Source organism: Citrus sinensis, chromosome 1, assembly GCF_022201045.2.
Source record: "Citrus sinensis cultivar Valencia sweet orange chromosome 1, DVS_A1.0, whole genome shotgun sequence".
Classification (NCBI taxonomy): Eukaryota; Viridiplantae; Streptophyta; class Magnoliopsida; order Sapindales; family Rutaceae; genus Citrus; species Citrus sinensis.
In genome coordinates this window covers 15,229,651-15,289,805 of record NC_068556.1, presented here as the reverse complement: position 1 = coordinate 15,289,805, position 60,155 = coordinate 15,229,651, and the positions used below count along the sequence as shown (strand labels likewise).

Genomic DNA, 60,155 nt, shown 5'->3' with positions numbered 1-60,155 from the left:
CGGAATTTGTACACATTTTCAGTGAGTAACAATAATGAAAACTTTCTTTTATTCAATTTTTTTTTTGTTTTTTCTCATCATTCAAACATATCAATACAAACTTTTTCATGGTATCAAAGCCATACAACATGGCAAATTCAAATACTTCACCTTCATCCTCATTATCCTTTAGCTTTATACAACTTGTCAAACTTGATCGAATGAATTATCTTGTGTGGAAGACACAAGTTCTTGCATCAATCATTGAGAATGGTTTTGAAGGCTTCATTAATGGTGATATGCCTTGTCTTGCACAATTTCTATTAGAATCAATTGGAGAATCAAGCAGATATGAGGTTATAGCCACGAGACCAACTAAAAATCCAAAATATATTGTGTGGAAGAAAATTGATAAGTTACTTTAAAGCCAGATGTCCTCATTAATGGTAGATAATGTGATGATAATAGTGATCACTTAAAGCCAGATGTCCTCATTAATGGTAGATAATGTGATGATAATAGTGATCACCTTCAAAACTAGCAAAAAATGGATCACTCTCTATTAATGATTACTTCAATAGCATGAAAATATTTTCTAGTAGTTTAGCCATTAAAGGTAATTTACTCTCATCAAATGAGTTTATTTTGCATATTCTTACTGGATTGGATGATTCCTATAAGTCACTTATTACAAATGTATTAAAAAAATTTGAAAAAAAAAAGATTACTATTGTGGAATTGTTTTCAATGCTACTTAGTCATTAAACAAAACTTAAAATGAACAAAGGAAAAAACACCATATGATATAATGTATGATGTGAGTGCAAATTTTTCACAGAAAGGACAAAACTATAATAAGGTTAATAATGCTAATAATATTCCTGATAATGGAGGATCTGATAGTCTTTTTTGGTGTAGATAAGAATGCTCTTTATCAAATTTGCTTCGTACTTGGTCATAGTACCTATAAGTGTAGAAATATCTTTAATCGTAGATTTGTTCCTAGATAAGGAAGGGGTAATCCGGGGGGATTCAGGCTTAGAGATGGTTAATCCTTTGGTGGAAAATATGGAAGAGGTTTTAAAAGAGGTGTCAATGGCAGTTCTTTTAGGAATGGACCTTTAAAGGTTATGTTGCTTATCAATCACTACATAACTATTAGCCACCAATGTCTCCAAGCTTTGTATATCCTCGAGATGCTTCTAGTTTCTATAATGGGAATGCACTAGCTAATTTATATGTAGAAAATATTGGTTTGAATCATGGACATGCTTTCACTATTTCCAATCAAGATGCTACTGCTCCTTTTGCTAACTAGAGTAATTTCATTACTTTCAATCAAGGTGCTATTGGTCTCTCCAGCCAACTACTATGTTGTTGTTTTTTTTTTTTTTTTTGAAAAGATGTTGTTGTTGATCAAGCTTTGTATATTGACTCAGGTGCTATAAATCATGTCACTTAGAATACAAGTATATTCTTATACTATTCTGTTTATACTATTGTTGAAAAGTTGCATCTAAGAAATGACTTAGGTGTGCCTATTCAATATTTTAGCTCGGCTGTTATAAATAATCCTACCATTACAAATATTTACCTTACCAATATCTTACATGTACCTAATATAACTAATAATTTACTTTGTGTTTATAAATTGTTAACAAATCTATTTGTTTTGTTAAAAACAAGAGTGCATGGATCATATTGCTCAAAGGGATTGCTTGAGATGGACTTTATCAACTACAGTCTCTACTTCAAATAAACCTCATGTTTTGTTATCTTTTAAGTTAGTGTCTACTATCAACTCCAGATCTAGTCTTATGTTTGTGTTTTCTTAATGTAAAGCATCTCATACTATGCATCCTTTTAATGTAAAGCATCTCATACTATGCATCCTTTTGATGTAAAGGCTTTTCAATTCAATAAAGATGCCAAAGTAAGATTTTTCTAATTCCAAATCTGACACCTGTCTCTTCTTTAAAAGACAAGATGGGCATTCCTTATCCTTCTATATATTAATGATATTATAGTTACAGAATCCAATCCTTTATTAATTGCTCAAGTTATCTCTAATTTACAATCTATATTTACCTTAAAAAATTTAAGAGAACTTAACTACTTTTAGGCATTCAGGTTACTAAAAGTATAGTTTGTTTGCTTTATTCTCATACTAAATATATTGTTGATTTATTTGCTAAAGTAAGTATGCAAGACAACACACTTCGTTATGCTCCTATGCTTTCAAGGATATCTTTAATTAGAAATGATGATTTATCCTTCTCAGATGTCAGTTTGTACATGATTATAGTTGGTGCTCTTTAGTATGTTACATTGATCAAGCTAGAACTTACATTCTCTATCAATAATTAAGTCAATTTCTTTGTGCTCCTACGAATGTTCATTGGCAAGCCTACAAAGGGTACTTAGAAATCTCAAACGCACTATTAATCTTAGTTTTCAGTTCTACTCCTCTGGTTCTCTTCATCTTAAGTATGTTACCATTTTTCTAGTGTAGATTAGGCCACTGACAAAGATGATAGAAAGTCAACTACTAGGTATTGTGTCTACTTAGGTTTGAATTTGGTCTCATAGTGCTCCAAAAAGTAGGTCGTGATTTCCAGATCCAATATTAAGTCTGAAAATTGAGCCCTTAGCGTAGCAGCATCAGAGTTACTATAGATAAGATCATTACTTTCTAGACTTGGTGTTGTACCTCTGTCCACTCTAGGGATGACAATTTTTCTCAATGGGATGGAATCCTGCGGGATCCCTTCCCATTTAGGAAGGGATTGAGACATATTTTTGTCCTATAAAAAAAATTTAAGAATGCGAGTGAGGCATTTTTTTTTTATCTCATTTGCATATACGGGATGTGAGTGGGATTGGTAAATTTCATCACATTCCGTCTCATTGCTGACTAAGAATAAGAATTTTTTCAATTGGGATGGGATCTTGCAGGATCTCATATCTTTTGAGACAGGATCCCACAGGATCCCATCTCTTTTGTGACGGGATCGGGACATATTTTTATCCCAAAAAAAATATAGGGATGAGAGTGTGACGCTTTTCCATCCTACTTGCATATACTGGACGAGACTAGGTTTGGTAAATCTCATCCCATCCTGTCTCATTGCCAACCCTAGTCCACTCCCATCATTTGGTGTAATACCCAAAGTGCAACAGCTCTATCTAGCAATCCTAAGTTCCATTCTCAGACCAAACATATTGAATTGGATATTCATTTCTTAAGGGAAAAGGTAGCTAATAAAAGCCTTCAAATTCAGTATATTCCCAACCTTGATCAGACAGCTGACATCTTTACCAAAGCCTTATCCTTTCAGCCAATTCACTATCTTAGATCTAAGCTTACATCATTCCTAATTTTGAGCTTGAAGGAGGCTGTTGGAAGTATTCCAAAAGGTTCTAGCATGTTCAAGAATATTGCACAGCAACATCTTAACAAATTGCAATTGAAGCTCAACAAGTTGCAATGGTAATGTATGTGCATGTAAGTCAATACAATATAATTTTTTTTAGGCTGTACAACTGTCACTCTATCATTGGTCAGTTGTTAGATTTGTTATTAGCAGAGTAAGTTACACCAATGTAATATAATTACCGGACATTGTACAGTTTCACCAACTAACAATAATTAAATTGTACACATTTTAACAAGTAACAATAATAACTTTCTTTTTTTCATTCAATATTTTCTCTAATTTTCTCATCATCCAAACACATCATTACGGAATTTTACAAAATGCCTAAAGTATAGTATATGCCACTAATAGTTGTAATAGCGCAATGTAAATGATATAACCCTACTTTTAAACTCCATGCCGTTCACTTCAATCATGATAGACCAATATTCTAAATCAATCATGATTTAAAGACGTTACCTAGTGTTAAATGAAGCTAAAGAATAATTGCTACCATAAATTTACAAAACAAAAAGCAACAAAATGATACTAGCCAAAACTATGTTATTAAAATTATTCGAAACGTAAAATTTACAAAATATTTTAATCCTAATATTCATCAAACTATGAACTCACAAGTAAAAGCAATGGAATCCATAACCATTTATGCCCAATTAGTTTGCAAAAATGGCTAGTGTTTGAAACAAATTCTCTAGCCTAAAACAATTATTTAGCTTGTAAATTTCAGAATTAATTTCTACATGAAAATTACACTAAGTTACCCATAAATTGACATATGCTTTACTAGTATCAAAACATAGACATAAAATAAAAGATAACACATGTAGCTGATAATGGAGAGAAAGATAGAAAGAAAGATGCCTTAAATAAGAAGAAGAGGACGTTGTAATGCTGAAGAGGAGAGAGCATAGTCATGAATTGAGGAGGAGAACTTGAAATGAATAAATTGATATCAGTAACTCATAAGCAACAACCAGCAAGACGATAACAGTGGCTGGCAAGCGACAATTGGCAGATGGATATCAATGGCCAGCAAGCGGCTAGCATGTGAAGTGAAGAATGATAATCTATGGTTTGCTAAATTGAAAATATTAAAAGGGAAATGATAATTAGCGGGTGGTGTTATATTCTTTTCATTTTAATATTAGAAAATATAATTTTTTAACTTAAAATCGGGCAAATGGATTGGATATTGGATATCTATCTAATATTCATACTCATCCAATGTTAAATTGGATATTTTGAAAAATATCCATATCCATATTAAAAAGTTTTGAATGGATAATAGATATTTGTCTCAATGAACTAGTTTATCATTCCTACTACGCTGGTTGTATGCATAGTAGAGTGGTGATATTTGAGCCCTCAATTTACCTTAGAAGTCTTTGTTTCTTTTTGAATTAGTTTCATATTTTTTAAAAATTAGCTTTATTAAAAATTAAAAATGAATATTTGTTATTTTGCTTTTTCTTCTCTCTCATTTGCACACACTCTCTTTCAGAATCACCACTATATCCATCTTTATCACCATCAAAACTGTCTTAAAAAAATATTTATTTTTTATTTTAAAATTTTTTCTTTGTAAAACACACAACAAACAAATAGTTTAATGCACAAAAAAATAGCAAAACACCCCTTATATAGAAAGTTTCAATTTTCTATTTCTTTCTCCGACACAAACTAAATGATCAAATAAATTCGACAATTAAAAATCAAAATATCGGAGTATCCAAAAATAAAGCCCTAGAATTAAAAAGTTCGAAATTTGACAAAGAGTGTTTATTTATTTTTATTAACTAATATTTTTGCTAAGAAATTGAGTGAGAGTTTGAAGACAGAGATGATGAAGATGGTATAGTGGTGATTTCTAAAGACAGAGGGTAGATGAGAGGGAAAATTAAAAGTTAAAAAATAAAAAAAATTTTACTTTTAATTTTGAATAAGTGTAATTTCAAAATAGATTAGATTAATTGAGGTGATTAAATATCGCTACTCGCCGTTAGACTACCACGACAACCAGGTCACCGCATCCTAAGGTGTTTTTTGTTTGATTGATGCTAGTGACACCTCATAAAACTCTCTTGCAACCTCATTTTTATGTTTATGGGTTTATTTTTAGTTAATATTATGTAAAAAGATAAAAAAATTTAATTAAAATCAAATCTACTCCCACCAATTACTTTTTTGGATTTTTGTTATTTTACTTTTAATTTCCTGCATATTTTTCTGCAGATAAAATAATTGCGAACTTGGTGATGAAAATTCAATAAATTTGATGAATTGTTATTTCTTTTGTAAGATTTGATAATCAACTACTTACGTATTTTGTCTTTATGATGAGGATGTGAATAAATTATAGCAATCTGAATTCCTGGTTCTGGAGAAGTACGCTTTAAAATATTTAGTGATCCGGTCATTATTGACACAATTTTATGTGGGTGGGTTTGTTATATCACAGTTCATTTTTTTTACTAGACTCAATTTTTCAATGTATGGGTAATGACAACTAATTTTCTTTTAATAGGGTAGTGACAATTTATTACCTTTTAAAAAGTATATACAATAAAGATAATAAAGTCCCAAACCTAATATGTTTGTATTAACGTTGTGGTGCATTTTATTTGATTTAAAAAAGAAAACAAAATATTTCAATAATTGGGCCGACAGCATTGCGCATAAATAACTCATCTATGAAAAGTAAAGCTATTAGCATCGAGTAATGATATTTGATCCCTTAATTATCTCAGCAGCTCTCACTTTCAATTTAATTTATTTATTTTTAAAATTACCCTTATTTAGATATAAGATAAAACATCCGCTCCATCGGATGTTCTATCTGCATTCTTGTCCTCGGTAGATAAATCAAATCATGGATCATTAGGACCATACATATTCGAACAAACCTTTGAACCGAATCCCTGCCTTTTTGATTGATTCAGATCTTAAAATTATTATTCTTAATAGCAGGAAAGTCAGTGTTAATGGGTCATTTTTCCATCTCTATAGTGAAGTAAGTATTAAAAATTAAATTACTTGCTTTCAATTAACGGGTGATTTGTATTCCTTCATGTTTGATACATACTAAAATCATATTGATACTGAAAGCAGTAGCAAAAAAGATTTTAATTTTACATTGCACAATACATAATCAAATCTTCAACTTTCCTATGAATCTTTTGAAATACATAGGCACGCCACAATAACTAGTACACCTTTAATTAAATGCACAAAACAAACAAAAATTTAAAATGAACGACAACTACAAAGGAGTTGAAATTAGAATTGAAAAGGGTAAAGAAATAAAAAAAAAAAAGATAATGAAAAGGGTAATTTTGAAAATAAATATAATTAATTAAGAAGAGGCCGATGAGATAAGTAGAGGGGGTCAATTATCTTTACTCCATTAAAACCCCTCTAATATTCTCATTAGAATACTCTTTTTGAAATTTACAATTTTAAATTTGATTAAATAAGTCTATAAAATTTTATATATTTTAATTAAATACCTATAGTATGATCATCATCATCCTTATTAATCAATATAGACTTTGAGGGTGTCCATAATTTAACTAAAACCCTTTATTTTTTTAGTCAATATCATTCTGGGACTTAATTTCAAAATTTGATATCCTGGTGTCCCCCCCCCCCCCCCCCCCCCCCCCCCCCCAACACAAAGAATAGAGATTAAATTAAAAAAATGAGAAAAATGTTATAAGTTTTGTATAACAATAAGAACTAAAAGGAAAGCAGATGGTTGTTTTAAAGCAAAGGAAGTTGAAGGAAATTGAAGTAAATTCCCATTGATACCATAACAAAAATAATTTAGCGAAAAATTCCCATTATAAAATAATTTAATTTGACCAAAAATGAAAAGTTATTGTTAGGAAGTGTTTTTTTATTTAAAATCTTGGTAAATAACAGATGACTAAGTCTTTAGTGTTCCTGCAGTATTGTTTTTATAATTGGTTAAAACGTATACATGATAAAAAAAATAAATGGAAAGAAACAATATTTCAGCATCACCCAAACAATCACCCAATAAAACACCAAAATTAGAGGTTATGTAAAAAATAGTACTAATATAAAAAAAAAAAGACATTTATGACAAACCGTTTATTCCATACAAATAGGAATGCAATTTATTCCATACCCGCAACCAGCACCAATTTTTTTTTTTTTTCCTCTCCCTTTACAAAGTCACTACAGACTGCATAAGGTTTGACCGAGGAATGTTCATTCCTAGATCTTTTACTTTCACGGCAAGAGGCTTCGTATAGCAAAGCACTAACTTTAATTGATTTTATTATCAGCTGCTCAAATATATGCGATGGAAAATGTATAACATAACTACTCATATATGTTAATTAGAATGTAACGGGGTCCTTGAGCACTAAGGCAACTTGGTCTTTCATCTTATATGAATTCGTGTAGCGATCAACACCATCCTCGTAGATGAATTCGCTCATACGAGCAAGATTAAGAACCGGCCCAAGCAGAGGTAACGGCATGGCAATTAGGTTGAGAAGCTCTTCATAATTTAAATCTTTCCACCCATTTGCAATTTCTAACCACAGCGCCTTTTCTGCCTCTTCCTCGGACACTACATGTTGCTTCATGTAGCATTCGACAGCTGAGGGAATATGTCCTCTCTTTTGCTCAAACTACACGTCGCATTTGCAAAATGTTAAGTCCGTTGGTATCTTATGGCAACTCTCGTTAAATTGGAAACTTATTTATTGCATATCATGTAATAGAGATTAATTTATTAATTCCCTAATTTAGTAAAATTCTAATTTATTATGAATATTTATTTCCTAATTTAATTATATGTCTAATTTAGCAAGTCAATTAATGATGAGATTCTACAATTGGCGTGTAAGGTTTATTTAGTGCAAGAAGTTAATTCAAACAGTAAGTTTATTAAATTCTCTAATATTTCTTAGGAGACAAGTAAAGCGAGAATATCATATTTATTCCTAAGAATTATAAGAGGAAAAAAAACTCTTATTTAGATAGAATCTAAGTCTTTTAAGGCTTGTGCTTTTTTGTGAAACCCTAATGCTTAAATAAATAGAGGCGTTTTGCAATTAAAGAACCACAACACAAAGCATAAAGTAAAGAAGTAAAATTTGACCTCCTCCTTAGAGAATCCGAATTTGACACATGATGTTGTGTTGATTTGTTTTCTTATCTTCTTCATTCAAGTTCTTCTAAAGAGACTATTTCTTTTCATCTCTGACGAGAGTTTATATGGACCTTGAATCACTAGACATTGAAGAACCGAAGAATTGTTATTGATTACTTTGCAAAATGCCTTGAAGATCGTGGATTAAGAGGGGTACCAGTTATTCAAGAGAAGCTAATTTTTAAGTTTGAGTAAGCTATATGGTGATAAACTGTAAGTGAGAGTCTAACGTTTGGTAAATTCATAAGTTGTAACATGTTAATTTAGTGAATTATTTTTCATCCGGGCATAATCTCATGGATGTAAGATTGACTAATTTGAACCACGTAAAAATCTTTGTGTCATTTAATTTATGCAATTTTATTGTGTTTTAAAAAATTAATATTTTTTATGCGGATGAACAGTAACCGTAAATAATATCATAAACAGTAATTGGGAACAGTATTTTTAGCAAAATTAATTTAATTTATTAATTTCGTGCTTAATTTAATTAGGTTAATTAAGTTGATTAATTAATTAGTTTCAGAGTTTTAAATTACCTACATCTATTTGTAATAGATCTAAATTTCCTTCACAAAGGATTTTATTACCTTACATAATGGAATAATAAACACCAGACGATTCACAACTATTAGATTTAATCGAATAGCTAAAAATGTAATGGACAGTACTAGAGGAGTTGTGGGGAATTGGGAAAGATGGTTGCCAATTTTCTAATGTTTGTTACCCAATCATACAAGATAACAAGGGCCATTTGTGAATTGGTAGAGGAATAGAAAACAAAGCTAGAGTATAAATGAACTGTAAAACTAACAAAATGCAGTATAGTACGTACCTTATGGGATGCTACGTCATCAAGTAGTCGACAAATATTTTCTGATGCTGTTATAATCTTAGGGACTTTGACTACCCATTCAAAAACTTCTTTGGTTGCAATATCACCCATGTCAAGAAAGGAAGCTGTTACTACTGGTAAAACAGCAATACTTCTTAATGCAACTGATTTATATTCCTCCACGCTCGGAACATAACCTTCTTTTAACCACTTGGCTTCCGTAAAGTACATTAGGATTACCTCTTGCATCTAATCATAGACATATATATATGACAGACTGGTTAGTGGAAGTAGAGTCATAGGGTATGAAAGCATTTAGGGGTGTTCAGAATCCAATCCAAGCCGCTCAATCCGTTTAATCTGAAAAAATTTAAGTAATTTCCTTTTCTATATTGTCATTATAGTGTAATTCATATTTCTAGTTTAGGTATAAGGGCTTGTTTGTTAAACATTTGAAGTTTGAAATTTTTATTAATTTTAGAACTTTTCTAAAATTTGCTTGTTTGATTTTTTATAATTTATGTTTGATTTTCAAATATTTATATTTTAGGACTTTATTTTAATTAAAAAAAGTTCTAAATGAGGAATAAATATTATGTTCGAAAAATATCTCTATTAAATATATTCATTTCCTAATCTATAAAATCTTATCCTTTTTTTTGTTTTAATTTACCCCACATTAAATATCAAATAGCCATATTTAAGATGTTTTTGTTTATAAAAAAAAATGGCAATTATATTCAGATGTTAAAAAAAAAATCATGTCATTCAGAGATTTGTATTCAGACCGATTCAAACTTTAAAAAAATTCGAACTTATTTAGATTTCATATAAGTAAAAAAAAAAAAAAAAGGGCTACCTAATTCTTATTAGATAGGTTTTCTAGTTTAATTAGGTTAAGTCAGAAATAAGTATCTTTTGTAGTCTTCATAAACAAACTTGATATTTGTTATTGATTATCTCTTTGGAATAAACTCTAGGAGTGAGTTTTATTCTTATAATTATTTTCATATTATGTGAAAGCAACGATTCTTAACAATATAGATTTTGCGGGTATTCTTACAATCAATATGAATAATTTAGTTTATTTTCTTTATTGTAAGTAGTATTCTCAAAATTAACAATTTAGTTTATTTCTTCATATGAGTATCCTCAAAATCAACAATATTAAAAATATCTCTTATACATGTATCAGTTATCACCCATAGTAATTTTTCCTTATGATGCATCAGTTTTATTGCAGAGTGATTTATTATAGAATCGCGTTGCATGAATTACATATCCAGTGTATTTATAGCAGAGCAAATCTACTACTCTAATTAAACTCAAACATGAAATATAATTCTACCTAAGAATAAAAAACTTTAATAATATATCAAATATAACTACACCAAAATCTAGTTGACAAAAAATAACTAAATACTTACTAAAATAATTGTTCTACATCATCGTGTGTGTGTCTGTGTATGTGTGTGTGTATAATAAATACCAATCATAAACTTATAAAAAGACCAGAATAAAAAGCATATTATTAGCGAAGAATCTAGTTTCTTTATCATTAATAAGTTGCATGAAAGCCTACCGTCTGTTTTGCATATGGTATCCCGTATGATCTTCCTTGCTTTGCCAATTCTTCCTCAGCTTCATTGTAAACACCTAAGAGTTTATTATAAATGAATTTCATGCATGCTGGTAGTGTGTCTGTGACGTTAGTGTCCCATCTGGAAATTAAATCAAATGAAGATATGCTTGATATAAATATATTTTTAACAAAAAGAAAGAGAAACTTTTTAAAGTGATATAATATATATATCCAAGCAAAGTTTTATTACGCACCTTTTGACAGCTTCAGTAAAGAGTGTGAGCTCTTCAAAAGTACCGTAGGCATCAAATGTGTCATCAATGAGGGATATCAAGCATATTATCTTGGACACCAAAATTCTACCAAAGGTGTATTTAGGCTCATAGTACACTCCTACCAATGTCCAGAAATACACCTCTACCATCCTGTCTCTTGCATAAGGCAACTTTGTAGGAATGTCTAAATCTTTCCACCATCTGACGAAATTTAATTTCATATCAATGCTATAATTATATGTCCAATTTTAAGAACAACACACACCAAAGAAGTACTAAATTAACTTGTACCCATCCAAATTCGAATTCTAGAGAGATGGGGGATTAAGAAAAAAAATATATATATATATACCTAGTCATGTCACTTAGTTCCTTCTGATGTGCTGCTTGTAATAAGTTAAAGTCTAACTTTGCAAACTTGAGCAAAGTCTCATCGTGCAAATCATCTCTTGAATACATATTCAGATAGTACCTTGCCTCTAACCTTGGTAGTGCTTTACGGAGTGGAAGTCTGAGAGCATGTTGTATTTGTTCAGCAAGATTGTTTGAAATTACACGAGATATCATTGACTTGAGATGAGTTGTAGTGAAAACAATGGCTTCATCTAAAATTACTTCTCCGTGAACAGCTAGGTGTGCTGCCTCGTACAAACTTAGCATGCCTCGAACATTGTTGATCATTGATGCCTTGAATTTACCTTCATCGTCTTTGAACTTCTCAAACACATCTGATTAGACATGATTATACCTGTATTCAGTTTGCCAATGATCTAACTAGCTTACAGTTAACATATAAGCCTAATGAAACAAATTAATATTATATATATACCGCATGAAATCTTGACTCTTTGCTGCCTAAGAAGTCGGAAACGAAGAGAAACGGTATAAAGATTATCACTATCGCTGCCAAGGTCATTAGCCAACTTTTGCAATTCATCTTCAATCTCTTTCTCAAATTGATAAGCGACACCTAGTCGTTGTACTGCATCAATCAAATGCAGTTTATGGGAAATCTCATCCACGGCAGGGGTTATCATCCTCCTGACCTCTTGTTTCAGAGCATCGTATTGTTCCTGAGTTGTAGTATCAATTGTCTGCGAGCACAAAAAATTACTTAACATTTTATCTATTAATTACTTATAACAATGTGGGGATTGTAAAAGAAATTAGCATAAAGATCAAATCAGCATGGTATTGAATCTAAATCCATGTATATATATAAACCGTTTAGTAAGTAATGAGTTAAATCGAAACTTGTTTAATTACTTGGAAATCAAAAGAAGATTTCAGGAAATGGTGTCCCCACAAATTAGGATGGAAACCAGCAATGGGACGAGCCTCTCCTATTGAACTGGAAACTGCTGCTGGAACTGGTGTAGACATCTTTCTTTCAGACAAATTACCAAATAGAACTTCGGTTTGTGGTTGACAGAATTTGCAGAAATCTCATGACATTTCAGTTGATCCTCTATATATAGAGTTTTTGAATCCAGGTGACTCTCATCTTCTCATGCATCCTGCAAAATATAGTAGGAAAGTAAAATGTTGAGTGTGCTAAAGGGAGACAAAAGAGTGACCAAAAAATAATTCAGAATGACATGTTTTGGGTGATTTTTGCAAGAAAAAAATAAGGGTGACAAAACATTTTAAAATGATTTTATTTTGGATGATTTAAAAAAAATTAAAACAGCCGAAATCATCTTGTTTTCAAATCTCTTTGTCACTAGGAGTGGCCATTGGTTCGTTTTAGTTCGGTTTCGGATCGGTTCGGATCCAAAATTTAAAAAAACTGTTCGGTTTTTATGAAAATAAAAACCAACCAAACCCGATAGGTTGGTTTCAGTTTGGTGGTTTGGTTTTTGTTCGGATTTGGTTTTCAGTTTCGGATCGGTTTTGGTTCTCTTAATGGTTTTATTTAAGCAATTGGTTTTTCGATTCATCTTAACGGTTTCAGTTCGGTTTTTCATTCTCAACACCTTCCTCAAAATTGTCCTTCATAATCTCCTCTATAACATTGTTATTTTCTTCTATCCTACACACAAGGCCTACTATAATCAACGTATAATAAACAAAAATAAAATAATTTACAAATTTGTATTTGAAGGAAAAAGGCAAGAATTTTGGACTAAAATGAATAATTTTCAGAATTATGGTTAATTTTTTAATATTAAAACTTTTGGCCCAAAATATAAATAAAATAAAATAAGTTTTCGTGTAATAAAAATTAGCAAAACATTAGGGACTAAATGATATTTTACTTATTGACTTTCGGTCAAGGACTATTTTGAAAAGTTTGCAAACAAATAAAACCATAATAGAATTCCTATATACAAACATTTACTAAATATTAGGCCATAATAAAATTTTATAAAAAAAAGGGTCCAAACGATATTATCTGTCCATCATCTTCAACAATTCGTGAGTTCCTCAGCCTCTCACCCAGCACTGCTAGCAGCATAATATCCAAACGAAAAAATTGAAAAAATATAGTAACATACTCATATCCAAGCAAAGGCAAACCCATTTCAAACTAAATACTACTAATAATTTAAGCAAACATAAAACAAGAACAGATCAAAGAGTTATCTCAAAAAAAAGAAAGACCCATTTAAAAAAGAAAAAAAGAAAAACAGAGCAAGTTAGTGAGTTACCTGACTGGATAGCTGGCGAATGAGTAATGGAAAGAACGACAGCAAGGAGAAGGCAGAATGGGTAAAGGCAGATGTGAGTTGGGGTTGGGTTGTGGCTGTGTTGTGCAGCTAAAAGCTTGAAACTGAAAGTGAGTGATACAACCCCAATATTACAGTTAGACAAGCCCAACTCAGCTAGCTCTATCAATAGCGAGGAAAAGGCCCAGGCAAACTCAAGTGAGGCTATCCAAAACCGACCCCAAGATAACATCAAGCCAAGTCGCGTAAGGAAGCCTCCCAAATGGTTCAAGGATTACACACACTGAGCATATATGAGCAGAGGATTCGGTTTCTAACGGCTTTAGCTATTTAGAGAATAATTCTTTGTTATAGAGAGAGGTTGTTATTTAGTTTTGACAGCTGTGAGCATATTCTTGCTGCTATAAGTATTTCCATGGTTGTATTTGATGGGATATATAAAATTCTGGACTCAGTTTCTTCTTCTTCTCTGAAATTTTCTCTCTATTCTCTCTTGCCATTCACTCGTTTCTTTAAAATTCTGGGAGCTTGCACTTGCTTGAAAAGTGTGGAAACCTTGCTGTTCGGTGTGCTCACCAGCGGCATAACATTGGTGCTTTCATTGCTATTTGCTCATCATGGCTGATTCGGAGATTCTAGATGCCATTAAAGCTTTACAAACAAAACTTGATAGTCAAACGGTCGCAGTTCATCACACGCTGCAACAATACATGCTTACCGTGGATTCTCGCTTGGAGGACTTGCGTTCTCAGATCAAGGGGTTACCTTCCGGTCCAACAAATGGACTTTCGAATCCACCCCCGTTTCCACATATATCTGATGGTTCATCGGGCACCCATGACTCCAATCCTCTTTTGCGAACAATGAAACTCGAGGTCCCAAAATTTGATGGAACTGACCCAAACGGTTGGGCTTTTCGCATCAATGAGTATTTTGATTTCCATGGCACATCCGAAGCTCTTCGTCTCCGCATCGTGTCTTTTCATTTGGAAGGTCGCGCTTCGGCTTGGTACCAATGGATGAAGGCGAATGATCTTCTTACCAGTTGGAAGGATTTTCTTCAAAATCTGAAGTTTCGTTTCGGAGCTTCCCTGTACGAGGACCACCAAGGCAATCTATCAAAACTTACTCAGAAATCAAGTGTGGCAGAATTTCAAACTGAGTTTGAGGACCTCATGAATAAAGTCACAGGTATTTCCGAGCCTCTCCTTATCTCATTTTTTATCACGGGGTTGCGAGTGGATATTCGTCGCGAGCTGTTGCTGTCACGGCCTTCCTCGTTGATGGAGGCATTTGCACTAGCTCGTATGTTTGAAGCACGTGGAGATGAGAGTAAAGTTACGTCCAGACCTTGGTCTAAGTGGACCCACAAAACCACCACACCATCCTTTCACCCTACTACAACCAATCACAGTCCTGCAAGTGCCCCTGCCATCAACCCACCTCAACCTGCCCCGTCCACTTTACCTCCACTTTTACCAACGCCATCTCTACCTATTAAGCGTCTTTCTCCTCAAGAACTTCGTGAAAAAAGGGAGAAAGGACTCTGCTACAATTGCGACCAGAAGTGGAGCAACTCTCATAGATGCCGTAGTAAGTTTCTGCTTCTATTAGGAACAGAGGATGTTGACGAGGCGATGGGTCCACCAATTAATTATGAGATCTCCGATGTTGTTGAGGAAACTATTATAACTGGTGATATCTCCAGTTTAAATGCATTAGCGGGCCAAAATACTCCTCGTTCTCTACGACTCCTTGGTGAAATTAATCAACAGCCCGTGCAAGTACTTATCGATAGTGGTAGCACTCATAATTTTATTAAACCCGCTGTGGCTGAAGTTTTGGGGTTAGCAGTACAAGACACTACCACATTCCGGGTATATATCGGTAATGGTGATTCTTTAGTTTGTCGATATGTTTGTTCCCAAGTCGCCTTATCTATGCAAGGCCATGTTTTCTACATCGACCTTTATGTTCTTCCTATTGAGGGACCGGATATTGTCCTCGGAATTCAATGGTTACAGCTACTTGGCAAAGTCTCTCATGACTATGCGGCATTGTCAATGGAATTTTTCTATAATGGCTCTCCTGTCTTCCTGCGAGGTGATCTCTCCTTGTCTCCAAGACCGATTTCTTTTCATCAATTACAAGCCCTCATGTCCCATGATCAAATCCACGGCCTCTTTGAATTTTTCCAGTTGCATACTACCACAGACGCGCAGGATACCCTCTCTGTTCCAACCACTGCTGCTAAGTTTGACTTCCCACCCGATTTGCCATCCCCTGTACTTGCCCTTCTTCATCAATATGAGCAATTATTTCACACTCCATCTTCCCTACCTCCTCATAGACTTATTGACCATCACATTCATCTTCTCCCAAATACTAAACCTGTCAATGTTCGCCCATACCGTTATCCTCACTTCCAAAAAGCCGAAATGGAGAGACTAATTACAGAAATGCTTGATCAAGGCATTATTCGCCCAAGTCAGAGCCCATTCTCTTCACCTGTGTTGCTGGTTAAAAAGAAAGATGGCTCCTATCGTTTTTGTGTAGATTACCGAGCCTTGAACGCGGTAACAATTAAAGACAAATTTCCGATACCAACTATTGATGAGTTATTAGACGAGCTTGGTGGTGCTTGTATTTTCAGTAAGCTGGATTTGCGAGCGGGGTACCATCAAATACGAGTATGTGACAGAGATATTTATAAAACAGCCTTTCGGACTCATGATGGGCATTTTGAGTTCCTTGTTATGCCTTTTGGACTCTCTAATGCCCCTTCCACATTTCAAGCGACAATGAATAGGCTCTTTGCTCCTTATCTCCGTAAGTTTGTGATCGTTTTCTTTGACGATATCTTAGTGTACAGCACTTCTTTAGAAGACCATTTTGAGCATTTACATAGAGTATTTGATTGTCTTCATACTAATCATTTTTTTGTGAAGCTCTCAAAGTGTTTTTTTTGCCAAGATAACATTGAATATCTCGGCCATATTGTTTCCTCTTCTGGAGTTAAGGCTGATCCTCACAAGTTGGTGGTCATGTCTAATTGGCCTACGCCGTCTACCACAAAACAGTTGCGAGGATTCTTGGGTCTCACAGGCTACTATCGTCGCTTTATTAAAGGATATGCTTCCATTGCTACCCCTCTCACAGATTTATTGCGGAAGGATTGTTTCCATTGGTCCTCCGCAGCTGACACGGCCTTTGCTGCCTTAAAACAAGCCATGAGTGCAGCACCAGTCCTTCGCTTGCCAGATTTTCAATTGGATTTTGTTATTGAGACGGATGCCTCGAATGTTGGTATTGGAGCCGTACTGATGCAAGCTGATCATCCTATTGCTTATTTTAGCCGAAAATTGGGTCCTCGCATGCTTGTCGCTTCTACTTATATCAAAGAACTTCATGCCATTGCCGAAGCAGTACATAAGTGGAGACAATACTTGTTAGGCCATTTCTTTATTATCCGAACTGACCAGAAAAGTATTCGAGAGCTCCTTCAGCAGGTTATCCAAACTCCAGAGCAACAATTTTATGTTCGTAAATTACTGGGGTATCATTTCAGGGTTGAATATAAGCCAGGTCGAACTAATAGTGCAGCTGATGCCTTATCCAGAGTACATGAAGTTGATGTCCCTGAATTATATGACCATTATCCTGCTACTATGTTACTTGCTAGCTGCCCTATTCCTGAATTCCTCTCTATTCTTCGTGCGAAAAATCAGTCCTTACCGGATCTCTTAGCTCTCCATCAGAAGTATTCCTCTGGTTCTGTAATGTATCCATATTCGGTCTCGGATGGAATCCTACGGTTCAAAAACAGGTTCTTCATCAGCTCTCACTCTGTTTTGAGGCCTTCTTTATTACAAGAATTTCATGCCACACCAGTCGCAGGTCATGCCGGCGTCAAGCGGACATTAGTTCGTCTATCCACTCTCTTTTATTGGCCAAATATGCGCAAGGATGTGGAGTTATTTGTTGCCTCTTGTTTATTGTGTCAACAAACAAAATACTCTACTCAGGCACCAGCTGGACTCCTTCAACCCTTGCCTATACCTTCACTAGTTTGGGAGGAAGTTACCATGGATTTCATTACAGGTTTACCATTTTCCCATGGGTTCACTGTTATCTTAGTTGTGGTTGACCGATTGGCAAAATCAGCTCATTTTGGTGCTCTACCCACACACTTTACAGCAAGCAAAACAGCCGTTTTATTCACTGATATGGTTGTTAAGCACCATGGTTTTCCCCGTACCATAATTTCAGATCGTGACTCTATCTTTCTTAGTAGCTTTTGGAAGAAACTCTTTGAGTTAAGTGGTACCACATTGAAGCATAGTACAGCATATCATCCTCAAACGGATGGCCAGTCAGAGGTTGTTAATCGAGGACTCGAGCAGTATTTGCGAGTATTCACACAAGCGAAACCGACATTGTGGTTCGATTATTTAGGCTGGGCTGAGTTTTCTTACAACACTAGCTTTCATACAAGCATCCAAATGTCTCCTTTTAAGGCCTTGTATGGTCGTGAGCCACCTGTAATCCCTGCCTATACCGGGAGCTCTACTTCAATCCAAGCACTTGATGAATTGCTGCTGGAACGTGATGCCCTTCTAACAGCCTTGAAAACCAACTTGCGAGCAGCTCAACATAGAATGCAGCAAAAGGCTAATGCTCATCGCCGTGAGCTAGAGCTTCAGGTCGGGGATCAAGTTTTGGTTAAGTTGCAGCCTTATCGGCAAATATCAGTTGCAAACAGATTATCCAACAAGCTAGCGAAGCGATATTATGGTCCTTTTCGAGTAACGGAGCGTATTGGCGCTGTGGCCTATCGCTTGGATTTACCTCCTGACTCTAAGATTCATCCAGTCTTTCACATCTCACTTCTTAAACCGTTTCATGGTCAGGATGCCTCACAAGTTCATTCACTACCTAGCGAGTCTTACAATAACCAGCCTATGTCTATTCCCATTGCTATTTGTGCTCAACGTCAAGTGTTGGTTCATGGCATCCCACAATCCCAAATTTTAGTGCAGTGGCAGGATTGTGCTCCTGAGAATGCAACATGGGAAGCTCTTTCTGAATTCACTAAGCAGTACCCGAATTTTCACCTTGAGGACAAGGTGATTCCTCAAGGAGTGGAGGGTGATACAACCCCAATATTACAGTTAGACAAGCCCAACTCAGCTAGCTCTATCAATAGCGAGGAAAAGGCCCAGGCAAACTCAAGTGAGGCTATCCAAAACCGACCCCAAGATAACATCAAGCCAAGTCGCGTAAGGAAGCCTCCCAAATGGTTCAAGGATTACACACACTGAGCATATATGAGCAGAGGATTCGGTTTCTAACGGCTTTAGCTATTTAGAGAATAATTCTTTGTTATAGAGAGAGGTTGTTATTTAGTTTTGACAGCTGTGAGCATATTCTTGCTGCTATAAGTATTTCCATGGTTGTATTTGATGGGATATATAAAATTCTGGACTCAGTTTCTTCTTCTTCTCTGAAATTTTCTCTCTATTCTCTCTTGCCATTCACTCGTTTCTTTAAAATTCTGGGAGCTTGCACTTGCTTGAAAAGTGTGGAAACCTTGCTGTTCGGTGTGCTCACCAGCGGCATAACAGTGAGAGAGAGAGAGAGTGGTGCAAACTGCAAATGTGCGAATCGTGTGATTTGTGTATATAAATGTTAAAGCGAAATTATGAAAATGCCTTAATTTCGATTCGGTCTGAATTTTATAATTGTTTATCCGAAAACTGATTCATATTTTTTTGTTTTAAAAAAAGGGAACCGAACCGAATTTTTTCGGTTTCGATTTGGTTTTTCCCACCCCTATTTGTCACCCCTTTTTCTCTTTCTGGTGCAAATTAAAATACCCGAAATTTTATTTTTGTTCAAAACGTGTCATGACATGTCAAATGCATTTCTAGAAACAATAATTTTTTAGTAAGATTTTTCTCTAAGTACCATGTTACTATCTTAGTGTTGGGAAAATATGTTATTTAAAAGCATATGTGTTTATTTAATTGTAATAAATATTTTTTCTGATTAATAAAATTAATGAGGTATTTTATTCAAATATCTTAATTGCATTAATATTTTTATTAAAGTCCATTTAATCATATTATATGTATTTATGTGATCACTATGTTGATTCACAGAAGACATAAATACAAGTTATCTTATGATTAAATAAATTTAGTTCGCAGTTGATAAATAAAGTTGGACACTTTATTTAGGTATAGACTGTAATGAATTCATTGAATGATTTGTCTTAATCATGTATGAATTTATTGATGTAGTACGACTACATTGAACAGGATTACAAATGAGATTTAATTAACCTTGAAATGACTGTCAGACTTATTAAATCTCATAGGCATTGATTTTACTGTTATCTTAATCTTGAGTTAGTTATGATTTCATGATTGTAATTGTTATTCTATTTGAGTTACTAATGGGCACGACACATTCTTGTGATCAAGATTATCCGGTATCTTGATGGGAGCAATTATGAGTATTTGAGTTATGGATTAACAATATAGAATTTGTACAACACATCTCTTGATGGGTTTTCGGCACTTGATCATAGAATTCTCTGGCCAGAGTGTGTCAACATATTTAGTATGTTGAAAATGATCATTAGAGAAAACCAATAAATATCAAGGAACAAGATGTTATTAAATTGATTGGACAGTTGAGATATCAATTTAATTAACGATGTGGTACAAAGGATTGTGCAGTAAAGAAATCAATGTGGCTTGGGACGAATTATTATTTGAGCATACAATTGTGGAGATCAATTCCAATCTTTTAGTGGAGTAGATTTGGAATTAAATAATTAGGCTAGTTTAATTATAGGCCTAATTGTTATAATCACTATTGTATGTTCCCAAATAATTCCCGGGTTAGCTCATTTAATTGACTGCACCACTACTTGACTAATAAGTAAGATAACTAACTATTTGGGTCAAAAGCCTAAATATATCTTTTAGTGGGAGACTCCATTTAATTAGCTTGTGTGTAAGAGGTTTTATGTTATTTTACAAGGTGGGTCCCCTATAGAAAAAGCAAATAAGTTAGGTTTTGTTTTTGAATTTTTTGGAGCCTAGAGTTTTTACTAAAGGGAGATATAAAATGCTTATTTTCTCTACAAAAAGGAGAGAAGCCACTTTATACAGATCAGAGAAAAATTTTCTCATGCTAGTTGCTTTGGTAGTGATAAAGCAAATAAGTTAGGTTTTGTTTTTGAATTTTTTGGAGCCTAGAGTTTTTACTAAAGGGAGATATAAAAGGCTTATTTTCTCTACAAAAAAGGAGAGAAGCCACTTTATACAGATCAGAGAAAAATTTTCTCATGCTAGTTGCTTTGGTAGTGATAAAGGCGCCCACACGTCAAGTGCAGATCAAATCTGAGTCATAACTTGGAAGATCATTGGGGCCAGTTTGTGTTCTAACAAGCATGGTGGTGACGGATCGTGATCTAACATGAGTGGTGGTGACGGATCGTGATCTGGGAGCCTAAATCATTTCAGCGGAAAAAGCTAAATCGGATTTTCAAGGTACGATTTCTAGATTACAAATTCTTATATATTATATGAGAGCAATTTTAAAAAGGTTTTGTAAAAATTTAAAAACCTGATTTTTCCCCAACACTTGGCCCTAAAGAAATTTTAGAATATATAAGAGGTAATACAATCAATTAATGTGTATTTAAAACGTGTAATTAAATTTAATATATAATTGACACCTACATGATAGTTTTCTTTTTAAAATAAATACACATATATTATAACATTATTTATTTATTGTATGATTGATATCATACCGTTGGAGAAATATCTCTTGGCCATAGGGTTGTGGAGTCCTCAATTTCTTGTACTTGTCAAATTTAGCAACTTAAAAGTTTCATTTTCGGTGCGCTAGATTATTAACATTACTAACAATTCTATGCATGCTTAGCTGCCACATTGCTGCGTGCTGCCCCTGCCTTGCCCTGCTGCTGTTTTGTCCTGAAGCCAATTCCTTATACCACTCAAATTGAGCAACCTAAAATTTTCATTTTCTGTGCCTTATATAATTAACACTATTGACCATTCTATGCCTGCACAGCTGCCTTCCTCAGTTTTGAATACACCCATAGCCACTTTTGAATGGTAACAATTTGTGGTAGGTGCTGTCTTTTGTTGGATTTTGTAGTTAACTCAAAAGTCTAAAACTAGCAGATGTTAACAATAACTTCAATTTACGACTCTTCTTCTTTTTAAAGGGAATTTACCACTTCTTTCTGTGTTTCAGGTTTAAAATTTTTTTTTCCTTCTTCAAAACCTCTAAATTACATAGTAAAAAAATGAACAGATTAGTTTTATTATCTTTTTTCTTATTTTTGAAAATTTTGATTCTCTCGTTTCTCACTACTCTTACTCTAGCCACCTAGCATAATTTAGCTAGATCATATGTTATTATTATTATTATTATTTTTACTTAATAAACCGCGCAGGTGTGGAAGGTAATTCATTGGAAGCAAATAAAAATAAAGTACAACGAAAGTTTGGGAGAACAAAATGATGACCATGAAACTAAAATTCAAAAAAAGCTACTCACACTAAAGAGCAAGGACAATGGAGAGGCTAAGGTGTCCAGTAAATCTATACATTAGATAACCATTAGCTTCTAATCTAGTTTCAATGGCCAAGTTAGCAAAGTCATCAAAAACTCCAATACACTCGCCGAAACTGTAAGAGACCTGTAACTGAATGTCACTAATTAAAAGCAAACAATTAGCCCATTGATTCCGAAAGCTCCACACGAGACTCACATAAAGCGTTAGAGAACAAGTGAATAATTAACTAACATAGCGAGCATGACTTCGATTTCCACAAGTAGAAAGCTCAGCTCAATATTGAATCCAAATTCCTTATTATATATATAAATAAACTGAAGAAGATAGTAAGGCACAATGATAATGTTGCTTTAGAACGTGCTTTTTAGCCATCTTTTAATTTAACTATTGGGAAATATGCTTTTGTAATTTTTCTAGTAAATAAGTTGTTAACTCAAAAACACTTCTATAATTTATGTAAAAGAAAAAACAAATCAACGTTTTTGTTTTAGCTTTTGATAGTAAAGATAGTATACAAATTTTTCTATTTGCTAAAAGTTTTGCAGTTCTCTATAAATTATACCACTTGTAAAAATAGACCTAATTAAGTTTCTTTTATCAAAATCCATCTTTTAAGAAATGCAAATTCATCTTTTTCTCAATGACCTCATTAGATTGACAATTCTACTGAAATGTAGAGCAGATAATAACAATAGCAACAAATGGCTTGGGATCATGCATATAGTGTATATGTATGGTACATACCATCATCAAGTGAAGGAAAGCTAGCGGCTTGACGGCTTGAGCTTGATCCTCAGCCTTAGGGATAGGATGGTAGCATCTCTCGGCTTCCATGACTACACTATGGTAGCGTTTACTTTTTAGATTGGAGTAAGAATCCTAGGATTAGGAGTGTGGAGTGGGAGTGAGAGTATGTTGTTTACTTGCACTGGAATAGAAGTATAGAATGTAGATCAGAATCCAATTTATGTGTTTACTTTGTCTTGAATTAGGAGTAAATAGTTTCAAATTATAATTTTATCCTTATTTAAAAGAATTATAATTTTTAATTACAAAGTTAATAAAAAATATATTTAATGAATAAACATTTATTTTATTATATTTGTAAATTTATAATAATTATTAATATTCTTAATTATGAACATCACAATGTTTTATTAATTTTAATTTTAATTATATAAATTAAAAATTGTTGACAAGGGCAATATAAATGAAATATTTTTACTATTAACATCGTATGAAATTAATATTTTCTTAGAATAAACTATTTATTAGTATTAATTATTAATATTAAATAAATATAATACTATTATTTTTAAATAAATATAATAATATTATATTTTCAAATAAAAATGGTATATAGTAATATTACTAATTCTCTATTAATATAATAATATTATTTTTAAGTAAATTAAACTTAGAATCAAACCCAATTATTATTTAGTTAAATATAATAATATTATTTAAATATTTATTAAATATAATTATAGTAAATTTAATAAAAAGAAGGGTAAATATAAAATGAAACATTATTTTATTTTATTTAATATAATTATATTAAATTTATTATTTATTAATATAATATTATTTAGTACAAAATTAATATTTTTTTAGAATAAACTATTTATTATTATTAATTATTAATATTAAATAAAGATAGCATATAGTAATTTTTATTAATTCTCTATTAATATAATAATATTATTTTTAAGTAATTTTAACTTATAATCAATGTAAATTATTATTTATTTAAATATAATAATAATATTTAAATAAAGATAATATTATCTATTTTATTTTATTAAATATAAAATATTAAATTAAATTAAATAAAAAAAGGGTAGAAAAGGGATGAGTGAGAGTGGGAATAGGGAGAGGTGGGAGTGGATTCCTACTCCCACTCTCCACTCTAAAAATGGATGGGGTTCACAGAGTGAGATTCCCAATCCGTCCTCAATTTGTTGAAGTAAACACTAGAGTGAGAGGAATCTACACTCATCACTCCCACTCCAGAAAGTAAACACAGCCTATAATCAGTATGATATATAATACAAATCCTACATGGATTCAATATTCCTAATAATATACGGTTTACACTAATTTGAGTAATCCGCTCATAGGTATTAAAAGTTAGAGTAGAATTTAATGATAATTATTCATCTATTATGAAATTTTTAAAAAAATCAATGACCTAAAATTTATGTCAAATTTCATGTAATGTTTTTAATCGAATAAAAGTTTAATATAAACAAACCCGTACCATAAATCCCACCCGATAGAGTAGAAAATGAGAAGCTTTACTTATCGCTCTGTTTAAGCCGCGTAATTACAGAAAAAAAACTTTCCACTCTTACCAAACATCTCCTTTAACTCCAAATCGCAGGCCCTTCAAAATAGGGAACTTTCGATAACAGAGATTTTTCATTAAACCCTAGTAGTTGATAAAGCAAAGTCCTGCTAAATATTTTCCTCCTATCTTGTAAAAGTTGGCTTTGAACGCACAGTTTAAACATCAATACTAACAGAGCCTCAATTCAGATTGATCTTTTTATAAAACGCAACAGCCAATATGCACAGATGATTGACACTTTATTTACACATTATGTCCTAATTTTGAAAGTTATTTTAATACCCGGAAATTCTAAGGATCACTAAACCATGAGCGCATAACCAAAGAATGATAGTGGAACCATGCAAAGCTTGTCAATGGAAGTTAAACGCCATCCCAATTTCTCTTGTAATCTTTTTTTTTTTTTTTTCTCATTTCATGCACAAGCTTTCCTGTGCATGGGGAGCAGCCTGTCATGCTGAAGGAGAAGAAATGAACAAGGCTTTGAAGTCAGCCATGAAAACTGTCAACATTTTACTGCTAGCCTGATGTACTGGCCTTTCTTAGCACCAAACAGCCAGAAAATTCTCTAGGTTTTGGAAAATAGCTAGCGTTACTCTGAACATTGAAAACTCCATTGTACAAACAGAAGAACGTTTAAGAGAAATTATACTTAAAATTATAAGCTACTTGTCGCTATGTACAAGCCTATATAGCTCCATTTGCTAGATGAATATTTACCATCCATGGAAACAAAGGATTACCGTAATTGAATTCATATGCATATTCAAAGAGAATAAGAAGTTGTAACACGGCGACACCGGCACCAAAAAGCAGTTCCCCCAGCTCTGCCTCTGGCAACTGCAATTTCCTCATCAATGTAAAACCAGACGAAGAAAGGATCTTTGCTAACGGTGCTAGGTTCTCTGTTGTCTTTTTGGCCAAAACCGATCTCTAGAGGTTTCAATGGTCCAATTTTGATGTGAACACGTTCAAAAATAAAGGCCAACATTCTCTTTTTCCAAGAAAATCTGCCTTCAAATGTTAAGCATCCAATTGGGCCGAGATATACTCCATTCTCGATCCTCTTTGCCTGATGATCGAGAGTGAAGATTAGTTCTGAAGCTGAACAAAAGATGAAAAGTGCTTTGTTTCTAAATTAATAGATGGCTAGAGCAATCGAAATGGTAGAAGTTTTGCAACAGAAAAAATAAAATAAAATAACCAACTTCTGCTTTAGCACATAGGGAAATTAAATCACAACTGATAAACCTAATATAACTATGTCAACGCAAATCTGCATGAACATCATGAGAAGGACGAGTTAACCACAAAACTTGCAGGTGCACTTTCACATGCCTATGCACACACAATCACCCTTTTCAAAACAGCTCAAAATAACTAAAATCAGAAAAGCACGTATTCTTGTTACCATATCAAAACTATCATCAGATTTTACACAGGTTCTGAGCCTAATCTAAAACTATTAATTTCAAGCAATTTCATCCCGTGCTTTTTGAGCTAAAAGTACCACAACATCATTTAACGGTTAAAAGATTCATATGGCAACACCCTCAGGTTTATCATAGACCACATCTTGCAATATGAATAAGTGAAAAACACATCAGAAAGCTTACAGCAGCATCAAACCTCTGAACAGCTGTAACAGGAAAGTAGCGACCACTCTTCAATTTCTTCTGCAAAGGAGAAACAAAATTATACAGCATTTTAACATAATCAGAAAAACCCAAAACGCAAACATTAAAATACAAATGAAAAACGATGAGACTTTATCAACCTCGGCGGTGAAAATTAGCATCCAGGTTCTGCCAGGCGACTCTGATCCACCAAGCGTCTCCAAAAAGCCAGAGTAATCAATTTTGGCCTTCTCAATAACAGACAGAGCAGACAGAATCTCCGCTGCTGCAACCTTTCTTGTTTTTGCTGCTTTCTTTAAAATTTTCACACTCTCCTCTACTTCCTAAACCATTTGGAATGAACAACATACGAATCATTCTCTCTTAAATTGCTACTAAATTGAGATAAAAATTGTTCAATCCATGCAATTTCGGTAACAAAATTTAAAATACAAATCTTGTCAATAAACTAGAGGCATTAATCAAAACATCAAGAAAAGGAAAAGTATACCCTGTTGGACTGCTCTTTTTCTTGGACAAGAAGTGGGGTGGGAGGGGCAATATCATCTTTCTCACCCAATGTAGCTCTGGTCTTTACTTTGTTGTTTGTGAACTTGGGACAAGGAAAATGGGTTGCGTTGGTTTTCAAGGGCAGTTTATTTGAGGGTGTGACGAATATTTGAGCTGAATTTGGAGCTCCCCTTTTGAGGGAATAAATGAAAGAAAGGGATGCTGCTGCTGATGCTGCTTGCATGCCCATGGCTTCTGGCTTCTGCAGACTCTGGCGGCTGCTTTGGTTGAGTTTGAGTTTGAGTTTGAGAGCCACCCATTCTTTCTTGTTCCTGCACTTTTCGGTTTTCGGTTTTCGGTTTGTGGATTAGATTCATTCGTTATTATTCTTATTATTTTTGTTTTCCTGATCGAAATTTTTATTTGGACACTTACATCTGGGTACATAAATCTTAGCAAAATAACAATGATGGACATAATTTGCATTTAGTATAACTAGGTCCCTGGTTAAATATTGGAGTTTTTTTTTTTTAATACACTGATATATTACATTTAAAATTCCATTTACACTTAATAATTCTATTAGATTAGCTTTGAATTTCTGCCCTAATATAATATTAGAGGAATATATATTCCACTCATGTTAACTTTACTATAGAATGGCTCTGAATTTCTATCTTTACTTAATTTCAGAGTAATATCTATTCTACCCAGGTTAAATCTATATTATAAAATTACTCCAAATTTCTATCCTCACATAATACCAGACTATTCCACCCATATTAAAGAAACACAAATTTTATCCTTTATCCAATTTAATTGGAAGGATAATCGCTGGACTCGAACCCATGGTGACGGTTAAAAATATTAGAGTTGAGTATTATTAACTTAAAATTTTGATTTAAACTAATGACTTAATTAAATTTACATTCATTTCATACGTAAAATATAATGTTAGACGAACATATTCACAAATGTTACCGTTTCACTTTAAATCCGTACATTCAGATTGTAATTAATCAAATAAATGAAAATTTAGTCTAAAGTTTAAATTAACCCAACATACTGCAACAATTAGAATAAGTCCTATGATTTTTGCCACAAAGGTCCTCAACTTATTAGTTGTTCCAGAGAATTTAAACTTGTGAAGGAAGCTCACAATACTGAGTTCAGCAGATCTAGCTAGCATCTCAGAAGCAATGTGCAACCCAGATTTAACACATTCTTGTAATATTGTGTGATAAACAAAGTGCCAGCAAGTTGGCTCAGAATCTTGTCTATCGTAGAGAACAAAGCATACTGAAATGGACTAATTGTTGATTTGAAATTTGCTGCATTCCAATAAGGCAAAACCAAATTGTTGATGTCTAGCTTGACCCAGCCATTTGTTTTCACTGCCTTCAGGTACTTCAAAGCCAAGCTCAATGTTCATCCTTGCCACTTCAGCTGAGAGCCTGAGAGGAAAGGAAGCTCACTATGCAATGCTTAATTCGCACTATAAGTCACACTACTTAATCTTCACATTCATATGTTGTCCATAAGGAAAGAAAATCCAACACAGTTTCTCAACAAAAGAAACACTGAGATTCTAAGCAAAATAGCAAACATTTGCTTCATTTCTAACTAAAACACAGAAAATGGGGCTCATACATACATATATATATAACTATCGAGCATCCATCGCTGAAAGAGTTAAGCAATTCACTGTACAAGCTTCAACCTCACAATTTGCTGGTAGAGATGAATTTTCAGCAATTCTCACATGCGAAAAAGCAGGCTGTAGTGGGGAAGGTAAAATAACATTCTCATTTGTAAGCATTGAGATAACTTCCAGCATGGTTGGTCTGTCTGCTGCATTCTCTTGAACACAGAGCAGTGCCACATTAATGTATCTATTCAGCATCGGATATGATGCATCATTTTGCAATATGGAATCCATCAATTCCCAAGCCCTACCATCATTCCACAGATTCCATGCCTGAAAAAGCACAGAACATTCAAATGCTAAGTGAATGAGCCAGCTCTCTCATATATATTGATTCTACTGATGTTGGAAACCCTTTACTTTTTCCAGTTCAATAATTAAAGCTTAGTTTGTTTAGGATCATTACTAGGTTCATCTTAATAAATGCAAAAAACCCAAAAAAAGACGAAAAATATTGTGAGAAATCTTCTTACTTACGTGGCCAAGAAGGGTGAGTGAATCAGTATTATAGAAGTGGGCATTCTTCTTGCTACTCAGTGTTTCCAACACCAACACTCCAAAGCTAAAAACATCAGATTTGATAGAGAAGAGGCCTCGCAAAGCATATTCGGGAGACATATAACCACTGAAATTTATTGTTTCATTACATATTTTTGCTGTCTTGAAAGGATTTATGAACACAGGCAAGCAAATGATATTTGGACAAGGATTTAAATGATCACAGCAAATTAAATAAACTTACTAAGTTCCAACTATCCGTTTCGTATTTGACTGCAACTCATCACCACCAAACAATCTTGCTATGCCAAAATCTGATATTTTTGGGTTCATGTTGCTATCTAAGAGAATATTACTTGCCTTGAGATCTCTGTGAATAACTCTTAATCTAGAATAGTGGTGAAGATATAAAAGCCCTTGAGCAACACCTTCAAGGATTCTAACACGCATTTCCCACCCTAAAAGACCTGTATTGGTGGGATCTGTTACAACGTCAAACAATTATATGAGGTGTATCTGTAATCATAAATGCTACAGGTTAGAACAAATCGTTTTTTTGAATGAATGACAAAAATCACATACCAAAAAGGAAACAATCCAAGCTTTTGTTAGGCATGTACTCATATATCAAAATCTTTTCGCCGTGTTCAATACAGCAACCAAAGAGTCTGACAAGGTTTCTGTGTTGAAGTTTTGCTATAAGCATCATCTCGTTTTTAAACTCTTCCAGGCCTTGTCCTGACTGACTTGAAAGCCTTTTAACTGCAACTTCCTCTCCATTATTTAGTTTTCCCTGCTTCCAATTTTGTATTTCAACACAACACTCTATACTCTGTTTATTGCAGTTAAAGTGATTAGATTGCTACCTTGTAAACAGGTCCAAAGCCGCCCTCTCCTAGCTTATTTTCCCCAGAGAAGTTATCTGTAGCTGCAGTTATGCTGGCCAAGCTGAAAAATGGCAACCATGATTCCTTACTGTTACCTGTTTCTCGAGTCGCAATGCTCATATTTGTGTCAAGTAATAAAATATCCTGGCTTATTTCAACTTTCCTTCTTTCTGCAAAACGGCTTTAAGAAAAGTGAGCATAAGTTTTTCTCATATGCGCTAATACACTCGTTGGTAGACAAAACATATGAGAGTGATATTAGAAAGCAGAAAGACGGTCACCTTTCTCTGAGTTTTCTCCTCCATCGATAAAATATATAAAAAGCAGGAAGAAGTACAGCCATAAGAACAGCTATTATAGTTATCCATAGTAGCTTCTTCTTTCCTAGATTGAAAAACATATATGTTACCAAAAGTAAGTTAATCAAAAGAAAGTAATATCTGTAGCTGTGGAAAAACACCTAGCTATGTTTCACTGTAAATATTGATGCCTTAGAAGATCTTGATAGTTGTCAATCCCTAGTTTGTAGGATTTGATTTAGTCTCTAATTGTAGGGATTTTTTTTAGTTTCCTTTCTTGTTGTTTTCTACATGTATGTATTAACCTCGAATTGTATTGTTTGAGATATCAATAAAACATAACAAATTTCTCCACATGGTATCAGAGCCTTGTTAGGCTCCTTTGGGATTTTTTTTTTCAACCTTCATTGCTGAATTCTTTTTCTAACATCTTTTTCTCCGTTTTTTGAGATTATTTTCAAATTCCAACCATGTCTGAGATTGTTGATGAACTCAACCCTACTCAATTGAGTGACAACCGGAATAGTGACTGCATAAATACTCCATCAACAGAAGATTTGCAGAACATTCCGGCAGCCCATAGATTGAATGGGAAAAATTATTTAAAGTGGTCTCAGTTTGTTCAAACCTTTTTGAAAGGAAGGGGTAAAATTAGTCACCTACTTGGTATCGGACCCAAACCAGGGGATCCCAGATTTGATGCCTGGGATGAAGCAGACGCTATGGTTATGTCCTGGTTGTTGTGGAATTCAATGGTCCCGGAGATTAGTGACACATGTATGTTTCTTCCCACATCCAAGGAAATATGGGAAGCTGTTGAGAAAACCTATTCCAAGGTGGGTGATGCTGCTCAAATTTATGAGATTAAAACCAAGATCGCTGCAACTAAACAAGGAGGTCGTTCTGTTATTGAATATGCTAATTTGTTGAAAATTTTGTGGCAAGAGATGGATTATTATCAATGTTTTCAAATGAAGTGTAGTACTGATGCTGCCTTGATGAAAAGGTTTGTTGAAAAAGAGAGGATTTACGAATTCTTAGCTGGACAAAATGGGGTGTTTGATCTTGTTCGAGTGCAAGTATTGGGGAAGGAAGATTTACCATCACTGGATGAGACCATTGCTGCAATTCGGAGCAAAGAAAGTAGAAGAGAAGTCATGGTTGAATCCCAATCAGTGGAGAGTTCAGCCATGGTCGCAAGAAATGCTATAATTAAGTACTCTGGCCCAAGTCAGCAACCTCTTGGTGAAACTGAACAAACTAATGCATCCAAGGTGACAAATAAGGATTTTTTATGGTGTACCTACTGTAAGAAGCCTCGACACACTCGAGAGCGATGCTGGAAACTACATGGAAAGCCACCAATGTCCAATAAAAATTCAACTGTGCAGAATGGACAACCGAAGGGACAAGGGCAAGCCCATATGACCTCTACACAGTCTGGTGATGAAGTTAAATCTCATGAACCTGACAAGCTCAATAGAGAAGAAATTGAAAAGCTGAAGAGTCTGTTGGGAGCATTGGAGAAGCCACCAGAGACAGGTACTTGTTCTTTGGCATTCAAAAGTAAGTTTTCCTCTCTATATGCACTAAATGTCTCATGTACGACCTTTCCTAACTCTTGGGTCATAGACTCAAGTGCCACCGACCATATGACCCACTCCTCACACAAATTCATCACCTATGACCCTTGTCTAAGCAATAGGAAGATTTCCACAGCTGATGGTTCCTTATCAACAATTGCTGGTCAAGGAAATGTTTTAATAAATCAAGCCCTCACACTTAAAAATGTCCTCCATGTACCAAATTTGTCTACTAACCTTTTGTCTATTCATAAACTCACAAAAGATTTGAATTGTAATGTTATTTTTTATCCTTCATACTGCATATTTTAGGACCAGGGTATGGGGAAGATGATTGGACATGCTAGAGAGAAAAATGGGCTTTACTATCTTGAAGAATCAAGTGGGCAAACTAGAACTGGAAACTATTTACCCCTGTCATATTTTTCTGAGTCTTCTATTTCTAATAAAGACAAAATCTAGCTTTAACACTTTCATCTTGGACATCCTTCGTTTAGCATTCTTAAAGTAATGTTTCCATTATTATTTAAAGGAATTGATGTAGAAAACCTTCACTGTGATATTTGTGAACTTGCAAAACATAAACGTGCTTTTTTTCCTGTTAGTAATAAAAGAACATCTATTCCTTTTGCACTCATTCATAGTGATATTTGGGGTCCTTACACAGTTCCTAATGTTTCAGGAGCTCGCTGGTTTGTTTCATTTATTGAAGATTGCACTCGTATGTCATGGATATTTCTTTTAAAACATAAGTCTGAAGTGAGTTTCATTTTTCCTATTTTTCACAACATGGTCAAAAATCAATTTGGAGTTGGAATAACGAGGTTTAGATAAGATAATGCTAAGGACTATTTCAACCAAAACCTATCACAATATTTCCAAAAGGAGGGTATAATTCATGAGTCATCATGTATTAACACTCCCCAACAAAATGGGGTTGCAGAAAGGAAAAATGGTCACCTTTTAGCCATCACCAGAGTTTGTTTGTTTCAAAGAAATGTTCCTAAAAACTATTGGGGAGAAGCTGTTCTAACCACAGCCCATCTTATAAATAGGTTGCCTTCTCAGGTTCTTGGGTTCAAAAGTCCTGTGCAAGTTTTTTCAAAATATTTTCCAGACTTTCACACTGCTAATCATCTTGTTCCTAAAATTTTTGGTTGTGTATCTTTTGTTCATATTCACTCCCATAATAGGGGAAAATTAGATCCACGAGCACTTAAATGTGTATTTGTTGGTTATTCCTCAACTCAAAAAGGATACAAATGTTTTCATCCTCCAACAAAAAAGTTCTTTGTGTCTACTGATGTTAGATTTGTTGAAAAAGAAAGCTATTTCGCTCAACCTTATCTTCAGGGGGAGACATCACTTATGGAAGATAAGGACAAAGACTTATTTTTGTTGCTGGAACTTAATGCTCATCCTCCCCCTTCATTTACAAACCCTCTAGCTCTTACCCCTATTGATTCTCAAGGTTCCCCAAATCCTAATTCTGTTTCTATAGAAGCTGAAAACCCTTGTACTCTCGACTCTAAGTTTTCTGGACAGGATAAACAGGTTCAAAGTTCTAATCGCCCAATATTGACTTATTCAAGAAGAAAAACACCCATTGTTCAACCTATGCATGTCCAAGAATTGGAACCAGCCCTTGGTAATGAGGTAATTAATCACACTGCACCTTCTCAAGAAAAGATTTCTAGTTCTAATAAAGATAATGACAATGATCTTCCTATTGCTATTAAAAAAGGCACCCGAAAATGTACCCAACATCCTTTATATATGTTATCTCACTTTATGTCTTATGATAAATTGTCACACACCCACAGAACCTTTCTCACACATCTAAACACCATAACCATTCCCAAGACAATATCTGAGGCATTAAGTCATATGGAGTGGAAAAATGCCATGAAATAGAAATGGAGGCCCTTGAAAAAAAATAAGACGTGGGATTTAGTAGAGTTACCAAAGGGGAAGAGTCCAGTAGGTTGCAAATGGGTGTTCACTGTTAAATATAAGGCAGATAGGTCCCTAGAAAGGTATAAGGCTAGGTTGGTAGCCAAAGGGTATACTCAAACTTATGGGATTGATTATTTGGAAACATTTGCTCCAGTTGCCAAAATGAACACTGTGAGAGTATTATTATCTCTAGTTGCTAATCTTGGGTGGTGTATGCAGCAATTTGATATCAAGAACGCCTTTTTACATGGTGATCTGGATGAAGAGATTTACATGGAAATTCCTCTAGTTTTGGTTTGAATTTAGAAGGAAACAAAGTATGCAAACTTAAAAAGGCCTTGTATGGCCTGAAACAATCCCTTAGAGCTTGGTTTGGACAATTTGCTAAGGTCATGACAGCCATGAGACATAAACAAAGTCAAGCTGACCATACTTTGTTTGTCAAACATTCAGCTTCAGGGGGAGTAACAACATTATTAGTGTATGTAGATGACATTGTGGTAACAGGAAATGACTTGGAAGGAAGGGAAGCTTTAAGAAGATGCTTAATTAAGGAATTTGAGATAAAGGAGCTCGGTAGATTAAAGTATTTTCTCGGTATTAAAGTTGCCCACTCAAAGCATGGAATCTTCATATCACAACGAAACTACATACTAGATTTGTTGAAGGAAACGGGAAAAATAGGGTGCAAGCTAGCTGACAGCCCTATAGAACAGAATCATAAACTTAGTGAAGCTCATGAAAATGCAGCAGTGGATAAAGGAGCATATTAGAGGCTTGTAGGAAAACTGATTTATCTTTCTCACACTAGACTTGACATAGCTTATGCAGTTAATGTTGTGAGTCAATTTATGCATAATCCCAAAGAAGTTCACCTTCAAGCTGTATACAGGATCTTGCAATATTTGAAAGGAACACCAAGGAAGGGAATTTTGTTCAAGAAATGAGAAGGACTGACACTTGAAGCCTATACTGATGCAGACTATGCAGGATCTATTATTGATATGAGGTCAACATTAGGTTATTGTACCTTTCTTGGTGGCAACCTTGTGACTTGGAAAAGTAAGAAGCAAAATATAGTTGCCAGATCAAGTGCAGAAGCTGAGTTTAGAGCCATGGCAATGGGGATTTGTGAGCTACTATAGCTGAAAATTGTACTACAAGACTTGAAAATTCAATGGGAATCACCTATGAGACTTTATTGTGACAACAAATCAGCCATTAGTATAGCACACAATCCAGTTCAACAGGATCGCACTAAGCACATTGAAGTTGACCGGCACTTTATAAAGGAAAAGCTGGACAATGGCCTAATTTGCACTCCATTTGTATCTATTGGTGGCCAGTTAGCAAATGTGTTAACCAAAGGTTTAAGTAACAAGGTGTTTCAAAGTATAATAGGCAAGCTGGGGATGGACAATATCCATTCACCAGCTTGAGGGGGAGTGTGAAAAAACACCTAGCTATGTTTCACTGTAAATATTGATGCCTTAGATAGAAGATCTTGATAGTTGTCAATCCCTAATTTGTAGGATTTGATTTAGTCTCTAATTTGTAGGGATTTTATTTAGTTTCCTTTCTTGTTGTTTTCTACATGTATATATTAACTTAGAATTTTATTGTTTAAGATATTAATAAAACATAACAAATTTCTCCATAGTAGCTAACTTTTTCCAAAAACATAGGAGAAAGCCAAATATCATTATGAAAACGCAATCTTGTTCCACAGCATAAGGCGTAGCATTTGAGGAGAGCCCACTATTTTAAGCCTTAAAGTTCAATTTATGTGGCAAAAGGTACAATCGTGTAATGCTTCCAGTATTATAATTTCTTTGGATCTCGACTTGTGAGCTTACAGACCAACACTCAGAACTTCAGGTTTGATATTATTCTAATCAATTACAGTGTATAGCTAGTGTAGTTTTCAAGCAATGCAAAATTATTTAGCAGAAGTAGGCCAGCATAAGACCTCAACTCAGATAAATATGACTTAATTTTGATGACTATACATAAATTATATCCCATGTTAAGCCAGGCACTAGACCCCTAGGAGGGTAGTTTGTCAAGTGTGCCCCATCCTCAACTAAAGAACGTGAGAAACACATACTGAACAGTAAGAATACTAAAATTCGAGTCTTCAGTTCAATTCCTGAAATGGGTACCCTTAAATGCATTTTGATTCAACAAGAAGAATAATGGATTTAGAACAAAGTCTGACTGTAACAAAGAAGTGAAAATTTTGTGCTATCAACTTCAAGATTGCAATAATAATTGTACCTGGTCCCAAAGCCGGTACTCGTATGTAGACAGACTGTCCGGTGAAGTTTCCAAGTGTCTTACTGATATCAATCAGGTCTCCAAACCACATTAAACAGCCACTTCCTTCTGTTAAGTTCGAATAAGCGTAAGCTCTACATGTACAGTTCTTCAAGCACTCAGCCTCACATTGCTTCAGATTCATATTGTCATTCACAGAAACCTGCAGCAAGTCAGGCGCTTTAATACCATCAAGCTTTATAAACTGATCTCCACTTTTGCAATATGATGAATGATTTCTCTCACATTTTCCAGGCCATGTCTGGTTGTCTTGTGACTTGAGTTTGAATCCCTTCAAACACTCACAATTAGGACCCTTGTCGAGGATGCAAATACTATTAGCACCACACTTCCCATAAACTCCGCATACATTTGGAGCTGAGTACACAACATCCCAAGCAGCGTTCCTCTCGTTCCATATTAGACGCTGGACCGTACCTGATGGGTTGAGTTTTAACATCATTATGCTTGGACTGTTGTAGGACTCATAACTGAAATAAATTTCATCTTGATTATGCGCCAATTCTTGGTTATAAAGAAAGTTCGTATATGATGGTGCAGCCACAAAGGCAACTCCACTCCATGGTCCAGTACAGAAATATTTTACAGATCCATTGTAAATACATATTTCAGGTAACACATGAATGTCAAGTCTGGAAGTAAAATTTCCAGGGGATGGATCATCAGCACTTCTCCACGATGTTAAATACCATTCCACTCCAGTCTTCAAATTCCAACCCACCTTCATGCCTGGCAATAAAGTGTCTGATGGGTAGTCAAAGCTCTGCCACAGATAGCTTTCAGAAGTATTCTTTCTGATAACATCCACAAGAACAAGGTTTCCAGTATCTTGAAGTTGTGCTACTGGATTTTCTACTTTCCGAGAAATGTTGGAAGACCAGATAATGCCCTTTGTTACATTGAGAAGAACAAGGTTTCCATTGCTGCTAACGGTTAATACAGCGCTTGGGTCCAAGATTGGACTATTTCTATTAGCAACCCACACAATTGTTTCGGGGCTCTTTTTGTACCATATTCCCAGGTACTTGCTGTACCTTGAGTTTCCAGGAGAGAAGAAGCCTAGCTCAAAGGTTTGTGACGATGAAACTAACTTCTCACCATCACGAATGGATCTTGCTGGAGTTATTGTATCAGCTGCTAATGACAACTTAACGATCAAGAAGAAGATCCAGAAACTGAAGATGTAGAAGCAAAGCAGATTCTCCATTCATAAAACTGGAATTGAACAACTCAATGTTTTGGATACAAAAATCTGGCATGGTATTTGCATAAGTTCTGTTTCTTGACAACTATCATGAATCATTGAAAATGAATAGGAAAAGGAAAGTTCACGGAACGCTAATTACCTCGAAAAAGCTATCTTTAGCTTATTATTTTTTTCGAAGAGGCAATGTTCACCTCAAAAGGAGCCGCCAGCAGTGCTTTTCATATGACAATTTCCAGAAGATGATTACAGCACAATGAGCACGTCACAAAACAACCAGAAGAAGACAAGCATAAATAATTGACCGCTGATCTGTAAACAAAAATCTGTTGGCCTTTTTTTAGTGGCCCACGTGCCACGTAAGTCATAATTATGATTTAAATAATAAAATTAATTATGGGTTAAAATCTTATTACTTAATTGAGAAAAATTAGTAGCTTATTTTGATGGAAAGTGAAAATTAGGATTTTATTAAAATTGGTCTTGTCTCCACCAAATATATAAAGGGATATCACGTTAATTTTTTATTCATTAAAAAAGTGAGCTACTCTAAAAAAATCAAGAGAGATAAATTAATTTTATTAATTTTTAATTTTTTACAGTGAGATTTGATAAAAAAAAAATTACTATGAATCAAAGTATGTCTTCTCTTAATTATGATTATGTGAAAATCATAATATTCTATGATTTTAGAGATTGAAATTTATGTAAATTAGGATTTATTTACTTTATAGGAGTTGTAAAGAGCTGGTTTGAGAATTCATGACACTCTATAATAACTGTCTCATATTTTTTATTGTCCTTATAGATATATGCCAATCTGAATTATTATTCCACATTTAGACAACGTAGAAAGAAAATTATTGGCGTAGGAATTTTGTATATATTATTTTGTTATAAAACAGCAAAGAAAAAAAAACTGTTGGCGACGCAACACATAAAGGTTAAATTAGGTTTTCTTTTTGGATTTTTTTCATTGGATACCCTAAGGTTTCTGTGGTTTATGTTGTAATCCAAAGGTTTGAATTTTGTTGCATTTAAGTCCAACAAAATTGGCAACGACGTCGCATGCTGTATTAAGGTCGAAATTTGGGAGTAGTTGCTTGTGAAATTTCAGTTTAGTCCCTGATATTCTATTTTATTAAATTATAGATATAATTGATTGGGTTTAGTATGATAAAAGCCACTGACTTTATGTGTATAAAGCCTTATACGTTTCGTTCTCATAATTTTGAATGCTTCCACTCATTAATTAATGATCTCTGAAATTTCTTAATGTTCCAATTTTAGTATTTAAATTTCAGTTGATGTTTGCCGTTTTATTTATTTATATTAAGGAAATTACTTTATTATAAATATTCAATTTGATACTCATATTATCATATTTTTTTAGTCACCAAAGTGGCCAAATTAAAAAGTTTTCATTAATGTCAAATTCAATTCAATTTCAAGTACTCATAATTATTATGATACTTATTATTTAATGACATGATGATTTTTTTGTATGGGTATATTGAAATTCATATATTATAAAATATTTAGGAATCACCCAATGGTTGATTAATTAATTTAATAATCTATGATCATTATTGTGGATAATTAGTATGCTTGATTTGATATGTTTAGTATATCCAAAGATAGCAGATGTGTCTAGTTAATGTGTATTTGATTACTAATGATGTGAAATTCAAGTTAAGTATCAATTATGTTTATTGTAGTGTATTGGTGTATTGCCTAAAGGTGAACTTCAATATGAGGTTAAAGTTCATGTGAATTTTATCTGAATCTATATTATGTGTTTAAGTTTAAAGCATTAATGTGTGAGCATTTATATATATTTACAACATATGTGCCTGTTACTCTTTATTCGCAAGTTTTGTTTGTTGTTACGTTCAATGGCTTTAATTACTCATATTGGTCTGAGCAAGTCTTGTTTCACTTAGGTGTTCAATGGCCTTAATTACCCATATTGGTATGAGCAAGTCCAGTTTCACTTAGGTGTTATGGATCTTGACTTAACACTGTTAATTGAAAGGCCAGCTGTTATTACTGATGAAAACAACGTTGAAGAGAGATCTCTCCATAAGACTTGGGAGAGATCAAACAAACTAAGCTTAATGTTTATGCAGATGATAATAGCCAACAACATCAAGTCCACAACTCCAAAAACTGAAAGTGCTAAGGAATGTATGAAATTTGTGAAAGAGTGTTCTCAATTTGAATCAGCTGATAAGTCCCATGTAGAGGCATTAATTGGTACGTTGACTACATGTAAGTTTGATGGTACACGTACTATGCATTAACATGTGACTGAGATGATAGACAAAACAATAAAATTGAGGTCTATAGGGATGGAAGTGAGTGAAAGTTTTCTTGTGCATTTCGTTATTAACTCCCTGCCTCCTAAGTATGGTCTATTTCAAATAAACTATAACACCATTAAGGACAAATAATGTACGAATGAACTACAAACCATACTCATTCAGGAAGAGGCAAGACTTAAGAAACATGGAACTCACTCACTTAACCTTATGGGCTATAAAAGAATTGAAAAGAAGCCTGAAAGAAAAAAAAAATTATCACAAGGGCAAGAAAGAAACATCAAAGCTGAAAGTGCAACCCACTCAAATCTACAAGAAAGACATTAAGAATGAAAAGTGTCATTTTTGCAATAAACATGGAAACTTTGCTAAAGATTGCCTAAAACGTAAAGTTTGGTTCGAAAAGAAAGGTAAGTCTAGTGCTTTAGTATGTTTTAAATCAAACTTAGCTAAAGTTCCTTATAACACGTGGTGGATTGATTTTGGTTGCACTACTCATGTTTTAAACACGATGTATGAATGTTTTACAATCCAAACCATAAACCCAAATTAGAACTTTATTTTCATGAGGAACCAGGTTAAGACTCCAGTTGAAGGTATTGGGACTCGCCGTTTAATTTGAGATACTGGACATCATTTAGATGTTTTTCAGACTCTTTATGTTCCTTCTATTTCTTGCAATCTAATTTCCTTGTTCGAACTTTATTCTGTTAGATATTCTTTTACATTTGGAAATGAATGTTTCAATTTGTTTAAACACAATAATATTATTGGTTCTAGAATTCTTTCTGATGGTCTATACAAATTAAAGCTTGATAATTTTTGCTGAGTCTTTGTTGATCTTGCATTATAATTTTGGCATTAAATGTGGTTTAGTAAATGAAAGTTCAGCTTACTTATGACATAAGCGTTTGGGTACATATCCAAAGTAAGAATAGAGAGATTAGTAAAGAAAGAAATCCTTCAAGAGTTGTATTTTACCGATCTTGATATTTGTGTAAGTTCCTTAAAAAGCGTGGCATATGTGCTTAATACACAATACTAGGTACACTAGAACAAAAAGGTGTAGCAGAAAGGTGTAATCGTACTTTAATGGATATGGTTAGGAGTCTGTTAAATACTCATCTTTACCCTTATCCCTGTGGATGGAAGCGTTAAAGACTACTGCTTATTTGTTAAATAGAGTTCCTAACAAGGTAGTTTCAAAGACTTCTTTTGAACTATAGACGAAAAGGAAACGCAGTTTAAGACACCTGTATGTTTGAGGTTGTCAGGCGGAAGTAAAGATTTATAATCCACATGGAAGGAAATTGGATTCAAGAATAACCAGTGGATATTTCATTAGTTATCTAGAAAAGTTTAAAGTGTATAGATTTTATTGTCCCAACAATAGTACAAGAACTATTGAATTTGTAAATATTAAGTTCATTGAAAATGGTTAAATTAATGGGAATACAGAATCATGAAAAGTGAAAATCTAAGAAGTTAGAGCGCAAGTTCCCTTGCATGTTACTTCTTCTAAAGTTCTTGTTCTTATAGCTGTTGAACACACTAATGACTTTCAAGAACAACAAATAAATAACCCAGTACCCTATAATGAAGTCGTCAATGATGAACCTATGGTAGTTGAATCACTAGAAATATCATTAAAAAGATCTCAAAGACAAAGAAGATCTACTATTTTTGATGATTATATGGTTACTTATAAAAGTCAGAATCTAATTGGGAATTGATGAAGATCCATATTCATTTTTACAAGTCATGGAAAGTGCTAATTCTGATAAATGGTTGGACGCCATGAAAGAAGAGTTGAAATCAATGGATCACAATGATGTTTGGGACCTTGTTAAATTACCTGAAGGTTGTAAATGAATTAGGTGTAAATAGGTCTATAAGACCAAGCGCAATTCAAATGGCAACGTGGAATGATACAAGGTCAGACTTGTTGCAAAAGGTTTTACTCAAAAAGACGGCCTTGACTACAGAGAAACCTTTTCACCGGTCTCTAAGAAGAACTCTTTTAGAATTATTATGGCATTGGTGGCTCATTATGATTTAGAGTTACACCAAATGAATGTGAAAACTACCTTTCTAAATGGGAATTTAGATGAAGATGTTTATATGGCCCAACCTAAAGGCTTTTTAGCTGAAGGAAAAGAACACCTCATGTGTAAATTAATGAAATCAATATACGAACTTGAGCAAGCCTTCCGACAATGGTATCTTAATTTCAATGATACCATCAATTCCTTTGGATTTAAGGAAAACATCGTTGATTGGTGTAAGATTATTTTTTCTAATTTTGTATGTTAGTGACATTTTGCTTGCTGCTAATGATTTTAGTCTACTTCATGAGACTAAGGAGCTTCTCTTTAAGAAATTTGAAATGAAAAATATGGGTGAGGCATTCTATGTGATTGGAATTGAAATATTCTGTGATAGAGCACAAGGATTGTTAAGGTTGCCCTAGAAAGCATGTATTAATAAAGTTTTAGAATAAAAAAATGCTATGCAAGTGTCATTCCAATTTAGAAAGGAGATAAACTCAGCCTTATGCAATGCCTAAAGAACGAATTGGAATGCAAACAGATGGAAAAGATTCTTTATGGATCTATTGTTGGAAGCTTGATGTATGCATAGACATGTACCAGGCCAGACATTAATTTTGCCATTAGAATACTGAGCAGATATCAAAGTAATCCTCGATTGGATCACTAGAAAACTGTAAAGAAAGTATTGAGATACTAGCAAGGAATGAAGGATTATAATGCTTACTTATAAGAGATCTGATCATCTCGAAGTGATAGGGTATTCAAATTCATATTATGCTAACTGCATGGATACAAGCCATGGTTGCATGGAATTGAAGTATCTTGCCATCAAAGAAGAAGTTCAGAAACGAAGGGTGTCAATCGAGCACATTAGCACCAACTTTATGATTGCGAATCCTTTAATAAAAAGATTAAACCCAAAGGTTTTCAGCGAACATGTTGAAAGGATGGGTACACTACAAGAAAACTGGCAATAGATGACGGGAAAAAAATTATCATAAAAGGGGGTGGATGATAGTGAAATTATCAGTCATCTATGTACCAATCACTCTTTTATAATAGAAAAAAATGTCATTAACTTATAATAGTATTTAGCTGTCATATGTCTATCATGTCTAAAACGAATATTTTAATTAATTTTTTGGCAGGAAAATTGAATTTTTTAAAATTTGAAACCTTAGCGAGAAAATTAATTACAATCAAAATTTATGATTGAAATTTTATGTCATAAATTATTTTGTTTGTCACATAATTTATGATTAATATTTTATGTCACATGATCTAAATGTATATTGAAATTATGAATTATTTTATTTAAATTTGTGCATTCTTGTATTTGAAATTCAACCACAAATTCAATATAAATGAAAAATTAAATTACACATTCTAGTAAGTTCAAAAACACTTTATATTAATAACATCATCCAACAATAATATCCACTAGTAAATCCAACAATCACATCACCCAACAGTTAATACCCAACCAAATTAATTCAAAAGACAAATTCAAGCAACTAAGAGAAAATGTTTCAAATTTTACAAGCTAAGAAGCCATCAAATCTTGTAGTGCAGACTCCTCCCATATTCTCAGTAAAATTCCAGAAGATAAACTCCCATTGTCAATAAATACCCATCAAAACTCCCAAGTGAAAAAGTTTCTTTCAACCTGCATGTGCAAAACCAATTGAATATTCCCAGCACTATCATTATAAAGCATTAACTACTATAGTAAAACTCTCAAGTTTTGGATGCAACAGAATCATTACGAATTCAAACTCAAACTACATGTGCAGCTGTTGGATAATTTTTAACTCAATTGCTATTGATGTCAAAGTGCAAGTGAACACAACAAGTAATAAAGTGATGAATATTCAAGATCGTCTCCACAGGAATTAATGTTACTGGAAAGGCTACAACAATCACGATAGTGCAGACTTCCTTTGTTCCAAAACGATTAAAAATGAATTACCACCGAAATAAAATAAAAGAAGAAACAAAAATAAGTTAATGCAATAATAAATTAAATTGAATGAATTGCGTAAGAAGAATTCAATAGGGATGAGGTAGTTAAGTGATCAAACTCTCTTCAGGGACTGACTGTTTTGTCTAAATTAACACAAGTTGCTACAACAATTCTTACAGCACTGGGTAGAATTATTTTGCATCCTCAGCTGTCGCTTATTAGATTTCTCATACCCTTAAGCACCCTAACAATGATCAGTTGTTAACATACCTACGACATGACATTATGAGCATATACTCTCTACCCTACAAGGTGAATTCTTATGTCTAGTTTGTCACAAATTTTAACTCAAAGATAGCCCTTTTGGGACTCAAGTAATCTTAGTCCAGGAAACTTAAGGTATGATCAAGTATTACTCTAATAATTTCCACTAAGACATACCCTTTTGCGGCTCTATCTTAACTTGAACCATTAAATGGGTGATCAACTGAAATAATGATTAAAATAATAGCTATTAGAGTAAAATGCTATAGCAATCTTGCAGCAACTCATAAGAACAGTAAAAAACTCATTTAGATTGTTTGTCACTTAACTACAAACAAACTTAGTTCATACTTCGAAAAATAAAAGCAAACACAAAGTATTATCCATGAAATACATCGTTTCAATCAAAGAGTAAGCAAAGGAACAATGAAAATTGAATCCAAATTGTTCTGTTCATTTCTTCACTGATGCAGACTTGCGTTTTCCTTGAATTCTGATTTTTCATTCTTTTCCTCTTGATTTTCTTGATGTCAATTCACCGTCGCCCTTTTTATGTGCTGCGCGCTCTATTTATAATTGAAAACTAGGGTAAACCAAAGCCTAAGGCATGCGTGATTCAAATTAGGAAACTGCAGATCGCAATTATGCAGATATCCTGCGCTAAGTTTTCTCTATAGTTGTTCCAGGATTGCTACAGCAATGGTTGCTCCAACAACGGCTATAGCATTGCACTGCTCCAGATCTTGTTTCAATTCTTTTGTGGCCATATTCTTCCTCCTTTTTGCCATCATATTGCATTAGCATCCCTTCCATAAATTATAAGCTTTTGGAAACCTACAATTATGCACATAATTTGAGTACGAATTACCTTAAATCACGCAAAACTTATTAAGACTAAACTAAAATGAATGTTTATGCAAAATATAAAAAAATACAATAAAAACACATCATTTACTCTCTAAGTGATCTTGATTTGAGTCTAGAATGACCATAATAACTCTAATTTCATAGAGCTATCACATCCCCAAACTTAAACCATTACTTATCCTCAAGTAATGACAACAACACTCACTCTTCTATCACACAATCATGTAACAAATAACTTAGCTCCGTCATCAAATTTGCAAGGATTCTTCCACATTCAGATCATATTCTTAATCATACAAAATTGCCATAGCAGTTCAAGTTTTAAACTTAGGCCTCATTCGGTCCAGAGTGTGTGTGTGCTACTTTGATCAAATTTCAGAGGTGCTACAACATTACACAAATATTACATACAATTCAAAGGTAGAACACAAATATTTTCACGCATAGTGGGGCAGAAATCACACATACTCAAACTGTACTATAATAGAATTTTTTTTTTTAACATAACACTTAACCCTCTTCACTGTAACATTTATTTTTCATGTGAATGTTGATCACATGTAATGATGACACTCAATTACTGAATCCATACACAGATAAGAGTTGTTGTAGCAATATTCATAGCATAGTCTTATCTAAAGATATCTTTTAACTCAAAGCAGAACACGGGGCTCATGAACAGACTTGGCTACTCAATTTCTTAGACAGAGGACCCTATTGTTTTGTTTTGTTTTGTTTTTTTTCATAAGAACACCATAGATGCTACAACAATGCTCATAACTCTTGTTGCCTTTGGACTCAAGTCTACATATAGGGTACATACTCAGCCCTGGTTACTCATCAACTTGAGCCATTGGAGCCAAATTTATTTCATAATGAGCACAGTTTAACCAAAATTTTCCCCCAAACTTTAGATATTTTTTACTCTTTTTTAGTTTTCCTGGCTCTGTTACAACATTCTCATAAAACTCAACCAAAGTCTAAGTGTCGGGATAAAATTTCAACCTCCATCTATAACTATCTCTACTTGGCATTCTCATAAATACTTGATAACACTCAATTTATCTTCATTAGGTTTGTAAATCCATACCCAAATATTAGATAACAGAGCTTCACACAATATACAACACAAGCATAAACACATGCACTTAGAAACACAACCCCCCCAAACTTGAGTGGTGCTGTGTCTTCACAAGCACACAAAACAAAACCACATAAACTAGACATGCATACACTAAATAAAAGAACATGCAGAATGAATTAGAAAATTAAAATTGAATGGAAGAAAAATTGTTCAGAAATAAATAAAATAACTAGCAAGAAGGGGGGTACTCCCCTGTTGCTGAGGCACTGTTGCAGCATGGTGTAGTGACTTTCGCACTTTTTGGATGTACTTCGCCGCCTATCCTTAAGGATTCTTGTGGTGATGCAATAGGCAATATCTTTTTCTTTTTCTGCAACGGGCTGGTGGAATGGGTGACAGTTGTTGCATCATGCCTAGATGAAACAGATCTGGTTCGTTTTGGTTCTGGTGTGCCTGCTGCAGCAACGCCTCCAGAAGTGCCCCAATTTCTTTTGCTGGGTCCCTTAGGACTAGCACGAGTAGGTTTGCTGGGGATTTGCTGTGAATGGACCAGAGTTGGGGCTTCGGTTGCCTGTCCCTCAGTTGTGATTACAGCAATGATATCGAGCAACTGCTTTGTCTCTGTTGGTGTACGAGTAACTCTGGTTGCTGTAGCTTCCAACTCTGCATTGATTTGCTCGGCTTCATCATTAGTGGTAGACGGGGTGATTACTTTTTCTTTGCCCTTTCAAGAAAGGGCTGGAATAAGAGGCTCATCTGCTGGTTCATCATCCTTTTCTTGTATGATGTGCTTTTTTCTGAATTCGGAGGTGGTCTTGGTTGGGGGTTCCTCAATTTCTCTCTCAGCCTCTTCCTCTGTCGAGGAACTGTCAGTTGTAGACTTGATGCCTTCTTCTTCAAGTTGGTCAGATTGGTCATCAGCATCTGTTTCGGTCTTTGCTTGCGGTTCTGCTGCAGTTTCTTCCTCTGGTTCATCTACGTCAGTAGCTTCTTCACTAACTTCTGCTGGAGCTTTTGTAGTGTTGGTATCAAAATTGTATTGCTGGAGCAATGAATCAGGCAAATTTTGGTGGGTACTTTTCATATATACAGCAAATTGGTGTAGGTGGTTTTCCAAGTGCTTCAAATAGCTCCAAAACCGATTGTTTTCCCTCTGCTGAGCTTCAGCACATTGAGTGATGCTGGTGCTCAGTGCTTGGATTCTTTGTTCTAACCCAATAATGCTTCTTGCCCCTGTTACAGTAGCTGGTTCAGATGGGGCTCCAGTGACTTCACCCACAATTCTTTCAATGGTGCGTGCAGTGAGGGCACCATCATTTTTGACATGCTCATCTTTTGCATCAAGGTGAACTCTCAATACCACACAGATGCTGGTGATGAATGAAAGAAATAGCAAGGCTGCTGCTTTGTGGTTTTCATGGCACAGTCCCAAATTTCTTTTTCTATAATACTTCCCACATCTACGGGTAACCGTCTAACAATGACATACAACAATACTAACCTTTCTTGTGAAACAATGGTGGTGTGAGTGGTTGGTATAAGCCTGGATTTTAAAAATTTCACCCACACCTTAGCAATGGGTTTCAAATCTATCCTATTAATCACAAACCCTTCTTCATTAGCCCACGAAGCACCCTTTACAGTGAATGTTGTGAAAATTTTGTTCCATTTTTGTGGGGTTAACTTGTCAAACAATTTGGCATACTCACAATTAACTTCAGAAGGTAAGTTATAGAAAGCATTTATAACTCGAGAATATAATGGAACAAGTGAGTTTCTTACCCAAATATTGTGCTGACCAAGGCTTACCAAAGTGGCGTAAAATTCTTTGTGGTTGCAAAACTCCAGCCATCCGCGCTTTGCTGCAGTATTGTATAGTGATTGCACAATTCCTATGGGTTGAGGTGGGAACTGAAACCCTTTTTCCTCCAGAATCTTGCGCGGTTCAATAAATTCATCATATTTTTCTTTCGCATGGTAACTTTGGAAGCGTGAGGGATCTTTTAGTTGGCTGGCTGTCTTTTTGTACCTTGGCATTGGTATAGCAATGAGAGTTCGATGGTAATATGCCCAAGAGTAAAATGAGAAGAAACGGTTATGGAGTACTAGAGTCGTAACTGCGAAAGGGAGAGAAACTAGTGTTAGAGGTTAATATGCACAGTGATGCCCTTATATAGGTGGGATTAAATGAAAATAAATTCGGTAAAAGAGATAAATTAGGGAAGAATTATTTTTAAATTTATTAAGCATATCCCATAAAATAGGCAAGAGAAATTAATGCATTAATTTAAGAGATATTCTTCCTCAATTTCTATCCAAATCCACCCAACTATTTATCACATATTGTCTCCAATAGTAAAATGAAAGGCTCCTTGATGAAGTTACTGTAACAGTAATATTGGTTACTGCAGCACCCAATTGTGTGCTCTAGTAATGGTTTCACATTCTCCTCAAATAGTTGCTGACACGTGGTTTGCCTCTGAAATCTGTTAATATGACAGCTCCAATTGTTAGTATTGAATCCAATAAGTGCGTGACCTGACAAAAAAAAATTTGATTTTTTTTTTTAAAAACAGAACAAGAAAAATAAGAGTTAAACAATCCTAAATAAGGGAAATAAATAAATTTTTTTTTTACAAAACCAGGGAGGATCCATCTCATTTGAAAGGACTACCTTCGCAATGGGTTGCCTCCCATTGAACGCTTGATCTAAGGTCCTTAAGCCTGACCTTACTTGAGTGTTCAAACAGCCGGTTCTCTAAGGAGTAAGACTTTTTTTAAACAATTTGTAGCTGAATGCATGTAATGCTTAACTCTGTGCCCATTGACTTTGAATTCCTGGCCTGTCTTTTCAATTAAGAGATCAACAGCCTCATGAGGGTAAATTCTGAGCAGCTTGAAGGGTCCAGACCATCAAGAATTTAGTTTTCCTGAAAATAGTCTTAACCTTGTATTATGGAGTAGCACTAGTTGACCAAGGATTAATTTCCTGTGTTGTATGTGTTTCTCATGCCATTGTTTTGTCCTCTTTTTATAGATTCTTGCATTTTCATATGAAAATAGCTGTAATTTATCAAGCTCACATAATTGAAGTTTCTTTTGTTCTGCTGTAGCATGTATATCCCAATTTACTTGTTTTAGTGCCCAATATGCTTTGTGCTCTAGCTCAAGTGGTAAGTGACAAGCTTTCCAATACACAATTCGGTAAGGAGACATACCAAGTGGTGTCTTGTATGCTATTCTGTAAGCCCATAAGGAGTCATGTAAGTGCAAGGACCAATCCTTTCTTGATGGGTTCACTACTTTTTTCAAGATCTTCTTAATCTCTCTATTAGACTCTTCTGCCTGGCCATTGGATTGTGGGTGATATGCTGTTGCTATTTTATGCCTGACTCCATATTTTGCCATAGTTGTAGCAAATACTTTGTTGCAGAAATGAGTACCTTCATCGCTAATAATTGCTTGTGGAGTGCCAAACCTAGAAAAAATGCTCTTCTGAAGGAAGTTCACTATTGCTTTAGCATCATTGATAGGTAATGCTGCAACTTCTACCCATTTAGAGACATAATCCACAACAACTAGAATATATAAGTTCCCAAAGGATGGTGGAAAAAGGCCCATGAAGTCTATTCCCCATACATCGAAAATCTCTACTTCCAGAATGTTCGTTAATGGCATTTCATGTTTTTGAGTAATGTTTCCTGTCCTTTGACACATGTCATAATATTTAGCAAAGTCATAAGCATCTTTAAAAATTGAAGGCCAGTAATAACCTGATTGCAGAACCTTAGCAGTTGTTCTGTGACCACCAAAATGTCCTCCATATGCTGCAGCATGGCAAGATTCTAGTATCTGAGGAATTTTTTCCGCTGAAACACATCTTCGTATTACTTGATCTGAGCATAACTTATACAAATATGGGTCATCCTACTGGTAGCTTCTAAAATCATGAAGAAATTTCATTTTCTGCTGAACTTTTTAACTCAGGTGGTAGCAATCCACTTACTAAGTAGTTAGCAAAATCTACATATCATGGAGATCCTAATTGCTGCAGCATCTGTGCCTGTTGTATCATTAACAGTTGTTCATCAGGAAAAGTTTCAGTGATTTTTTTTTGTCAATGTGCTTGCGTCTGCTTCTAGCCTAGACAGATGGTCTGCTACTTGATTATCAGTCCATTTTCTATCTTTAATTTCCAAATCGAACTCCTAAAGCAATAAGATCCATCTTATTAATCTCGGTTTAGCATCCTTATTAGAGATTAGGTGCTTGATGACTGCATGATCTATGTACACTGTCATTTAGTACCCACCAAGTATGCTCTAAACTTGTCGAAAGTAAATACCACTGCTAGCAACTCTTTCTCTGTAGTGGTATAATTAATCTGAGCTTGATTAAGAGTTTTGCTGGCATAATATATAGAGTGGAAAACCTTATTCTTCCTCTGCCCTAATATTGCCCCAACAGAATGGTCACTGGCATCACACATCACTTCAAATGGTAGAGTCCAATCTGGTACTATAACCGCTAGTGCAGTGATCAAAGCTTTCTTCAATTCTCCAAAGGCTTGAAGACAGTCTTTATCAAAATGAAAAGGCTTGTCATGTTCTAGCAACGAGCACAATGGTTTAGCTACTTTGGAAAAGTCTTTTATGAATCTTTTGTAAAATCCAGCATGCCCCAAAAAACTTCTAATCCTTTTGACTGAAGTGGGAGGTGGCAGTTTATCTATCACTTCTATCTTCACTTTATCTACCTTTATGCCATTCTTGGACACCTTATGACCCAACACCCTATGCCTTCTTACACCATAAAGTGACATTTTTCCCAATTAAGTACTAAGTTAGTCATCTCACATCTTTAAGAACTTCTTCCAAGTAATGTAAACAATTAGTATATGTCTCTCCGAAGACTGAGAAATCAGTTATGAAGACTTCCAATATTTGCTCCACCATATCCAAAAAAATAGACATCATACATCTCTGAAAAGTTGCTGGAGCATTGCACAAACAAAAGGGCATCCTTTTGAAGGCAAAAGTTCCATAAGGACAGGTAAATGTCGTTTTTTCCGGATCCTCTAGGGCTATAGCAATTTGGTTGTAGCCTAAATATCCATCTAAGAAACAATAGTATTATTTTCCAGCAAGTCTGTCCAACATTTGATCTATAAATGGAAGTGGGAAGTGATCATTCCGTGTGACTTTGTTGAGCTTCATGTAATCCATACATACCCTCCATCCAGTTACTGTTTTTGTAGGAATAAGTTTATTCTTTTCATTTACTATCACTGTTATTCCTCCATTTTTTGAAACACATTGAACTGGGCTCACCCATGAGCTGTTTGATATCGAGTATATGATCCCAGCATCCAACCATTTGATGATTTCTTTCTTCACGACTTCCTTCATAATAGGGTTTAACCTTCTTTGTTGTTCTACTGAATTGTTGTAGCAGTCTTCTAAAAGAATTTTATGCATGCATATGGATGGGCTAATCCTTTTAATGTCTGCCATGGTCCATCCAATTACTTTTCTGTATTTCCCAAGCACATCTACCAGGCTCCTTTCTTGACTTGCATCCAAAGTAGATGAAATGATTACAAGGAGTGTGTTGTTCTAACCAAGATAAGCATATTTCAAATGTAAGGGTAACATTTTTAATTCAAGAGTAGGAGGTGATTCAATAGATAGTAGAGTTGTCTTTACTTCCATGTCTGAAAGATTTAGAGGTTCAACAAATCTGCTATGTCTGTTAGATTGCCTTTCTCCCATCCAATCTATCTGATTTACTGCAACATCTTCTTCTTTAAATCTCTCAAAGGTGTCAACTTTGATGACCTCAGTACTGCAGCATCTATTTACTCTGTCTGCTACAATAAAATCCACAACACTCAAGAAATTGCAATCTTCTACCTCATCAGGATTCTTCATAGCCTCTAATATATTGAATGTGACTTGTTGGTCATTCACCCTCATTGTTAGCTCTCATTTTTGCACATCTATCAAAGTCTTCCCGGTTGTTAGGAAAGGTCTTCCAAATATAATGAGTGCCTTTTTATTAGCCTCAAAGTCTAGTACAATGAAGTACACTGGAAAGATGAATTTGTCAACCTTGACCAATACATCCTCATCTTTCCTTCAAGGTATGCATAAGATTTATCAGCTAATTGAAGAGCGACTGTCGTTGGCCTACATTCACCTACTCCCAACTGCTTAAATAAAGATAATGGCATCGGAATAATGCTGGCTCCCAAATCACAGAGTGATATGCCATTGTACCTAATTCCAATGGAACATGGTATTGTGAAGCTTCCTAGATCCTTCAATTTTTTAGGGATCTTACTTTAGAGCATGTGACTGCTTTCCTGTGTTAAAGCAATAGTTTCAAATTCTCCCAACCTTCTTTTTCTTACCAATATGTCTTTTAAAAATTTCACATAATTAGGCATTTGCTCTAATGCTTCCACAAAAGGTATGTTGATGTGTAATTGCTTCAGCACTTCCAGGAATTTACTAAACTGCTTATCTTTTTTTTGTTTCTGAAATCTCTGTGGGAAAGGAGGTGGATGCCTAAATTGTTGGGCAGCTTCAGGAGGTACCAATCTCTTTTCATTTGATTTATTGTAAGTTGTTACCACTGGTGTTGCAATTTCTTCTTCAGCATGTATTGGTTGATTCTCTTCCAAAGTTGCTGTAGCTTGACTACTAACACCAGTATCTTGATGGCTGGGTTGTTGTAATATGCTCTCATCTTAAAGTTGTTCTTGTGAGAAGTTAAGTTCCAACCTTTTCTTAGTCACATCAACATGAATATCCACATTCTTTCTAGATCTTAGGTTGATTACTTTACAGTGTTCTTTTCCCTCTCTTCTTAGATCTTTTGTATTGCTGGGTAAACTTCCCTGAGATCTGCTACTCATTGTTGTGGCAAGCTGTCCAATTTGGTTTTCTAGGTTTCTTAGAGATACATCTTTACTTTTGTTAGTTAATTTTTAATCAAATGCTATTGATGCCAATGTGCAAGTGTACACAATAAGTAATAAAGTGATGAGTATTCAAGATCGTCTCCACATGGATTGATGTTACTAGAAATACTACAGCAATCATAATAGTGCAATCTACTTTTACTTTGAATGAACAAATGTGAAGTTGTTTACTACCGAAATTTATAATTGTCAGAAAATAAAATGAAATAATGAATTGATGAAATAAAGTAAATAAATTGCGTAGAAGAATTAAATGAGAATAAGGTAGTTGAATGATCAAACTCTCTTTATGGGTTGACTGCTTTTCATCAAATTAACATCAGTTGCTACAACACTGTCCATAGCACTGGGCAGAATTACTTTGCATCCTCAGCTGTCGCGTGTTGGAATTCTCATACCCTTAAGTATCTTAGCAATGACCAATTGCTATTCTACATACGACATGACATTGAGAACATCTATTCTCTCCACCCTACAAGGTGACTATCTATGTCTAGTTTGTCACAAATCTTAACTTTAAGTATAGCCCTTATGGGATTCAAGATAAACTTAATCCAGAAAACTCAAATTAAGATCAAGTATTACTCTAATAATATCCACGAAGACATGCCCTTTTGCGGCTCTATCTTAACTTGAACCATTAAATGGGTGGTCAACCGAAATAACAATTATAATAATAGGTACTAGAGTAAAATGCTATAGCAATTAAATAACAACTCATAAAAACAGTCAAGAACCCATTAGATTGTTTGTCACTAAACTACAAGTAAGTTTAGTTTATATTTTGAAAGAGAAAAATAAACGGGAACATATTGGTCACGAAATATATTGGTTCAATCAAAGAGTGAAGAAAGGAATAAGGGGAGAACGGCAAAAAGTGAATCCAAATAACTCTGCTGGACTCTTCAATGACGCATCATCGGTTCCCTGGAGTTCTGATCTTCTACTTCTTTTTCTCTTAATTGTTCACAATGTTAATTCATTGCTGTCGTTTTAAGTGATGCGCACCTTTTTTTATAACTGAAAACTAGGGTAAACAAAATCCTAGGGCGTACATGAGTCAAATTAGGAAACTGCAGATTGCAATTCTGCAGTTATCATGTGCTAAGTTTTCTCCCTCGTTGTTCTAGGATTGCTACAATAATGGTTGCTCCAGCAATGACTATAACATTTCACTGCTTTAAGTTGTGTTTCACTTTTTTTATGGCCATATTCTTTCTCCTTCTTGCTAGCCTAATGCCTCAGCATCCCTTCATGGATTATAAACTTCTGAAAACCTACAATTATGCACATGTTTTGAGCACAAATTACTTTAAATCAAGCAAAACTTATTAAGACTAAACTAAAATGGATGTTTATGCAAAACATAACCAAAATGTAATAAAAACACGTCATTTACTCTCTAAGTGGTCTTGATTTAAGTCTAGAATTGCCATAATAACTCTCATTTCATAGAGTTATCAACTTTGTACAATTGCTTCATTCTTCACAATGTATTCCTTAATCAATGTTTCCAATGAGGTAAATGGATCGTGGCTAATATGTTTTTGCCCTTGATTTTGCTGATGAAAATCAGGTGGTTGAGTATTTCTGTTTTGTCCACTCAGTGTTGGAGTATTTTGATTCGGATTGCTCTATGAGAAATTTGGGTGTTGCTTCCATCCAAGGTTGTAAGTATTTGAGTATGGGTTGTTCTAAGGCTGTCGGTTGAAATTGGCCACATAGTTTACTGATACTGGATTTTCAGAACAGTTGTCAAATACATGTTCCTCACCACAATACACACAAGACAGTCCAGCAACTTGCTTTACTGCTGCTGGAGCAGAAGTCATAACTTTCACCATGTTAGTCAGTGAAGTTACTTGTGCTAATAATGCTGTAATTGCATCTATATTATGTACCCCCGCTGCTCCTCTCACTGCTGTCTGTCTAGTTGATGGCCACTGATAACTATTGTTGGCAATTCTCTCCAAGATTTCATAGGCTTCAGTGTAAGATTTAGATAACAAAGCTCAATTCGCTGAAGCATCTACCATCAATCTCGTACTTGAATTTAACCTATTGTAGAAGATTTCTAGCTGTATGCAACAAGGAATGCCATGATGAGGACACCTTATGAGCAACTCTTTAAATCTTTCCCAAGCCTCTTACAAACTTTCATCTTCAAGCTGATGAAAAGAAGTGATCTCATTCCGTAATTTTGCATTCTTGGTTGGTGGAAAATACTTCATTAAAAATTTGTCAGCTAATTCATTCCATGTAGTGATGGAATTAGATGGTAATGAGTTCAACCATGCTCTGGCTCGATCTCGTAAGGAGTAAGGAAAAAGCCTTAGTCTTAAAGCATCTTGTGTTGCTCCAACAATTTTAAAAGCATCACTCACTTCCAAAAACAACTTAAGATGGAGATGAGGATCTTCAGTTGGCAATCCCTTGAATTGACCCATTGTTTGCAACATTTGAAACTTTACTGGCTTAAGTTCAAAGTTTGAGGCTTCCACTTCAGGTCTGACTATTCCAGGATATACAATGTGAGGAGTTAACATAATATATCTTTGATAGACCTATCTCTATCATCTACCATGTAAATGATATTGTTGTTGCCTGGTTGTCTCTGATTAAAATGCTCATGTTGCCCCTCTTGAACATTAATAGGTTGTAGTGGCCCGTGAGGGTCCACGTTTCCCACATCTTGCAAATTATTCATCCCTGAAACAGTTTTTAAATTTCTTTGTTCTCTTCGCAGTCTTCTTATAGTCCTTTCAATCTCAGGATCAAGTTAAAATACAACAGATATGTCTTTGCGCATGCAAGTATTAATCTGTCAATAAATAGAATAAATTAGATCAAGTTGGCACTGTCAAAATTGACTTCACACTTCGAAAATAAACAATCAATCCCCGGCAATGGTGCCAAAAACTTATTGGATAATTTTTAACTCAATTGCTATTGACGTCAAAGTACAAGTGAATACAACAAGTAATAAAGTGATGAATATTCAAGATCGTCTCCACAAGGATTAATGTTACTAGAAAAGCTATAGCAATCACGATAGTGCAAACTTCCTTTGTTCCAAAAAGATTAAAAATGAATTACCACCGAAATAATAATAAAAGAAGAAACAAAAATAAGTTAATGCAATAATAAATCAAATTGAATGAATTGCGTAAGAAGCATTCAATAGGGATGAGGTAGTTAAGTAACCAAACTCTCTTCAAGGGCACACTGTTTTGTCTAAATTAACACTAGTTGCTACAGCAATTCTTACAGCACTGGGCAGAATTATTTTGCATCCTCAGCTGTCGCTTATTAGATTTCTCATACCCTTAAGCTCCCTAACAATGACCAGTTGTTAACCTACCTACGGCATGACATTATGAGCATATACTCTCAACCCTACAAGGTGAATTCTTATATCTAGTTCTTCACAAATCTTAACTCAAAGATAGCCCTTTTGGGACTCAAGAAATCTTAATCCAGGAAACTTAAGTTATGATCAAGTATTACTCTAATAATTTCCACTAAGACAGGCCATTTTACGGCTCTATCTTAACTTGAACCATTAAATGGGTGGTCAACCGAAATAATGATTATAATAATAGCTATTAAAGTAAAATGTTATAGCAATCTTGCAGCAACTCATAAGAATAGTAAAAAGCCCATTTAGATTGTTTGTGACTCAACTACAAACAAACTTAGTTCATACTTCGAAAAAGAAAAGCAAATAGCAAAGTATTAGCCATGAAATACATCATTTCAATCAAAGATTAAGCAAAGGAACAAGTAAAGAACAATGAAAATTGAATCCAAATTGTTCTGCTGATTTCTTCACTGATACAGACTTGCGTTTTCCTTGAATTCTGATTTTTCCTTCTTTTCCTCTTGATTTTCTTAATGTCAATTCACCGCCGCCCTTTTTATGTGTTGCACGCTCTTTTTATTACTGAAAACTAGGGTAAACCGAAGCCTAAGGCACGTATGATTCATATTAGGAAACTGCAGATCGTAATTCTGTAGATATCCCGGGCTAAGTTTTCTCTATAGTTGTTCCAGGATTGCTACAACAATGGTTGCTCCAACAACGGCTATAGTACTGCACTGCTCTAGATCTTGTTTCAATTCTTTTGTGGCCATATTCTTCATCTTTTTTGCCATCCCATTGCATTATCATCCCTTCCATAAATTATAAGCTTCTGGAAACCTACAAGTATGCACATAATTTGAGCACAAATTACTTTAAATCACACAAAACTTATTAAGACTAAACTAAAATGAATGTTTATGGAAAATATAACAAAAATGCAATAAAAACACATCATTTACTCTCTAAGTGAACCTGATTTGAGTCTAGAATGACCATAATAACTCTCATTTCAAAGAGCTATCAGCAGCACAAATGAATACAACCAACATTATCATTATAAAGATTTATCTATTAAAGTAAAACTCCAAGTTTCAAGTGCAACTTAAATTAATTCCTTATTGCAATAAAATATGGAACTTCAAGTGTACCCATAAAAGCTGGTTAACTTTCCTACAAGTATGAAAATAAAGAGGAAGCTTTGCTTTGAATAAAACAGTAAAGAAAAAAAGAGGAATGAATTCTTATGATGAGAAAATTGTTACCATGTTGGATCGATGAGAAATGGGAAATTTGGGCAGCAATTCCTATGTTGCAGTGTTTCTTCATCTCATAAATTAGCGCTGCAGAGATAAAATATCAAACTTAGTTATAAAGTAGCATTATTTCAAGCTTGAAATCCAAAAAGGAGGTAGTGTTATAGTTTTTTCTTCTTTGTATTTTCTCTCGCGGAGATTCTTGGAAAACTTGAGATGAGAAAACTCCAAGCTGTTCAAAGAAGAACATGTAACGAATTAATAATCAGAGCTACAATCAATAAAGATACTTCATAAGATCTGAGACATTTATGTTTGTTGATCAATGTCATTCATAGCAAAAAATAAGTACTTATCAAAAACCTAATCCCATAAATTCCAAACAAATAGTTTCCCCCAATAAACTCAAAATTATATAACACTTATTATGCTAAAGAAATAACTAAATAAGACAGCCATAGATGATAAAAGAAAATTCACAACATACTCTCAGTAAAATTTAGTTTGGATTGAGATGGAATGTTTGCTTTTATATTATAAGATTGCCGGTGGAAGTGTATAAAGAATTGTTTGGTTGCTCACACTGCACTTCACCAACCATTGGCCAAAAGATTGTTAATCAAATATAAAATAATGATCCAAGCAACAATACAAATGAAAATTACAAGAATAAAAAGAATCAACACCGTCAAACTCAAAAAAACATTTTTACGCTAACTACACATAAAAAGAAATAGATGAAAAGGTTATACACACACACACACACCAAGCACTTACCCCAACCCAACCTATCTCAAATTGAATTTATCCCCTTAGATTTCAATGCTTGACTTGTTGCTTCTACGACAAGAGGCCAATCAACGGGATTATCCTTTAGGATAAATAATTTAGATCAAGAGTAGATAACTATGTCTCATCATTAACTATGTCTCAACATTCACAACGACAGTCCTGTAATATCATGAGGTTTAATGAATAATGTCTCCTCATTAGATAATTAGCATGCATTCCCATACTAAAAAAAGTGCACCAAACGCACCATGACAATGTCTCCAATTATGGTCCTGATAGCATTAGGTGAAAAATCAGGCTTTCAAATCACATCATTTTTAATATATAAAAAATCCTCAAAACACCTTGTCCTGTTTGTTATTTATTATAACAAAAAAAAGATAAATAAAGATAAAATGCTTATTAGAATTCTACTTTATTCATTTTGCTCAAGCATTAAACTTAAAGAAGGAAATATATTGAAATCGCATCGACAACTTTCACCATTTCTATTTCTATAAGAGAAAATTGGTCCTTTGCTAATTATAACAATTATCCCAAAAAATAAACAATATGTTCATTATTAGTACGGGCGGTAGAACATTGAGTCCACATCGGAGTAGATTACATCCAGACACGTTGGAAGCTATTATGTGCTCTCAGCATTGGTTATGGGCTACTAGCAGTGGAGGTATAAAAATATTTTTTACAAAATTAATTACTAATTATTTTACTTTATTATTTATTTTAACACTTTTTTTTTATTAGGTGGAGTTCTTAAAGAAGAAAATTTTACTGGCGAGGAATTGAAGGATGAGGACGAAGATGGCCTACAAATATTGGATTAGTTTCTTTTTTATATTAGCTGTTGATTTGTATGTTATGTACGATACTTGTGATGGTACTTGTGATGTTAGTATTTTCATATTTTGTGTGTTGGCTAATCATGTATTAGAGAATTATGATTAAGTTTTTAGCCTATTGTAGTATTATGTATTGGATAGACTTTTTAAACAATATATGGGCCTGGGCCTGGGCTTGGCAAAGCCCGGCCTAGGCCCTTAAATTGCCAAGCCTATCATTATACTACTAGGAGAACAAATGTTTGCTATGTTAAGCTTGGGCTTTGAAGCAAAAGTCCTTTAAAATAAAATTTTAATCCTTGTGCAGTCTCTGCTTTATTAACTCTAAAGAAAGATGGTTCTTGGAGGATGTGTGTGGACAGTCGAGCTATCAATAAAATTACCGTTCGATATCATTTTCCAATCCCTAGATTAGATGATTTGTTAGATCAACTCAGTGGAGCAGCAATTTTCACCAAACTTGATTTGAAAAGTGGCTATCATCACATTTGAATACGGCCTGGAGATGAATGGAAAACAACTTTTAAAATTCGCCAAGGGTTATACGAGTGGTTGGTAATGCCGTTTGGATTATCCAATGCTCCGAGTACTTTTATGCGAGTTATGAATCAAGTTCTTCGCCCTTTCATTAGAAAGTTTGTGGTTGTTTACTTCGATGATATACTTATATATAGCACCAGTCACGAGTTACATCTACAACATTTGAGAAAAGTGCTTTCAGCTTTAAGAGCAGGAAGTTTATACACAGCAGTAAACAAGTGTATTTTCTTGACAGAGAAAGTATTATTTTTGGGATATATGGTGTCAAATGATGGTATATCTATTGACCAATCAAAAGT

At 34.3% G+C, this 60,155-nt stretch overlaps 3 protein-coding genes and 1 non-coding gene across 9 annotated transcripts; 1 reads left to right on the top strand and 3 right to left on the bottom strand.

Annotated features, from left to right (window-relative positions):
* Positions 1-7,468: 7,468 nt before the first annotated feature.
* LOC102630607 ((E)-beta-farnesene synthase-like) lies at positions 7,469-15,213 on the bottom strand. The gene is made up of 8 exons (XM_006490658.4): positions 13,945-15,213; positions 12,560-12,810; positions 12,123-12,387; positions 11,646-12,021; positions 11,273-11,494; positions 11,019-11,157; positions 9,437-9,685; positions 7,469-8,077 (listed from the first exon to the last, which is right to left on the bottom strand). Exons 2-8 carry the CDS (start codon positions 12,674-12,676, stop codon positions 7,781-7,783), a joined length of 1,665 nt encoding a protein of 554 aa, XP_006490721.1. The 5' UTR covers positions 12,677-12,810; positions 13,945-15,213; the 3' UTR covers positions 7,469-7,780.
* Positions 15,214-25,566: 10,353 nt separating this feature from the next.
* Positions 25,567-27,413, bottom strand: LOC102630911 (uncharacterized). 2 transcript variants are annotated; one of them, XM_006490659.4, is made up of 4 exons: positions 27,063-27,413; positions 26,713-26,895; positions 26,552-26,611; positions 25,567-26,007 (listed from the first exon to the last, which is right to left on the bottom strand). In XM_006490659.4, exons 1-4 carry the CDS (start codon positions 27,309-27,311, stop codon positions 25,702-25,704), a joined length of 798 nt encoding a protein of 265 aa, XP_006490722.1. In that variant the 5' UTR covers positions 27,312-27,413; the 3' UTR covers positions 25,567-25,701. The 2 variants fall into 2 exon arrangements, with proteins under 2 accessions (XP_006490722.1, XP_015389588.1); XM_015534102.3 differs by having other exon boundaries at positions 25,862-26,007; positions 26,565-26,611.
* Positions 27,414-28,274: 861 nt separating this feature from the next.
* On the bottom strand, positions 28,275-37,788 carry LOC102631210 (G-type lectin S-receptor-like serine/threonine-protein kinase At4g27290). 5 transcript variants are annotated; one of them, XM_052436273.1, is made up of 8 exons: positions 36,267-37,788; positions 30,433-30,535; positions 30,131-30,332; positions 29,847-30,057; positions 29,509-29,746; positions 29,244-29,391; positions 28,716-29,039; positions 28,275-28,515 (listed from the first exon to the last, which is right to left on the bottom strand). In XM_052436273.1, the coding sequence occupies exons 1-7, from the start codon at positions 37,531-37,533 to the stop codon at positions 28,728-28,730; spliced, it is 2,481 nt and encodes an 826-aa protein (XP_052292233.1). In that variant the 5' UTR covers positions 37,534-37,788; the 3' UTR covers positions 28,275-28,515; positions 28,716-28,727. The 5 variants fall into 5 exon arrangements, with proteins under 5 accessions (XP_052292233.1, XP_006490723.1, XP_006490726.1 ...); XM_006490660.3 differs by having other exon boundaries at positions 28,275-29,039; XM_006490663.3 differs by having other exon boundaries at positions 28,275-29,039; positions 29,244-29,295.
* Positions 37,789-55,159: 17,371 nt separating this feature from the next.
* LOC112495748 (small nucleolar RNA R71) lies at positions 55,160-55,267 on the top strand. The gene has a single exon (XR_003062080.1). It is a non-coding gene; the product is annotated as a small nucleolar RNA R71 (small nucleolar RNA).
* Positions 55,268-60,155: the final 4,888 nt, after the last annotated feature.

Coding starts and splice junctions, on each gene's coding strand:
- LOC102630607 (XM_006490658.4), bottom strand. CDS start 12,676: ATGTCTACACCAGTTCCAGCAGCAGTTTCCAGTTCAATAGGAGAGGCT. Junction 12,022..12,122: donor AAGAGTCAAGATTTCATGCG/GTATATATATAA, acceptor ATGTCTAATCAG/ATGTGTTTGAGAAGTTCAAA. Junction 9,686..11,018: donor TACCATATGCAAAACAGACG/GTAGGCTTTCAT, acceptor GTCTATGATTAG/ATGCAAGAGGTAATCCTAAT.
- LOC102630911 (XM_006490659.4), bottom strand. CDS start 27,311: ATGGGCATGCAAGCAGCATCAGCAGCAGCATCCCTTTCTTTCATTTAT. Junction 26,896..27,062: donor AAAAAGAGCAGTCCAACAGG/GTATACTTTTCC, acceptor CAAATGGTTTAG/GAAGTAGAGGAGAGTGTGAA. Junction 26,612..26,712: donor TGCTAATTTTCACCGCCGAG/GTTGATAAAGTC, acceptor TCTCCTTTGCAG/AAGAAATTGAAGAGTGGTCG.
- LOC102631210 (XM_006490660.3), bottom strand. CDS start 37,533: ATGGAGAATCTGCTTTGCTTCTACATCTTCAGTTTCTGGATCTTCTTC. Junction 30,333..30,432: donor AGGAGAAAACTCAGAGAAAG/GTGACCGTCTTT, acceptor CTTTTCTTAAAG/CCGTTTTGCAGAAAGAAGGA. Junction 29,747..29,846: donor CTTGGATTGTTTCCTTTTTG/GTATGTGATTTT, acceptor ACGTTGTAACAG/ATCCCACCAATACAGGTCTT.